The 71,706-nt window shown below is 46.5% G+C and overlaps 1 protein-coding gene across 1 annotated transcript; it reads right to left on the bottom strand.

Moving 5' to 3' along the window:
• Nucleotides 1-31,667: 31,667 nt before the first annotated feature.
• Traf3ip2 (TRAF3 interacting protein 2) lies at nt 31,668-70,971 on the bottom strand. The gene is made up of 9 exons (XM_052163553.1): nt 70,879-70,971; nt 58,410-59,228; nt 49,007-49,196; nt 45,970-46,148; nt 43,924-44,012; nt 39,762-39,830; nt 38,606-38,722; nt 34,987-35,061; nt 31,668-32,129 (listed from the first exon to the last, which is right to left on the bottom strand). The coding sequence occupies exons 2-9, from the start codon at nt 59,218-59,220 to the stop codon at nt 31,983-31,985; spliced, it is 1,677 nt and encodes a 558-aa protein (XP_052019513.1). The 5' UTR covers nt 59,221-59,228; nt 70,879-70,971; the 3' UTR covers nt 31,668-31,982.
• Nucleotides 70,972-71,706: the final 735 nt, after the last annotated feature.

Raw genomic sequence — 71,706 nt, 5'->3', positions numbered from 1 at the left:
GCTGTGTTAGGTACTCGTTTTTATCCCTATTTATTTTAAGGTAGGCCTTGCTGGGTGGAGAAGATCAAAGGTACTTTAGCGAGAAGTCAGAGATAGGTGAGAGGAACAGAAAGGACAGAAGCACGTGGTGACCGTGAGGAGATGAACAAACTTGAGGAACGGAGTCGGGCCACACTGGAATCAAGTGCCGCTCCAACTAAAGGCCTCATTGTTAGCGTAGTCGCTCGGTGAGGTTCCTCAAAGACCGGTGCTTCAGGAGTACGATGTTTGCTCTTCCTCGTCCTCGGACAACAGACCAGTCTGCACGCTACAGCCCTCTTCTTTCTCCAGAGCTGGGACAATGCCTAATTGCATTGTAAGGTTTTGCTACATAGAGCCTTTGCCCGCTGAAGGCATACAGCCAGACAAACAGCTTAAGCTGTGTAGAACGAAGTATGTATCCTCTCTCTGCCTGTAGTGTGTGGACTGTAAGAGAGATAAACTTGATAGGATTCTGAGACAGGAAATCTTCCGTTTTCTTAGGGTATCTGGCAGTAGCAGAAAAAAGTTCTGGACTGTCACACACCTTATTGAACTCTCTCTCTTACTTGGTTTTAGGAAAATTTCTAAATCTCTAAGAGGCTGCTTTTAACCTGTTAAGCAGCTCAGTAGCCATGCAGGTGCCGCCCTCTCTCTCCCCGCCCTCCCCCACCCCAACCCCGATCTTGTAAAAAAAAAAAATTTTTTTTTTCTTTTCTGATCATAAATGCTCTCAGCCCGCAAGTAGCTGAAGGCTTCTTGTTGGTATATCATGTATCCTGAAGAAAATACAAAGGGGTGGGGTTGGTTTGTCCCTGTGCCCTCCTCCTGGTTGGCGTTTTGCATCCTAAAAATAACCATCTTATGAGAACAAAATGAGCTTTGTGAAGATCATGTTCCGCTTTGTTAGAAAAGGAAGGTCCGTGCGCCCCTTCATTTCTCAGCACCTGTGCCGCTGTCTGAGGCAGAGGAGACGTTTGAGCAGCTGCAGCAGCCTTGTCATCTGCTCCCTCCGAATACCCCAGCCGCCACGCCCACCCTCCACCCTCTGCCCTGCTTGTTCGCTTCTCTTTTCTGGATGGCTCACTGCCCTCTTATGCTCGGTCCTCCTCGTGGGTGCCCGCTCCTCCTCGTGGGTACTCAGTCCTCCTCGTGGGTGCCCACTCCTCCTCGTGGGTGCCCGCTCCTCCCCATGGTGTCCGCTCCTCCTCGTGGGTGCTCAGTCCTCCTTGTGGGTGCCCGCTCCTCCTCATGGGTGCCCGTTCCTCCTCGTGGTTGTTCAGTCCTCCTCGTGGGTGCCCGCTCCTCCTCGTGGGTGCCCGCTCCTCCCCATGGGTGTCCGCTCCTCTTCGTGGGTGCCTGCTCCTCCTCGTGGGTGCCCAGTCCTCCTTGTGGGTGCCCAGTCCTCCTCGTGGGTGCCCGCTCCTCCCCATGGGTGTCCGCTCCTCCTCGTGAGTGTCCGCTCCTCCTTGTGGGTGCCTGCTCCTCCTCATGGGTGCTCAGTCCTCCTCGTGGGTGCCCGCTCCTCCTCGTGGGTGCCCATTCCTCCTCGTGGGTGCCTGCTCCTCCTCATGGGTGCCCGCTCCTCCCCATGGGTGTCCGCTCCTCCTCGTGGGTGCCTGCTCCTCCTCGTGGGTGCCGGATCCTCCTGTGCCTGTTGCAGTCTCAGGTTGGCCCAGTGACGTCTTCCTTCTTCCTTCCTTCCTCCCTTCCTTCCTTTTACCATTCTTTCTGTTTTTAATTTAAAGAGTGCTAGTGACACATTTGGTTTTAAGGAGGAGGGGGACAGGAAAAAGAACCTCTCCTAGAGTGTCAGGTGCTCGCTGCTGCCTGACCAGGCCCTGCTTGTGTTTGGTGCATTCTCTGTCTTGTGAATATAATCTAAAGCTTTAGTTTTCATTTGCATAGAGAGCCTAGATGACTGTAGCTCTGAGGACAGGCCTCCATAGAATTGCCTTGAAAGAGATGATGGAGTGATGATTGTGCACAACACGATCCCAGAGGCTCCCTGTAACTTCCCATGGTGTCAGGGGACAAGCCACTCCCAACATAGCTGTGGAAACCAGTAATGGGCTTATTAAAAACCAAACTAACAAACAAACAAACAATATGGTGGAGCAGACACTTGTCGCTAAGGTAGATTATAGAAGACACTGAACAATGTTAAGGGAATTTATGTCCCACGGCTTTCAAGGAGGAAACAGCTCACATGGACTGTTTCTTGTAGTGTCGTTTGATTTTTGTTCATTTAGAAAATGAGGTTGCTGCCTGAGCCTGGTGACCAGAGTTCTTGAGGCCCATGTAAAAGATGAAAGGAGAGAGTTGCTCCTTAAAGTTGTCCTGTGAACTCCACACGCACATACACATGCACATGTGCACTCACATGCACATGTGAACTACACATACACACATGTGAACTACATACATACATATGAACATATACATGAACTATGCAGACACATGTGAACTACACACACACATGTTTTTAGACTTTAGGTAATATCTAAATACTAATTTTAAAGCAAGTACTGCTTACTATATTTGATTTAAAACACATTATAGGCACAAAACATATAAAGTAAATATAAAATACTGTAAATTTTATTTTATTCTGTTGACAACAGAATAATCTGCCTTACAAAACCATGTAAGTCGTCTTTTATCATTGTTCTTCAAAAACAGCTTGATGTTTGCAAGTCTAAATTACACCTGCCAAAACTGCAAATAATATTTTCCGTTTTTATTGGCTGCATTCTTCCTTCACTTCCTGTGCCTTTAGACAAATGGGACCAGTATTTTAGCAACAGTTTCACCAGAAATAAAAGAGGAAAAGAAAGACTCCCCATGCCTTGAGGGTGTGACAGGACAGATGCTAAGTTCCTAGTCTGTCAGACCCAGAGTGGCTAGTGAGGCAGTGTAGGAGTTTGGTGGAGTTCTGTGTCTAACTGCCCATTTTCTCACATACTAAGTTTCACTGCCTAGCAGCAAACATATTAATATATCATGTGGGAATTCATTAAATCGCTTTCTTAAATATCACAGTATATAATAAATGCATCTTTGCATAGAATGTAGAAGTAACGTGCTTGGAATGTTAATTAAGTGGAGCTGAAGGCACAGGCTTAATGAGGAATAAATAAGAAAACAGAACAGTTCCGCCTGCACTGGCCTGGGCCAGCTGTGGAGCTTGGTGTGTGAGCTGGGGTCTCCAGAAGGAACACAACTGGTAAGCTGGACTTGTGGAGAGGTTTCTGGGTCTTAGAGGCTGCACAACTCCAAGGTAGGACTTTCTCACAGCAGATTTCACCCGTGGGAGGCTGGCACCCCAGGGAGGGGCTGGCCCGACAGTCCCAGCCTCTGAACTGGCGGGTACAGCAGAGGGATTAGCAGCAACAACAGGGTAAATGAGATTGGCAGCCAGAGAGGGAAGGGCATGTGAGCAAAACCAGACAAAAACCTTCCTTTGCCACGCCCTTAATCTTTGCTGCCACTGGAAGGTGCCGTTCACACATCAATTAAGGCAACTGGGACAGTTCTTAAGGTTCCCTGTTCAGATGATTTTAACATGTGTCGAGATGTCGACAAAAGGAACAGTAACAACAGAGAATCACAGGAACTCTACAATCCAGACTGTATTGAAACCATGTGCCCTCTGGAATATCCCAAGGAAGCTGCCCTTCTGTCTGTTTTATCAGTATACTCTCTGTGTAGAGATACTCCTTATTTACCAACACAGCTCAAGGTTTTCTTATGTAGTAAATAAACTGCATATCCTTTGATTCTTGTTTTCCCTTTCCAACTTCCACAGAATAATCCCTCCAACAATCTCTCACATATCTGAAGCCCATCACCTTATCTTAGAACTGTCCTACTACTGAGGCGTCATTGACAGAGATGCTTTCAGCATCAGGATCCTTATCCACGTGTACCACTCAGCCCTGGAATGTTTTCATCCCTAGAGCACTCGGGAGGGAGTCCTCGGATGCCAGGCTTCAGTGGTCACTAGAGCAGAAGGGAGGGAGTCCCAGACTTGGGACCTGGGGAAGAGTCTTAAGATGTAATTTAAACTTTGTTGCAGCAAATGCCAAGGCTATTAACATTTCATCTGCTCCAATAAACCAAGACAAAAGTTTTGATTCATGTCATTAACATTCAGCTGAACTTATGATTTTGAGTGTGAGCTTTGAGTTCATTCTCCTGCCAGTTTTGCCGCTGGCCAGTTCCGTGTCCTTGGGCAATCCTCCCACCGACTGAGAGGCTCCCATACAAAGACACATTCGAGGTTTGTACCAGTGAAGATGCATGCCTCTTCTCTGGGTTCCCTTCTTTGACTCCCAGCATGCTCACCAGGATTAGCCTCTGCCTGCCATTGCACCACATGCTCCATTGAAACACTGCGTGTGGCTTTGATCACCTGACGCTTTTGTTAGTTTGCTTGTGAAATACTAGTTCTTGAAGGCTAGGTTCAGTCTTGCTCTATACTTGGTATGCATACCTCCTGGAAACATTAGTTTTAAAAGCACAAAAAAAAAGAGGTAAGAAATTAGATGATCAAGTTAGACTAAATTGTCTAAATAGCCCCACAGCTAAAACTCTCTAATCCTCTCTCCTTAAGTACCTAGATTCCTAAGCAATCTCAGAGTTTCAGAAATTCTGTATGAAGAGGCTTGGTTTTTAAGTGGTTACATCAGAACAAGAGAAATGTAAATATATATTCATATATGTTATAATTTTAGGACTGGAATTTAGAATTCACTTAACAACTCAAGCTTTATTTTACAAAGGAGAAACTGAGGCACAATTAAATTATCTGCCCAAACTCCTTCACTTGGATCATCTTACAAGCTTTGAACTCTATGAACCCTCAACCTGAACCTTGTCTTTTGAAAGAAAGGTGGCTACAAATAAAAGTGTCATGTGCTGCCCTCTGATGTGCAGGTTATACCTACTTACACACTTCTGGCTATAAATCAAACCTCAAGAAACAAACATCTCTGGGCAAACTAATGAAAATGTGTCCTATCTTCTTCCACGATGTCAGAGTGTGCTACAGTTCTACTTTAAATTACTCCTTTAGGGAGTTTGCTAGGTAGATTATAGTCATATGAATATTTAGTTCCAGACTGGGAATTCAGGCTCAGTGTTCTGGTGTTCAGCCATGAGTAACCCTAAGACCAACTTCTTGGCAAGTAGCCTTGAGGTACAGCTATAAGGTGACCCAGTACAGGGCCAAGGGCCAGAGCTCAGTGCCAATGCAAAAAAGCAGGCCAACAAACACACTGGCACTAATTCCCAGGGTACTAAAATTGGTCTCAATTAAAATTTTAGATGAAAAGATTTTCTTTCTTAGCCCAAGAACTATTTCAATTTATTATGTAACAGAAATAATATTTACATATTTATGTTAAGACTACTTTTTAGGGACCAAAATTTTGAAACAATGTATTGAAAAATATTAGATTATTTAAGAAACTATAAAACTGCTTTTTGAAAGCAACAGTTTTTATAAGATATGGTGATGGAATATTTTCTGCCTTTGAATATGGCATAGTATAAATTGCAAAGTTCCTTCAAATGTAAGGTGGCTGACCTGGCTAGCTATGTCAACTTGACAGAAGCTAGAGTCATCTGACAGAAGGCAACTTGAACTGGGAAACCACCTGCAGAAGATCCTACTATTGGCAGGCCTGTAGGGCATTTTCTTCATTAGTGGCTGATAAGGGAGGGCCCAGCCTATTGAAGCTGAGACACCCGTGAGCTGGTGGTCCTGGGTCCTATAAGAAAGCAGACTGAGCACGGCAGTAAGCAGCACCCTCCATGACCTCTGCTCCAGCTCCTGCCTCCAGGCTCCTGGCTAGTTTGGTTTTCTGCCCTGACTTCCTTCAATAATGAACTATGATGTAGAAGTGTAAGCAAAATAGACTGAATTTAAATTTTACTTAAGGAGCCAAGCTTTATTTTACAAATGAGGAAACTGAGGCACAATGAGATTAAATTATCTGCCCAAACTCCTTCACTTAGATCTTACAAACCTCAGACCCTCTGGACCCTCCACCTGAATCTTTTCTTTTAAAAGAGTAGCTACAAATCTGGCTACAATGCCGAGTGCTGCCCTCTTGATGTTTCTGGCCATAAACCAAACCTGAAGAAGTCAGTCTGGCGGTGGTGTTTGTTCGCAGCAATGGAAACCCTGACTAGGACACAGACACTGGAGTAGAAATGGTAGAAGTGGTAACCGCAGTAGCAGTGATGACGGAACCACACTGGATTTCTACAGATTTGAATTCGCAGCCAGCTCCACTGTTCACTAGCTACTGACTTTGGACAGTATACGTAAACATGGAAATTCTGTTGTTTACTGAAATGATCCTTATCCTGTCTGTTGTAGAACTACCTGGATGCTTCTAAAGAGGATGTGGTCCGGACCCCATTCCACACTAACGAACTCAGAAGTCCTTTTTTTACGTGAGTCGCTTTTTTGAATACTTGTCATTTATTCTAATGTAAAAGACTGTTCTAGTTTGCTTTCTGTTACTGTGATAAGACACTGACCAAAACCAACTTGGGAGGAAAGGGTTTATGTTATTGTACAATTCCCAGGGCACAATCCATCACTTGGGGAAGTCAGGGCTGAAACTCCATGGAAGAACCCGGGAGCAAAACTGAAACAAAGACCACGGAGGAACAGTATTACTGGCTCAGTTCCTAGGACTTGCTGTCTTAGTGATCTAGGACTACCCACTGTGCCTGCGGTGACACGATGAGCTAGGTCCTCCCACATCAATCCTAATCAAGAAAATATTCCACAGACTTGCCTACAGGCAATCTGATTGTGGCAGTTCCTCATTGGAGGTTTGTTCTGCCCAGGTTGTGGCAATACTGCCCAGAAAGGCTAACTCTTGGTTATTTACTCCAGTGAGCTTGATTGATCTGCATTGTTTGGTATCCTGTTCTAATCTACGAGTTTAATGTAAGAAGCAGAAGCAGTCTTGAACAAAGGACATATTCTGAAAATATGGTGACAGAAGGGAATAAGGATCTTTTGTCCTAATCAGTCTTTTAGAGGAGTTTCGCAAGAGAGAAAATTGCTTTTCTGGCCTTGCCGACTCAGAATAGTGCACGGATATTATCACTCTGTGCCCAGTGTTGTTTGCAGCGCACTTGTGGAAGGACCGTTGCTTTCAGCGTCTCCATGTTTTCAGTACATGTCTTAGACCGGTGGTCTGTTGAGAATGGGCCCCACAGGCACAGATATTTAAAAGCCTGGTCCCCAGCTGGTATTTGAGACTGCTCCTCCACGGTGTCTGTCCAGCCCCCAGTTAAATTGTGTTTTCCTTTTGTAAGACTCGTCTTGGTCATGGTGTGTTCTCACTGCACTAGACCAGTGACTAAGACAGACCTGGTCGTGTTATTCTGAGTCAGAAGCCTGAAATAGACATGAAGGAAAGATAGGGGATATGGTACAGTGAGGTGTCCAAAACACAGTAAGATTGGAAGATTGGTGATGATGGTTCTTAAAGGCGATTCATTCTGAACGGGTTGAGTATACAGTATGTGAGCTGAATGAGAGAGTAGCTGTAAATGATCTTGAAGGACATTATTAACTTGGTTACGGGTTGAGTAAAAGTTTGAGTTGGAAAGGCAAGCTTTAAAGACCATTTCTCAGGAAGCCCATCCCAGCACCAGGTGACTCTGGTTTGTGTCAAGTCAACAAAAACTAATCAACACGAGGACCAATAGCAAAGTGGTTAAAACTGGCTGTAAAGTCAAACTGACTGGACTCAAACTGCAGGTCTGCCATCTCAAGATGTTTGCATCTTAGCCTATTTGAGCCTTGATATTTTTATCTGTGAAATTGGGTAGGAGTTTAGCATTAAATTGTTAGATTAACTGAGTCATGTAAATTGTAGCACACTGTCTATGGCATAGTGTCTTATTTTCGTTACTATTGTAAGTTTTGTAATCTATACTTCTGTAATGGGTTTGAATCCTAGTTCTGTGATATTCATAATCCAGCATAGAATTCTGAAAAGACAGAAATATCTTACTAATGAACATAGAAATATGTGGAAAGTTGGAGTGGTTTGAATAGTAAACGGACCCCACAGACTCTTCTGTTTGTATGCTTGGTCCAAAGGGAATGGCACTATTAGGAGGTGTGGCCTTGTTGGAGTGGGTGTGGCTTTGTTGGAAGAAGTGTGTCACTGGTTGGCAGGCTTTGAGGATTTAGAAGGTCAAGCCAGCTCTCTTCCTGCCTAGGATGGAGAACTCTCAGCATCTTCTCCCGCACCATGCCTGCCTGTGTGCACCTTACTTCCCATCATAACAATAATGGACAAAACCTCTGAAACTGTAAGCCAGCTATAATTAAATGTTTGTCTTTATAGGAGTTGCCGTGGTCATGGTGGTCCATTCATAGACATAGAAACCCTAAGAGAGAAGCCCTATATGAATATATGTGTGTGTCTAATCCTCCTGCCAAAATTTGAGTGAAAGATTTGAAGTTGAAGGTTTTCACTGACTTAAGTCTCAGTAAGACCTTCCCAAGCAGCATCGCTTCACTTCAAAGAGGAAGAATAAAACAAGTAATCAAGAGTGGTGATGTGCATTTGTGTTGCTAGCACTGGAAAGGCTGAGGCAGAAGGGTCATAAGTTTGAGGGCAGCCTAAATTACATAGTGATTTCATAGCAGGCCTGGGCTACATAAGACTCTGGGGAACAAGGGAACCAATAACAGAAGAAGCTGAAAAAAATGTATAGAAAATGTCCTTGCCTCCATCATGGGAAATACTGGGAGGAAGTCAGTAGAAGGCTGGTAGCTTCTAGCTAGGAAAGTACTTCTTGGTTTAGGAGTCGGTCTCAGTAGTTCACTAACGTTAGCTCACGGGGGAAAAAAAAGGCATCTAAATAAAGATTGATCCCCATTCTTTGAGATCTGTGAATAGATTTTGTTTGGAGCCTGAGAATTCATATTCTCTCTGTCTGTCTGACTTGTTCTTTTATATCTTGATGGTGCTGGGTCAAGAGACCACACTTGAGAATGTCAGTAGCTAAACATGTACCCTTAGGTAATGTGTGCTCTCTTCCTCCTCCTCCTCCTCCTCCTCCTCCTCCTCCTCCTCCTCCTCCTCTTCCTCCTCTTCTTCTTCCTCTCTCTCTCTCTCTCTCTCTCTCTCTCTCTCTCCTCACCCCATCCAGATGACCTCCATATTGTCAGAGTTCTGTCTGTTCAGTAGTCTCTTATCTGCCTTCATCTTGAGCTTTATTTTCTGCAGTCACTTGGAGGTTGGAGTACTGTTAGAACCTTGGGATGACAATAGCTGATAGTGTGATGTACTCACATTGGACCTTGTCCCAACCCAAGTACTGACTTCCTAGTTCCTGTTAGTATCACCCAATCCTGTTTATCCCAGACTCAAACTAGGAGCACAATGACTCTCACACTTGTTGAGGACTTAATCTTCCCAGCAACTGTTGAGTGGATATCGTTATCCATTTCAGTGTGAAGAAACAGAAACTCAGTGAAGTTAGAACTTATGTACCAGAGAAACAAGTTCTTTATCTGTTTTAGTCTCTGATACAGCCAAAGTGCCAGACTGTGCTAATGTTCCACAAATGTTTACTGAATGAATGAAAGGTCCTAATACAAGCACGAGGGGACCAGGATTTGGAAGCAAGTGTGCCCTAACCACAGTTACATATGTGCCTCTTATTTTTAGCCACTTTCTCCTTTCTTGCTCTGAATCAATCCCTGAATCAAACTCATCTTTCACATCATCACGATCCTATCTCGTCTTATATCTTGTCATATTGTTTTGTGTCTGTGAATTCCCCCTTCCCCATTGTTGTCTAACCTCATTAAATAGATCGTTATTTGCTTATTGAAATATTTCTGTTTTTCCTTATCCACACTCACTACTGTCCCCTTTACCACAGGCTTTTACCCCTTGAGGCAAAGTCAATGAACGCATCTCTGTTCCAAGGCTGGAGGTCGTGCAGAATGAGAAAGAAGGGAAAGCCAGGCTCTTGCCCACCCCAGCCCTTTGGATAAGTCACAGGTCCCTCCTGGTTCATTCTCCCCATCTGTAGCCTTAAACAGTTAGGAAAGATGGCTTCTTGCCACCCAAACACTGCCCGGTGCTTAGATGCAGGGCCTGTAACACCATTGGCAAAATCAGGAAGGAGGAGAGCTGTGTGTCCAAGGGGTCTAAAGTAAAATAAAGACATGTATTTTAATAAAATCAGAGCAGTGTGTCATCAAAAAAGTTACATAAAATCAAATGATAAAATGAATAAATAAATAACCATAAAAGAAACCAGATAGGGTAGTACATGCCTTTGATCCTAGTGCTTCAGAGGTAGAGGGAGGAGAGGGTGTTGATATCCACCCCAGCATGGGCTACATAGCAAGTTCAAGGCCATCCTCAGATGTACAATAGCAAGACCTTGTCTCAAAAAATAAACAAAAGGGGCTGGAGAGATGGCTCAGTGGTTAAGAGCACTGGCTGCTCTTCCAGAGGTCCTGAGTTCAATTCCCAACAGTCACATGGTGGCTCACAACCATTGGTAATGAGATCTGATGCGCTCTTCTGGTGAGTCTGAAGACAGCTACAGTGTACTTTCATATAATAAATAAATAAACATAAAAAAATAAACAAAAGCTGGGCATGTAGTCCAAAGATAGAGTGCTTGCCTAGCTTGTGCAAAGCCGTGCCCTTGATACCCAGTAATGAAAACGAAGTAAAATACAAAGACCTGTGTTCACTAGGGAGGAAAAAACCATAACCACTTGCTGTGTGGCTGGGGTACAATAGTCAAGGCACAGATGTTGTTAGCCCATGTCTGATGTCACATCCTCTTAGTATTTCGGGCAGAAAGGCTGCTGAGATTCCAATAGCTGTAAGCCAGTTTGGTGGTTCCAGAAATACATTGCAAATACTAACTCTATAATCCAGAGGTTGTCTGCTCAAGACACACTAACTGTTTAAAGGCTTGGGAAACTGCTCCCAGGGCCTAGGAGAAAAGAGAAAACTTGCCATTTGTGGCTTACTTAGGGTTTCCATCACTGTGAACAGACACCATGACCAAAGCAGCTCTTATGAAGGACAACATTTAATTAGGGCTGGCTTACAGTTTCAGAGGTCCAGTCCATTATCATCACCGCAGGAAGCATGGCAGTGTCGATGCAAGACATGGTGCTGGAGAACGAGCTGAGAGTTCTACATCTTGATCCAAAGTTCCCCAGAAGGAGACTGTCTTCCACAGGCAGCCAGGAGGAGGACCCAAAGCCCACTCCCACAGTGACACACTTCCTCCAACAAGGCCACATCTAATAGTGCCATTTGTCATGGAGCACACATGTTCCAACCACCACACCTTGATAACACCCTGTGCCATACTCTACCTTCATTAACCAGGTGGGCTTGAGGAGAAAACATCCTCTCAGAGCCTTGGCTTTACCTGTTCCTCATCTAAAGATAATAATAAGCAATACTAATAGTACCCTGCAGGATCATTGTAAAGAATAAGTTAGTAGATTGCATAAGGTTGCTCGTGTAATGCCTGGAGTACAGTAGACACCTAAGTCTAAACATGGCCTTGTTTAGAATTCCTTAAAACCTTCAAAGAAGGGGAGAGGGCATTGCAATGGTAATGGTGTTTGTTTATACTCTGCCCTTGAGAATATTCAGTTCTGAAAATTATATGTCATATTTATCTGGGAAGCTTCCCTTGTATGCTTAGATTTTTCAAAGCCTACACTAATTATGACTCTTCAACACTTCAACTTCCCTTCTAGGCCACCAACCAGAAGTAGTGGAAAGAAAGGCTAATAGGAAACAGAGTTGTGAACATGTTTAGTACTAGGTCCTTGGGATGATTTCCATCTTCACTGTCAACAGTCCAGTCCACTAGCAAAACACCAACATGAACCAGTAATAGCAGTTCAGAGGTGTCTGTGGACTTCTGAGGTAAAACTGGAGCACCAGGAGACATGTATGAGAGAGGAGGAGTGGGCCTTACTGTACACAGTCTGAGGTGGGAGGTACGTACCCATGTCTCTACAGAGGAGCCAGGGAGGAGGTCAGGGTGCTAGGGCTGACCTAGAAAGATAAAGTGGCCAGACAGAAAGTAAAGGTCAACACAGACACATCAAGGAGTAGAATGAGAAGAAAATCTACAGTAAGATACACTGGAGCTTGAGTTTCATTGACCACCTATTCTGATCACTCTGCTAATCTCAGCTCAGGTGCTAGTTTGTTGGGTTGTTTGTTCAGTGCTGGGAATTGAACATAGGGCTTCATGCTCCACCCTGAGCTATACTCCCAACCCTCAAGTATTTTCTTTGTGGTCCTTACAATAACTTTTTAAATAGCAAAGACTATGTTTCCAGTTTTATAGCTAATGGAAACTGAAGACTAGAGAGAGAAAATGACCTGCAGGTCACACCGCTAAGAAGGACAAGACCAGGGTCACCCCCAGGTAAATGTGACCACATTTAAAATAAAATTACTACATTTTTCTTTCATGAATCTCAGACTTTTTGAACTGATTAAAATTTTCCAGTATTTTGCTTTGTAATTTCAAAGTTGAAAAACCTCAATTTTGCACGTTAATAAGCATGTTGGTGTATCTCTCTTTAGTTATGCAGTGGTTGGCTGGGAAATTTTATTTTATTGTTTACACTCTTACCCTGGTGCTATCTAAATCATTGCTGTGTGATTTGCTATTTATAATGTAGCCTTTTCTTTGCACCCCACAGCAAGGTGAGCACAAGTCAGGCCTGCACAATTTTTGGATAAATAATTGCAAAGATTCATTAAAGAATAATGAAGGTTGGTTCACATAGTACTAGGGAGGCCCAGTTTAGCAAGCATAATCATTCCAAGTCATCTTCAGAGGCACCCAGACGTCAGCAGCTGTTTGTTTTAAAACCATCTTTTAGGGAATAACAACAAAAATACCTCCTTTATTAAAGGCCCTAAAAGTAAAATCATGAATTCACTTTCTTGGATTTCATTACTGCTACGATGGAAACAGTAGACGTTTAATGCAGGGAACAGAGATGTCTTTCAGTCTGCAGTGGCTTTAACAGTCCCCATTGTAGCCAGCCAGAGTCCTTGGCTGCTGGGCCAGCTGCCTTTTACATGCTGATTTTCCTGAGACAGTCCCTCAAGAATTCTTCCTTTGGAGCAGAGTCTATGTGATCGCAGCCCTGTAGGGAGTAGGGAAGCAAAGTGTGGGATGAAAACATTGGGGAACAATTTCACAAAAGAATCAATAACTTTGTCTCATCTTGGGATTCTGGCCCCCAGCAAACATACCTGTTAGAAGATCCTTGTCCCTGAAGAACCACAAGCAGGACGCAAACAAATGTAATATGTGTTCTGGCACAACACTTTTCAGTAAATAGTGAGGTACAAGAATGCATATTTATGCACACGTGCAAACCATGTGTCTGTGTTCCCACATTCAAGTATTTATAGAACTCACAATAGGGAAAATGGTCGAATAGGGTTTTTTCATAAACGCTGTTGAATAGTGTTTCTTCTACCACTCACAACCAAAGGGATTAATATGGCCAGATTCAAGTCCCCAGAAATGGTATTATTGAGATACATGAAATAAAGTAGGAGATATTTATTGTCGGTCATAAGCTTTAGGTAAGAGCTGTTCTGGTATTGAAACTGCATCAAATCTAAAATGGTTTTTTGAGAGGAAGTGGTTACTATGGTATGTCTTGAGGCTGGTTCCAATTAGGCGTAAATTAGAGAGTGTCTCCCTTTTCTGAAAGGTCAGGAAATCAACACTTGGCTTTGACCTCTTCACCTCTGTCCCTGCTGACCCAAAGAGTAAGTCATTCCTCTCTTTGTGAACTCAACAGTTATAGACCGGTTCTGCCGTTCCTCCACAGAACAGAGCCAGAGTTGTCAGCCAGAGCCAGTCAGGAGGAAGTAGCTGAGGGGCCTGGGACTTTCTGTCCATCCACGTGAGATTGCCACACTTTAAAGTGACCAGAAAGGCCTCCAAAGCTATTGGAAGCCTGTGCTCTCCCTGCTCCCTGCTCAGAATCTGTTGCCTGTTTCCCTCCCATCCCGCCGCACAGATCTGTGACACTCATTGGTATACTGGACAAATAATTCTGTCTTCAGAGCCAGCATAAACCTCACAGCTGTGGAGTCTTGCTCCTCTGTGCTGTGATTAATTGCCAATTACAAACATCTGATGAATATTTAAAACCCTTCCTTAGATGACTTATGTAGCTGACATGTGTGGTTAGGTGAAAGACTGAGGCCTTGGAGTTCGGTGGCACCAAAAAAAAAAAAAAAAAAAAAAAAAAAAAAAAAAAAAAGCTGAATTCAGTCAAAATGTCACGCTTTCCTGACCTCTAGTAGAGTATTTTGCACTGCACTTCCAACATCTAAAACATACCTGTGCCTGAAGATCCAGCTCAGTTCCTGCCTCCTACCAGTCCTTTTCCAGACAGTCCTCTCGGAACGCCTCCAGGCCTGGCCCCCCAGCAGCTGTAATGGATCTGGATTGCTATCAGATGCTATCATTTACCCATGAACTTGTCCCATCAGAGGTCAGGCCATAGCCGAATTGCTGCCTCAGCCTCTTCCTCCCCGTGCCTCCGCTCCCCCTCCCCGTACCTCAGGCAGTGCTGAGCATACGTGGAAGCCCGTGGTAGAAATGAACGCGGTCGACCTGAAGTCGCTTCATCAGCACTGCCAGAAGCATCCAGAGTAAACTTCTGGGTGGGCCATGAGCCGGCGCTTTGGGGTTTGTAAATCACTGTTATCTACCACCCACAGAAAATGTGCAACCCGTGTTATGCCTTGTCATATTCATGAGGGAATTACTAATGAGTATAAGAAGGGGGAAGGGCATCACTGGAACAGATAAAAGAAAGACAAGGAGGAGGAAAAGAGATAGTTTGGACAAGGCAGACCCAGATCCAGCATTCTCATTCCGGGATGAGATGCATTTCTTTTTTTCATGACAAAACATGGAAAAGACTCAGTGCAAGTGCATTTCGTGAGTGATCCCTGACCCTCCTGGCTATTGTTTGCTCTTCAGGGAACTGTGTGCAGAAATGATGCTTTTCCAGTTTGAATTAGGAACTAACTAGAAAGGCGGTTGTTGCTTTGGGAGAAAGCAGTAACTGCAGAAGTCTGGTAACACTGGGACATTGTGGCAGCGAGAAAAGACAACTCAGAAGGAGAGGCTGGCTTCTCCCTCCCGGGCCTGCTCTCAGATTCCAGGAGAATCTCACCTCACAGGCCATGCATGCTTTCTTCCCCTGGCAGCAGCTGGAGCCCCTCATTATGCATGTCTGTCACGTGGTCTACTCCATCACCCAGATCTAACTGGGAGAGTAAGTCACCCTAACAAGACCCTTCAGTACACTCTTAAAAACCACTTACAGATGTGCTCTTCCTCTGGAGGGATACAAAGAGTTTCCTTGTGCTGTGCCACATGATACAGGAAATGCATTATCCCTGTCCCAATGCAGGCCTGAGAGGAGGAAGCCCGTGAAAGGAAAGCAGCTCACAAAAGCCCACACAGCTTTAGGGGGAGTCCTCGCAGGGGCTCCCGGGCCAGTTTATGATAAGAGCAGATAAAATCCAGGGTCTGTGAAGCTTCGTTCATTTCAGATGCTAATGTCCACACAGGGAAGGAACACTGCTAATCCTTTTTAGTTAGGTTGTCACCGAGCCAGCTTCACGCTAGGTCCCCGTTTGTCTTACAGTTTTGGCAACTTTATATGCTGTTACTTGTAGGTGAGTTGTCTTTTTAAACACCGGGTTCTTGAAACAGGTTCCCATCAGTTTGAATGGACAGTTCTGTAGAAGTAGTCTGTACAGAGTTAGATTTACCTGCCATTGTTAAATCCCCTGTCTCACACGGTTTGATCAAGCCATGGTTCGTACAGCTGGCCAGCAAATGCTGAGAATATAACCGGTGTCCACTATTCCAGGCACTGGGGATGCAGCAGAGGTCTATATTTATACAGATAATAATTTAGAGAGGGGAGACGGGAAAACAGATACACATGTCAGGGAGTCTATCAGTCAGGATAGATTACATTGTTTTGTGGCAGTAAACACACTTGTATCTCAGAGGCTTGAAACAAAAAAGTTTATTCCTCATCAAAGCGTGTTCACTGAAGGTCAGAAGGAGGGACTCTCTTCTGGGTCACTTCTGCATGACACCCAGGCCATCCAGAGAACCCCCAGGGGGTAAGGCTAATCTTAGGGAGAAGATCAAATGACACCTTGCACACTTATTCTCAAAACTTATAACTATGACACACGGCACAGTTCCCATTTTCAGGGTTACAGCCAGCTACAGAGGGCCAGCAAGTGTAGTCATACCGCGTGACGTGACGTGTTCAGGAAAGGGAGCCACTCCTGGCAGGCAGAGCTGCCCCTGATGCTGGTGACTGCTGTGAAGAAACGCAAGGCACAGGAGATGATGCTTGGAAGGCTGCTTCTACCCCATGTGGTCAGGAAGAGACATCTGAAGAGAATCCTCACTTAGGGGCAGAGGACAACTTCCTGTAAAGGAAACTAACTGTAAGAGCCATCAGTCTGGCATGTTTGAGGGAAGGCAGGGGACTCCCGGTGGCCGGAGTGCCGTGAATGAGAAGATAACTTGTCCAGAATTTGGTCAGTGGGTTGCAGAGGTAGAACTTTCTAAAGGGTCATTCGGGCCTGTAGATTTTTATATGAGGATGAGGTCCAAGTCATAAATATTTCCCTTATAAGAGTTCAACATAGCAGAGGGTCACTGTTGACTAAAGGAAAGCCTTAATCATACAAACGTTTAAGTGGATATCGACAATAATATCACTGCTGAGAGACAACAGCACCACAAGTAGTTAGAACCATTCAGTATAGCTTTGAACGATGGGCACATTTTACATATTCTTTTACAAGAAATTATTTCTTTTAAAAAAGCAGCTTTTTTTCTTCTTCTAATTATAAGCCAATATCCTACGGCAGATGTTTGGGCAAACACTGAAAACTCAACGGGAGGATCCAAGCATCCTCCACAGGCCATTTTCCGGGACTGCTGTTATGCGTCATTTGGGCACATTCTGCAGTCTTGTCTCTGGACAGCAAGTAGGTTCTGTCAGGTCAGTCCCTAGCCTCTCTGTGCTGAGTCCTCATCAGTGGACTCAGAGAAAGTAGCGACGCATGACTACATTGTAAGCTTCACATGAGGTAAGTAACAGACATCACTCACACACTCTAATGCTGGACACTAAGTATATAGGATTGTGTGCTGCTTTGTGTATTTCTAAATAGTTATTACACTTTATATATTATTTTATTCTTTTTTTTTAAACATTGTGTCACCAGTATTTCCCCAGATCTTTATTTTCTTCCCAGTGAGACAGTCTCAGTGTGTAGCCCAGGTAGACCCCAAACTCACTGTTATTCTCCTGCCTTTGCCTCGGCCTTGGCCTCGGCCTCTACAGTGCTAGAATTACTGGCATGGACCACTAGGCCTGCCTTTCTAATGACTACATAACCTGAACCGATAACTTTCCCTTAATCATGCCCCTTTTCATTAGACTTTCTTCTTCAATATGTAAATGTTAAGACAGCCTCAATTTCTCAGAAAATTCAAAGGCTTTCTTTGCCTCTGAACAACTTGAAAGAAGCTGCCAACTTGATTTCCCCATCATTTACAAATATCTTTGTGAAAGATTTCCAACAAGACATTGCCCTACATAACTCAAGTTCAAACTGTAAAATTGGGAAATTAGCATAGAAACATTGGAGTCTAATCCCCAGATACTAGTCAGATATCTCCATATCTCTCTTTTTAACATTTTAAAAAATTGTGTGTGTGTGTGTGTGTGTGTGTGTGTGTGTCTGCCACATCAGATCCCCTGAAACTAGAGATACAAGCAGCTCTAAATCACTGGATGTGGATGCTGAGAATTGAACACAGGTCCTTTAGAAGAACAGCAAATGCTTGTAGCCACTGAGACACTCCTTAAGCCCTCTCCATCCTCTCCATTTTCTCTTTGTTGTTGTTGTTTGTTGTTTTTTGTTTCGTTTTTTGTTTTTTTTTCGAGACAGGGTTTCTCTGTGTAGCCCTGGCTGTCCTGGAACTCACTCTGTAGACCGGGCTGGCCTTGAACTCAGAAATCCACCTGCCTCTGCCTCCCAAGTGCTAAGATTACAGGTGTGCCACCGCCGCCCGGCTCCTCTCCATTTTCTTAACAACATATTCTAATTTATAAAAATATATATTTAAACTATGTGCCGTATCTTCTTAATCTCTCTTTTGCTCGGGAGTAGTTCCTGGGTTTTTACTTAGTACTTTTGAGGACTCTGAGCTGGTGCTTGTATTAGAACAGCCTTCACTGTGTTTGTCTGGCATATTAGAGTTATTAGAAGTATTGTAGAGGTGCATGTGTTCTTACTGTGCGCTGTGTCTACTTTGACAACCTATGATGGAGAATTTTCCTGGGCAGACACTTCCCTTGCTCCACCCATGCTCTTGTATCCTACATCAAGTAACCTCTCGTTTAGGAATCCTTTCTCAGCTTGCCTGGGCCCTAGCATACACACCAGCCTATCTTTTTTTTTTTTTTTTTTTCAAAAATCCTGACAAAAGTTTCCATTGGATACATTGTTGATGGTCTTTTGGTAATAATGGTGTACTTTGATTTCAACAATTAGAAAATAACTTGGGTAATAAAATATGCACATATATGATTCATCTGAGACGTTTATTGCATTACCACATACTTTAGAGTCATCACTTTCTATTAAAATTGAATTGATGCTGTAGGATTACTTACATGACAATATTTAACTTTCAATGTGTTGGTAGCCATTTTGTTGGCATATCTTAGCATCAGAAATAACTAAGCTCCTTTGTGTGGATTACTGAGAATCATACTGAATTATCTTACCACTTTTAAAGCTAAAACCTTTCAGTGATGAGATACAAGTGATCTTAGTTTATTTCAGTTGTTTGGTTTTGTTGAGACAGTGTCTTACTATGTGGCTCTGGCTGGCCTGAAGTTCACTATGTAGCCCAGGGTGTTCCTTCAATTTGTATCACACTCTTCCTTCAGCCTCTGGATGCTGGGATCACCAGGTAACCACACCATACCACCTCCCAACCCCCTTTAACTTCTTTATGTGGGGGGTTAGCATCTTAATTCATTTAATACATCGATTGTGATTTTCCATGATAAAAACAATCTCACACCCCTGCTTTAATTGTCACAGACTAGTGAGAAACAACAAGGCCACTCTAATACACAACAATGCAGCCACGCAGAGTGAAGGCCACATGAGTCACGGCACCCAGCACAAATGAAATTTCACAGTAGTTCAAGTAGAAAAACACTCAGAGGAAATGGGGCCATGAGGCTGGGGGGGGGCAGTGGGGGGGTGGGACTGGGGGGTGTGGGGGGGTTGCACAGTAGCTCAGGCTAAACTCAGAAGGAGGCAAGCAAAGCTGCCACGGTATTCAAGGTGAGAGCATTATGTATCTGCCTGCTTTTGTTTATGTCACATTAAAACTCGGCATATTCTCCACAATGATCTTTCTTTTTGGTTTTTTGTGTGTGTATATAATATATTATTATATTTTACTATATTTAATTATATGCTATTACATAATACATATGTGAGTGTTCTCCTACATGTATGCCTATGACTTCGGGGGTCAGACGAGAGCATTGGGTTCTCTGGAACTAGAGTTATGGATGGCTGTAAACCAAGGAATTGAACCAACAGGTGCTTTTAACTGATGAGCCATCATCTCTCCAGGCCTCGCAAGAACTTTTTATTTAAAGCCTAATTTTTTAAAAGATCAGTGTTGTAACACTTTTAAATCAGTGGTGCTGGGCTGGAGAGATGATGGCCTGGCTGTTAAAGGCTAGGCTCACATTTTAAAAAAAAAATGTAAAAAATCAGTTGGGTTAATCACAATGATGAACTGGGGGCTGGATAGGTGGTTCGGATGTTAAAAGTGCATATAGCTCTTTCAGAGGGCACAGATTTGGTTCTCAGCAGCCATACTAGGACGTTTACACTCTCTTATAACACCAGTTCCCAGGGGAGCGCCAACGCCCTTTATGGGCACTTGCAATTGTGTGCACATACCCTTACACACACACACACACACACACACTTAAACATAAAACAATGGTGACTCAATTGAGCAAGCTGATAGGAGGAAAACCTGTTAAGAATAATGATCTCAAGTCACGTGGTACTCAAATGGTTTGAGCTCACGGTGCTCAAATCAACAATCAAAACATAAAACGTATACCACCGCCCTCTTGCGCTTTTGTAATTACGTGTATAAATTACAACTAACCCAGCACTGGGCATTCAGTGTAGGCAGCAACTCTTCCCCAGAACTGATGTTTCCTTCTTTGAATTTACTAGGTGATTATGTGTTCACTAAACCTACATGTGTGATTTTTTTTTTCTTACAGCTTTTTAAGTTGTGGTTTTTAAAACTTGTAGAACTGGGGAGTTGGCTGAGTGGTTAAGAAGCACCGGCTGCTGTCCCAGAGGACCCAGGTCCAGTTCCCAACACTGACATGGCATCTCACAACTGTGACTCCAGTTCCAAGGGACCTGATGCCTGCTTCTGTCTTTCCTGGTAGCAGACACTCACCTGGTTCACAGATAACACATGCAGGTGAAACCATCATGCATATAAAATAAAATACAAGATGGGGCTTGGGAGAGGGTAAGGGCAAAGCACTTACCACACAACTACAAGAACACAAGGTGGAATCCTAGCACTCACATAAAAGCCAGCAGGCATGGCAGCCTACCTGTTACCCCAGAGCTCAGGAGGTGAAGACAGGTGGTGCCCAGTGCAATCTGAGGAGTATCAGGTTCAGCAGAGAGACCCTGCTGCATTAGTAAATAAAGTGGAGGTGGTCTGAGAAGGAGTGAAACATATGTGGGCACACACATACAACACATACTCCTCCCTGTGCCCATCCATACACAAAGATATACATTTACCATCTTGACCAACTCGGTATTAAGAGTATCTGCATGGTAGGCAACAGATCCCTAGGATTTTTTCCCTTTGTGTTTAGTTTTTAATCAACTAGTACTAGAAAGCATTTATACTTAATTGTATATTTGTATATACTTAAGAAACAGTTCAATGAAAGCTCTGTAAGTCCCTATTGGGGGTGAGGGTTTCAGGAGAATTTTTTTTTTTTAAATAAATCCGAGGTTTGAAATACACTAAGCATCGTGCTAGCTTTCTTTAGTTTAATGAGTACCCAGCCAGCCCTCCTGGCTTTTCCCTGTGTGTGTTTGGCCTACCCAGGAGACCGGGCTGGAGAGGACAAGAAATCTTCATTTCTTAGGAAAGGAGAGCTTGGGAGCACAGCAGGATTCCCAAGCCAAATCCGAGTTTTCTGTCTTTAATAATAGGTATAATATGAACAGGAGAAGCCGTCCCGTTATTTCCAGCATGCTTACAAATCTGTTATCCTATCATTGAGGCCCCACAGCCAGCTTCCCCTTTAAAGTCTGCACATCACCAAGTTCTGCTGTTATGCCTTTAATCATCCTAGCTAGTGCCGCCCAGAGCCTTGCTTCTTAGCAAGATTTAACTTCAGAGAAAGAAGGCGGTCTGCAGGTGCCAGGACTCTTCCTGACTTCCCTCTGACCTTGTTAAGGAAACAAACTATGCAGATCAGCTCCTCCAGAGAGACTTCCTGGGGGGGGGGGGAGTTTTAGCTTAAAAATGTGTATTATCGACATTTATAAGGTTTTACTTTCAAACTGTTTGGTTCTTAGAATCTGCTGTTAGATCAGGGGCTGGGGGTGGGCTGGGGGGTTGTGTGATTCAGAATTGGTCTGCTGAGCAGACTAAAGCACGGGCCACCAAGCCTATGACCTGAGCTTCACCCCAAGAACCTTGGTGGGAGGAGATTCTCCCACAAAGTTGTCTGACCTCCATGCACGCATGCCTGCACCACACACACACACAAACCTAAAGATACCCTAAGTCCCTATAACCATGGGACACAAGCTAGATGAAAACCCGAGAAAGAGAGGGGGACTTTTGAGGATTTCCCACACACAGTACAACTGTAGACACACTCTTCATCTTGTACTGACAAGCTCCCTGGGAATCACTTCTGTGTGTGTAGTTGGCTGTGACAGAATAAAGCAACATGAGTAAGGTCCTATTGCGTGTAAGAGACTTACGCTCCAGACCTAGGTGTGCCTGATTTATGCTGTACCACATAAGAACCATGTGAGAGCCTGCTGCAGATTTGGCTTGGCAGTGCTACAGGCCGCATCCTGTGACTAGAGAACTTGGGCAGCACCAGGAGTCAGTCATCGGATTTCTTCACCCACCCTGGCAAGTTATCGATCTCTGCTCTCTTGCTTGTTTGTATATTTAGCTGAGAGGCTCAGCTGCAGACATTTCCCACACCCTACTAAGCAGAGTGCAGGAAGTCACTTGCTCTGCTCCAGGTATGCCGACATCCAACAGGGGTCGGCGAGCCCCCGCTGTGAAGCCTGTGAAGCCCGGCCCCTCTCCTTCCTACCTGCAGCAGGCAGTGTCATCCAGCCTGTCTCCAGATATGGAGCTGGGCTGCTCTTTAGAGAAGTGTGATGGATGGACAGTGGTTTGTGTTCTCATTTATTGGTTGAATGCATACATTCTGCAGTGCTGTTTCTCCACTTCTTACATTCTGTCTCTGAATCTTTTATCTCATTTTCATGGTGATTTATAGGAACCTTGAATACAGTAATCTTAAAAGTGTGTGGAAGAAGGAACAGATCTTCTGTTTATCAGGAACACACACACACAAACACATACACACACACACACACACACACACACACACACAAAACCTACTTCTTTGAAGATTTGACCCAGAAATTGATTATGAGTCAAAGGTCAGAGACAAGAGACAGATTTCTTAACCTGATGAGCCTTCCCACCCTTGCATCCTGTCTCCCCAGCTGGATTTTAAGTAACTGCAGAACGAGAATGTGTGTGTTCCTTCTTCTATTGTGTATACTCCCCTGCAAACAGTAGGCTGTGAGCAAGTAGTAGGAGATTCGGGTTGATTTCTTTGTTGCTGTGGTAGCCGCTAAAGTCCCCCTTTGAATAGCAAGTTCACTAGAAAAGGTGACAAGAGAGGATTGGGGCTTCCACCTCCACACTGCTGTCTGAGACTCTGGTTGGTGTGTCTTTTCAGAGAATGGTGAGTGATATACTGGTACCCAAAGACTCGGTTCAGGATCTTGAACTTTAAAAACCTGACTGTGCAGATGCTCTGCTCACAAACTTTGGGACACATAGCCTAAGTTCACCTCCCAGCGTCCCCTGAAGCACTCAGACACTGGCCTTGGTCAGAAGTGGGTTGAACAGCTGCACATAGAATAGACACAGCAGGAGATGCCCCAGATACGCCCCCTTGCTGGCGTAGATATTGGGCTTCTTCTTTGTACAATACAGTTTAGGGCCAGGCTGGTAGGTTCTTGGCCTGGGTGGAGGTGTGTCATTCAGAGGAAATAGTAAATGACTTCACTTAGGGCAGCCTTCTAAATGAGATGCACAACTGGTTTCATAAGCAAGATGGAGCAAATGAGATGGACTCTTTCCCCGGGACTGTGCTGCAGCCTAGGTTGGCCTTGAGCTCACCACTGTAGCCTGGCTAGCCCTGGACAGTCAGTGATCTCCCTGCCTTAAGCCTTCCCAGGGCTGGAATTCCAGGTGTTGGTCGTCACACCCAGCTTATCAGGGACTTCTGATGAGTTGTCTTAGGGCTTCCCTTGCTGTCTTGAAACACCATGAGCAAAAAAAGCAAACTGTGGGGGAAGGGTTTATTCTGCTCCCCCTCCACATCATAGTCCATCACTGAAGGAAGCCAGGACGGGAACTCAAACCAGGCAGGAACCTGGAGGCAGGCACTGATGCAGAGGCCAAGGAGGGTGCTGCTGACTGGCTCACTCCTATGACTTGCTCTGCTTTCTTATAGAACCCAGGACCACCAGCCCAGGGATGGCTCCACCCACAAGGGGCTGACCCCTCCCCCATCGAGCACTAATTAAGAAAATGCCTTACAGACCCACAGCCTGATCTTACGGAGACATTTTTCTTAATTGAGGTCCCTCCTCCTCTCAGATGACTTTAATTTGTGTCAAGTTGACATAAAACTGTCCAGCACAGGGATATTCATTTCTGCAGTATATGAATCTGGACCACTGAAGCTGTGGCTGATTTGATTTCACTTGGGAAAAAATTAGATAGGAGGTTGCTTTTATAAATGTCACTTGGCAACATTTTAAAAATTGCATATTTAATGGTTTGGTTTTTGCAGTCCCTTGTGATGGGTTGAATAAGAATCATCCCATAGACTCATATATTCAAAGTTTGGTCCCCAGGGAGTGGCACTGTTTGAAAGGATAGGAGGTGTGGCCTTGTTGGAGGAAGGGTCATTGGGGTGGGTTTTGGGTTTTGTAAGGCCCAAGCCAAGCTCGGAATCTCTCTCTTCCTGCTGTCTCCAGATCCAGATGTAGAACTCTGAGCTATTTACTTCTCCGGCACCATGCCTGCCTGCTGGCATGCTCTCTGCCTGAATGATGACCAGTATGATGACCGGTATGATGACAGACTAAACTTCTGAAACTGTAAGCAAGCCCCAGTTGAGTGCTTTCTTTTATAAGAGTTGTCTTGGTCACGGCGTCTCTTCACAGCCACAGAACAGTGACAAAGACATCTGTTCAAAATGTTTTTGTAACAAAACCATGTTGTCAGGATGTCAGCTGCCCCTTCTCTCAGGTTGCCAGTTTCTAACCCTTTTTCCCTGGTATCTCCCTAAGTGTGCAACCGCTGACCTCCTACGGGTAGAGAAACCAGCGCTGCCCTTAGTAAGACTATAGACAAAATACACAAAATGTAAGCACGGGTGTGACAGGTCAAGGTCTGTGCTTGTGGTAGGGGAAAAACAGAAGAGGGGTAATGCCTCCCACCACGGTTGGATCAGTTCTTTTTTTTTTTCTTTTTTTAAGATTTATTTATTTATTATTATATATAAGTACACTGTAGCTCTCTTCAGACACACTAGAAGAGGACGTCAGATCTCATTACATGATGTTTGTGAACCACCATGTTGTTGCTGGGAATTGAACTCAGGACCTCTGGAAGAGCAGTCAGTGCTCTTAACTGCTGAGCCATCTCTCCAGCGCCTCTGGATCAGTTCTTAAGTCAGCCATGCTTTTCTTATTGGGGTCAAGTTCTGGCAATATGTAAAGGGCCAGTCAAGACATCCTCTCAGGCCAAGAGCTGGCTGGCTAGGCAGGCTGTCCTCATGCCAACTGTTTGCCACGACCATGTTCACAAATTGTTTTAGAAGTCATTGAGAATGAGTACCTTGTTTTAACGGTTTATTTGAAACTATAGTGGAAGAAATTTCTTTCTAGTCACAGAAGAGAACACTGAGAATGGTTGTTTTACACTATTGTGACTTGGGCCTTATAAAAATTAAGTGTAAGCTTCCTTCATCTTTAGTTTGGGAGTTCTTTATAAAACCTTCGCATTTGTGTACATTTCAGACTCAAGAATCTACCGCTCTGGAACCTACCGGAGAGGGATTTCAAACCAGGGAAACATAAGTTCTCTCCAGTTTCTGAGTAAACAAACTGTGGATAACAACAGATTGGAAATTAAAATCAGTCCTTGAACTCCAGGAACCTTGACAGAAAAATGTAAGATGCCAAATCAGTCAGGTCCTGACTTTACCCAAACACGCTTCTCTGGTTATAGAGGAAGAAGCCTTTGACCATTGCCAGTATGAGGAGCAGGCCATACTGTTGTACCCAGATGAACTCAGAACCAGCAACTTTCAGTCCAAGGCCGTGCCTGGGAGTTGGCAAAGGCTGGCCAGGTACCTGCGGCCAGCTGCCACTCTGTGGTGAGGCTGGCAGCAGGCTTTGGCCAGCCTTTTCCAAAGTGCTCCTTTGATAACGATGATTACATTTCCCTCGCTAGAGCCTGAGGCTGACTGAGCAACAGCCAACTTCTCAGGGTAACAAAGAGGAGGGAAAGTAATCCAAACACAGGTTTTATTATAAAATCCAGGGAGTGAGAGAAGTGTGTTTATTCTGTAAGATAGCACACCTGCTCAGGCCCCGGAGGCTCATTTCCATCCGTTGCCATGGCAAACTCGTTAGACTTCAGGGCCATGTGGCTTTGTTTCCTTTTGAAATCTGGTCCTTGTCCTACCATCTCCAACAACTCCAGCACAATGCCCGGGAGCCTGCAACAGCATAATTCATTCCTCTGTCTCTATCAACAGTTCACATTTGTTCAGCAGCGCCGGCCTGAGTCTGCCTTCTCCTTTGAACTCCGTGCTAACCGTGAAGGCACGCTTCGAAAGCTATCCTCATTAACATTCCAGGTCCCTCTTCCCTGTCAGCAACAACAAAGCCCGCATCAAAGGCCTCCTTCCTGCCTGCTTTACTGGGTGGCTCGGTTCCCTGTTTTGCGGCTGATCCAGGTGCCCAGGCAAACAACTCTGGGCTAAGAAGCATGCAGGAGAGGGTAAAAATAGAACAGCGGCTTGGCCGCATACCAGAGCAGCTACTTCATCCCCGCGCCTCGCACACTAAGCCTAATGGGACCCACCAGGCACGAGTCCTCTTCCCTTGCCTTCTCCACCCCTCCCTCCTCCCCAGCTGCCTTCTTCCATCAGCACCTTCCCAGGGAAGGGAGCAGAGGGAGGTCAGGCGCGGGACAAGAAAGGTGCGCCCTAGCGGTTTCAACTTTCAAGCCTTAAGAGATCTGGGGGCCGTGATTACGCTTCCCTCACAAGACTTTCTAGAAAAGGGCGAGCAGGCCCTGACCGTGTTACCTCTGCTCAGCCCCTCGCCGGCCCATGCTTCTCATTACTTATCAAAGTCTCAACACTTCCTGAACCATAAATGTGACCTGGGACCCCACCCAGACATCCCCCAAGAAGGTAAATAGGAAAGTCAGCTATACTGACCATTCCTTCTGCAGATCCCACCTGCTTGACTTGATGCTAAGAGCTTGTGAGCACAGCTCACAGTGACACTGGTGGGGCTCACCCTGTGCTCTGAGTCTGAAACCACTTTTCAAGGGGAAAAAAAAAAGTGAAAGATATGGTAGGAAGTTAGGAACGAACGTGCTATGGCTTGGATGCGGGTCTTCCAGAATGCTAACTATACTGACTGGATTCTTTTGTGCTGTTTTATGCCACATGGTGAACTATACTGTTTCTGCAGCCAGCCCCGCCCCCACACCCTTCCAAGGACAGTTACCCAGGAATTTCTCATTTCTCCATATTTCTCCAAGTGCCACTTTTGTAGCATCAGAACAATGCAAGAAAGAGGAATCTCACAGTCTTTAAAGAGTAGAAAATTTTTTTAAATTACTGATTTTTTAATGCATGTGTGCACGCGTGTGCACACACACACACACACACACACACAGAGGGAGGGAGGGAGAGAGAGGGGGGGAGAGAGAGAGCTTTAAAAGAAATTGATCTAATTACAGATTTTAGTCTTCAAGCTTCAGGAAGGTTTTGAGGAATTTTAAGTTGGCCTAGGGTTCACGTAAAACCACTACAAACTAAATATGCCAAACTATGTCAAGAGAAGCCACACTCCATATCATCACGACAATAATTAATTCCCTGCAGAGATTCTCCCAGCACAAGTTGTGACATGATCATTTACTCTTGAAGCCACCAGAGGATAGAGGTAATCTTCCCTCAGCCCTCCCATGTTCAGGAGGCGGTGTTTACCTCAGGGAGGAACTCTGTCACCGTAGATAAGAGCACCAGTAAACCCCAGAAAGTTCCATAGGCTTGCCAGCCCCGAAGCTGATCACTGGGGCTGTAGTCTTGGAGTGAACTTCTTGGACAAATCAGTTTCTTTGGATCCTACTTCCTTCCTACATAAAACAAAACCCAGGGTCCCTTTCAGAAGGAAAATTCCATGACAGAGATGTTACTTTAAAATGTCATTAGTTTGATGGTTCTTTCTTTTTGTTTGTTGTTGGGTTGTCTCATACAGAGCTATTTGTGTTGGAAAATAGCACAAGACTCTCTGAGACGGGAGGTGTGGTTTCTTTGTAGTATTTTCCCATGGTGTAATCTAACTTCTCATTTCATCTGCTATTAGGAGAAGGTCTTCCAGATTCTTCTAGGTACATTAAAGAGAAACAGAATGATCCTGCAATTTAAAAGACTCTCCCTGGGTCATTTCAGTGATCACAGGACTTTGCAATCTGTCTGGCAAAGACGGCAGTGTAGTGAAGTGGCTGGGGTTAGGGAAAATGCTCTTGGCAAAACATCCCAAAACAAGGATGGAAAATCCAGACTGGAGAACTTGCAGCCCCTGCTGAGAGAACTCAGAAAAGGTCGAGTCTTCACAGGGTGATTTGTTTAAGGGGGACGGAGGAAAAGAGTTACAAGAGCAGCGAATCTTCTGCCCTGAGCTGGGGAAGCACAGCCAGTCCTGTGACTGCAGCCCCATGACATGCAGCTCACATCCTTGAGCGCTATGGGAGTTACCTGAGACAGGCAAGTGTTCTGAAGTCAGCCACTGAAATGAAAACTAGCCACCACATACCAGAAAACAATCCGAATCTCTACCCAGTACACCTGACTCACATCAGCTTATTATGACTAGCGTCAGGGGTTAAAGGTCATCTTTACCAAGTCAGCTATATCCAATTTCTACCCTCAAAATATCTACAAAACTGCACAAGGACCAGGATAATGTTTAAATAAACCAGGTGTTAATCTGAGTATCACTGTTCTAAAATAATTGTAAAAATTCCTTTGCTGGTGGTGGTCATCAGATTTCATAGACACTTCAGAGCCAAGTTGTCAACTCTAGGTGAGCATGAACACACACACACACACACACACACACACACACACACGGTGTTGTTTGGTTGTTTGACTGGCTTACATTTTGTTTGTACACCGACTACTTACCTTCTGGTAAGCTGTAACCCTTTAAGGACTGTTTATGGCCCAGGAGGGACTTTCTCTTAATCACTTGGGATAGAGTAGAAGGAACTAGTTGTTGAATGCTATTGAAAGTTTCTCGAGGGGGAGCATGCTAATAACATTATATCCTAAATCTTCGCAAACTGGGAATATTTCAAAGAAATAATTGCTGGGCTGTTTCTACAGATGTAGAATCCTCAATAATAGTCTCACCTCAAACCAAACCGATAATGAGAAGAGAAAAAAGACTTGAACTTTGAAATGCTTTCCAGGAATTCAGAGTTACAAGAAAGTAAATCCAAACAAGAAACTCTTACTAGGTCTCAAGTGCCTCAAAAGTAATTATTATTTCCGTAAGTTCATACAAACAAGCACTTAAATTATGCTAGGTTTTTTTCCTATCTAAAAGCATTTACTCTATGTACATGTTGGTCATAAAGTGAATCAGACTGTATTCTTTCAGCTTTTCTTATTTGTAGTTGAAAATATTTGTCTTTCTCTACAGTGACATTTGAGGGATGACTACCTCATAGCAAAGTTGAAACTTGTTTCACTAAGTCAGGCAGAGAAAGGAAGCGATCCAATCATCTCTTTATTGACCCATTGGGCCATAACGCCATCTTTCTCCTTGGGCAATAGTTTTATTTAGATCACATACACATTTTCTAAACGTCTATGTGTTGTTTCTTGGAGACCAAATAGGCCCAAATTATTGATATGAGGGTATTGTTTAGAACATTTTTAAAAGCAGGGAATGTCTCATGAGACAATGTACCCGAGGGCTGGGACGTGGTGTCACAGTGTTAGAGCACCCAGGGCCCTAGAGTCACTCTCCAGCACTGGGGTGGGGGAGGAACGAGTTCTGTCAGATAGAGAGGTGCATGCTTATAATCCCAACACGCGGGTGCCGAGGCACAGGATTACAAGTTACAAGCCAGCCCGGGCTAAGCAGTTATAGGGCAGCCTGGACTGCACAGTAAGACTCTTCTCCAAATAAGTCAGTAAAAACCATCGAGGTATAATTTTTGTTATGACTCAGTTGGTTTTCTGCTTTTAAAAAGCTGGTTACATTTAAATTTAGGAAAGAAAATATATCCAGGTGTGGTGGTTTGAACAAGAATGGCTCCAAATTCGTGTATTTGACTGTTTGGGTCTCAGCTGATGGACTGCTCAGGAAGGATTAGGAGATGCGGCCTTATGAAGGAGGGGTGTCACTGCAGGTGGGCTTTAAGGTTTCAAAAGCCAGTGCCAGGGGCTTGCTCTCCCTCTGTCTGCTTTCCCTCCCTCCCTCCCTCCCTCCCTCCCTCCCTGCCTCCCTCCCTCCCTCCCTCCTTCCCTCCTTCCCTCCCTCCCTCCACCTTTCAGATAAGATATAAGCTTGAAGCCACTACACCAGCACCATGCCTGCTTGCCTGTCCCACTCCCTGTCATGATAACCATGGGCTAAGCCTCTGAAACTGTAAGCAAGCCCCTCATTAAATGCTTTCTTTTAAACACAGTCATAAAATAGTAACTAAGACACTGGGTATGCTGGGTAAACCTGTAATCCCAGCATTTGGAGGGCCAGGATTACTATATATAAGATTACTGTAAGATTATATATTATAAGATTACTATATAAGATTACTATAACTTCAAGGCCATCTTACTGGGTATATTGAATTCTGGACCATCCAGGACTACATAGTAAGACTCCATCTCCAAAAACAGAAAGAACAAAACAAAACAGAAACAAGTAGGCCAGGCGTTGGTGGCACATGCCTGTGATCCCAGCACTTGGGAGGCAGAGGCAGGCGGATTTCTGAGTTCGAGGCCAGCCTGGTCTACAGAATGAGTTCCAGGACAGCCAGGGCTACGCCTGTGATCCCAGCACTTAGGAGGTAGAGGCAGGCAGATTTCTGAGTTCAAGACCAGCCTGGTTTACAGAATGAGTTCCAGGACAGCCAGGGCTATACAGAGAAACCCTGTTGGGGGGTGGGGTGGAGAACAAACAGAAAACAAGCAAACAAAAAAACCCAATTGTAAAAAGTAAAATTACATTTATCCCTTGGGAGATGTGATTATAAAAAATAAATGCCTAGTTACTTCTCTAAAGAGAATTTAGAGTTTAAGGCCCATATTTCAGACCTTCCAAAGTCATTCGAAATACCTTGTTCCACATGATTTTATAAATCTCCCAAGTTCCAGAAAAGCAAAATAACTCCAGAGGTACTCAGGAGTAGGACGGAGATAGAAAACTAGACCACACCTCTGGCCCAGGGTGACACAGCCCCTGTTCCTTCATGCCTGTACTCAGATAGTCTTATGTAAATGGCCAGCCCTTCCTCTCTTTGCAAAGGGCTGGGAGTTGAACCCTGGACTCCTACATGCTAAGGAAGTGTCCCACCACTGAGCTACACTCCCCACCCAATTACACTGGTTATAATTAGGCTTGCTTCGTCGAAAGCCTCAACTGTAAGAGAAAGCTTTTCACATTAGAAGGATGTCTAACTTTCCGGTTTTACCCCTTTAGTACGGAGAACTCCATGACATTTATCTTCTGCTATATCTGAGCAGTGTTGTTGATGTCTCAGGGCTGCCCAATGCAGTATAAATTAATACACCCACCTCCACTGAGATAAACACATTCTTACAAAGAATCATCATTTTATTATTTGAACTTGATTCAGACTGGTCTGAGGACACGGAGCATCTGGCCAGCTCATAATAGTAGCTGAAGTGAGGAGAGTTTTTGTGGTCACAGGCGTTTGCTGCCATCACCTGCAGCGTCCACGCACTGAAGCCCCGGAAGGACGTGAGGACGACTCCGACTCAGGAGGCAGGGGACTGTAGAAGAGGTGCGGGGGACTGTAGAAGAGGTGCAGGGGCTGACTTCCACCAACCAGCTAGGCTAGAAGAACGCTGTGAGCACAGGCTGGCCCTGAGCTGGAGATGGCTGTCGTCACAAGGGCACCACCTGAAGGGTGGGCAGAGGACCTCGGGGAGGGGCCACGTACTCTTCCTCTCGGAGCAGCCGCAGCAGGATGTGTTTCTTGTTCTTGGGCCAGCTGTAAACGTGAGTGTTCTGAAGCCAGGTCGGCACGTGCTCCTGTGGGAGCGAGGGCAGGAACAAAGGTCACGGGAGTTGAGACCAGCCTGGATGCCCTCCAGAGGTGTGCCCGCCAGGCTGGCTCGGGAGCCGCTGTTTTGCTTTTGGAGCGTTTAACACGCGAAGCAGTTTTGGCTTCGGTGCAAGCTGTGCATCTCATTATGGAAACCACATGTGTGCAGCGCTGTCTGTCAGTCTCCCAGGCTACCTGCCCTGTGCCTGTCAATGTGCTTTTCACCACCTCACATGAAAGGGGTGGGGCTGAGGTCACACTGAGTGATGTGAAGTCCCCTGTGGCTTTGGGGGAGGGATACCAGCCAGGGCCCTGGGCTTCATCTAAGTCATGATTCTTTCACTCCAAACTCAGCTCTGGCCTGAAGAGGAAGGAGCAGAACAGAGCTCAGAGACACGAACCTGGGGTCCCACAGGCCAGTTTCAGTCACCCTCAGGACAGCCCTCAGGACCATCCATGTGGAGCACACATTCTGGTGAGGAGAGAGAGACCAGGACAAGCTCGGTAGCAACACAGAAACGAAATGTGCCGTTGGAGGAGGAGTCTGCAGGACCTAGGAGGATGCTTCGGAAAAGCCACACAGTGATGGAAGATGCTAGGCAAGCATGCTCCAAGGCAGCAGCATCACAGTGGCCAGAAGAAAGCAAATACGAGCAGGCAGGTAAGGAGGGCCAGCATCCTAGGGGCCGTAGCACACAGGGCCCGGAGAGCTCTGTGAGGCCTGTGGTTTTCCTCTGAGAGGCGCTGCCTTGCAGACCATAGCACGAGCTCAGAGCTGGCACTCGTGCTGAGTGCAGAAGATAAGCCATTAAAAGGACACAACTCTCTTGAGGAGTCAAGATCTCACAGGGAGGCAAAAAACAGCATAAACTGATTTCTAGGTCATAGTATAGCAAGTAGCCAGCATGTCCCAAGCTCTCTGGCCATAGTATATATATATGCACGCATGCATGCATACATGTGTGCGTACACATACATATTAAATATGCATGAGCTAATGATTCTAAGCAATTATTCCCAGTGCCCCTAACATATACCATTGAGTCAAAGTACTATAATTAATTGAAGCTCTCAGGAAAGGGACGTAGGCCTGAGGAGAAGGAGAACCTCCAACAGGCTGGAGAGGTTGCAAGGGGTCAAAGATAACCAAGAGTTTACTAGGCATACAAGTTGGGAAAGGGCATTTTAAGGAGAGAGAATAGAGGGGCAAAGACCGGAGACAGAAAGAACTTGAGTGAGGTTTGCTAACAGGGCCCCATTACGACCAAAGCTTCGGGGCCCAGGTGACAGGAAAGGAGAATGAATAAGTGGACACAGTGCTGTTCCAAAGAGCCTCACGTGTCATGCTAAGAAAGGCAGTTGGAAATGTCATAGAATTTTAAAACTAGAGAGATAGAGACTGGAGTTCTTTGACGGCAAAGCAAAAGGTGGATAGTACAGAGTCCAGAGGAAAGTGAGACCAGTAAGAGATTTGCCAGTTAATAACTGCATTTAGTCCCTGGACAGGCCACGGCCAGCAAGGATGAAGGGCCCTTTAGTATGTAGTGTGCATTGTCCCATCTTATATGTCTGCTCCACATATCCTGGTGTCTATCTTAGGTAGGGTTTCCATTGCTATGAAGAGACACCGTGACCAAAGCAACTCTTGTAAAGGCAAACATTTAACCAGGACTGGCTTACAGTTTCAGAGGTTTAGTGCATTATTATAGCAGGAAGCAAGGCAGTGTGCAGGCAGACATAGCGCTGAGAAGGAGCTGAGAGTTCTGCATCTTGATTTGAAGGCAACCAGGAGAGACTCTTCCAGGCAGCCAGGAGGAGGGTCTCAAAGCCCACCCGCACAGTGACACACACAAGGCCATACCTACTCCAATAAGGCCACACTGAATATTGTCACTTCCCATGAGCCAAGCACGTGCAAACCACCACAGCGGGGCTCCCGTCATGCGGAATAGAGGTTCCAGGGCAGTCCTAACATCTAGGAATCCTCCCAGTCTGAGTCTCAAGGGGTTTACTTAGCTTCTGTCTTCCCTTTCCAGACCTGGAATATTCTCAGATAGCTTGGCTCGTATTCGCTAACGCTATCAGCATACCCTTGGGAATACGATGAGAACCTTCGTGGGCACCCCAGCCAGGTTTGCCTAGAGAGCTGGGACGACTCAGGCCTGCATTCTGTAGGTGTGAGGGTTGAACTGTGTGCAGCAAAATATTTATGTGGGGCAGAAAGCAAAGTGTCCATACTTTGGCTCTAACATGAGAGATCAGAAGCATTAGATGATAAATGCTCACATATTCTTGGGCATTTGTGTACTTGATCCCCAGTTGGTAGTGCTGTTTGGAGAGGCCTAGCAGGTATGGTCTGGCTGAAGGAAGTCTGTTTCTCGAAGCAGGCTTTGGGGTTTCTGTTTCCCATTTGTCATTTGGGATGTGAGCCCTCAGCTCAGTTTCCAGCTCTAGATGTCGTGTTTGCCTGCTGCCACACTTCCCTGGCATGAGGGAGATGCATCTTCTCCCTCTGCTCTGCGATCACAAGCCCCAAATGAACCCTTCCTTCCCTAAGCTGCCTTGCTCATGGTGTCCTATCACAGCAACAGAAAAGTAACTGTGCATAAACCAGTCCTTCGTGTACACAGATGGAAATTAGGACAACCATGGTCCTACCTGGTAACACTTGTAGACTGCTCGGGGCCCAGGGCACATAAAACTAGTTGATCTTTTTGGTAACTCTGATGTCTCTGAGGGCTATCAAAGAGTTGACAAGATTTTTAACCTAAAATCCCAGGTAGTCATCAAACCAGATTTGAAAACAAAGATAGACTTATTGAGGACTGGTTGTTGTTTGCTTACCTTCCTGGCATTTGGGAAGAGCACAGGGATGAATCTGAAGTTCATGCTTCCCTGATTTATGAACTCGATCTGCATCTAAAACCAAACAAATATGAAGACTTAATCCAGGACAAAACATGAGTTGACCAACAACACTGCTAGCCCGCAGGGCAACTTTATTCTGGTTCGTTTGAGTGCCATATTACTTAAAATTTTAAGCTTTCTCCAGGACACATTTTGCCACTTTCCCTTATGGACCACTATGATGGCTGTCAACCTGACTACATCTAGAATTAACTAAAAACTAAAAACGGGTGGGTACACCAGTGTAGGATTTTTGCTTAATCAAACCATTCAAAATGGGAAGATCCACTTCTAATCCAGATCTTTGAAGTGGGAAGACGTACCTTTAATCCAGATCTTTTGAAATGCGAAAACCCGCTTCTAATCTGGGCCACACCTCGGGCTGGAAGCCTTCATAAATGGAAGAAGGAAACATCTCTCTTTGCCTGCTCTCACTCTCCTTAGTACATCCATTCTTTCACTAGATTAGAGCCTGCTTCTTCAGGATTCCAGTACATGCTGAAGACCAGATGAGACATCTGGCTTCATGGATTGAATAGCTACTGGATTCCTGAACCTTCCACTAGTAGACAGCCATTGTTGGGCTAGCTGAACCTAACCTTTAAGCCTTTAAGGCATTCTAATAAATTCCCTTTCTTGTGAACATACTCTCTCCAATCCTAGAAAACCCTGAGTAATACAGCCACTCACTGAAGACCTATTAAAATCACTTTCTGGGGACTAGAAAGTTGGCACTGCAGGTACAGTTGCTTGCTGCCATGCCTAAGAACCTAAGTTCTATCCCTGGAGTCCACTTGGTGGAGAGGACTGACTCCTGCAAGTTCTCCTTTGATCTCCACTCTGTTTAGTGACCAATGCATGTGTGTGTGTGTGTGTGTGTTGTTTATTTGTTTGTTTTGAGTCAGGGTCTCACATGTAGCCTAGACTAGCCTGGAATTCACTACATAGCCCAGGTTGGGTTTGAACTCACAGAAGTCCTCCTCTGTCAGCCTCCTGAGTGCTGATCTGGGTTCATAAGATAAGGCTATGTGTCCCTCTCCCAAGTCTTTAGTCTATGGCTTTATATTATTGGCTTTCAATTGCCAAGTATGAGAGTACTCATAATGTGGAAATGAGTAAAGGCAAAACCTAGGGTTGTTTGTTTAGCAGGGCACCACTGATACCATTGAGACAATCCTCTCAAAGCCATCGATCTAGTGAGCAGGCAGGAAGGAAAATTGCTAACCAGAGGACCGAGAGCAGGAAGAGTGTGACAATCAAGATAGGAGCTATCTGTTCTGTTTTGGGGAGTCTGGAGGACAGTAACAGGAGCGGATCCCTGGCATGAAGACGGTTCTGTTCAGGTAGACAAAGTGGGGAGAAGGCAGGGACAGAGGGCGCGTGGGCCCGGAGATGAGGAGGTGTGTTATTCTGACTGCAGCATCTAGCAAGCACAGACGGGCAGAGGAAGATAGGGGGGTCAGCCTTGAGGCGCCCACTCTCTCAGGTGAGCTCTCTCAGATCTCCCAGTCCCTCACCAGATCAATCAGCCTTCAGACTTTGCTCATCCAAGAGGATTTACCTACAAGAACTCAAACAAAATCAGAATTTTCAATATTGGGAGAGTTAAAGTTTTCTAGTTTCCCAAGGCCAGCGCAGAGCTTTCAGCCATCTGAGGCCAAGGATGAGAGCACAGAGTTATGTACTGAACAGTTTCCTCTTCCGATTGGTTCTTAGAACAGATCCTTTGGTTGTGCATGAGAACAGAAACGAGAAGTGAATGTGGAAGCTCCGACAATCCCACTCACACAGATTCACACAATGCAGATCTACCACTGGGGTCTTCTCAGACAGAAGACAACATCAAAATCATATGCCACATACGCAATTCAGGCACCAGCCATGCCATTGTAAAGTAAGCACTAGCACTCAGGGGCATGGGGTCTGCTGAGCTGAGGTAGAGGGGGGATTTCATGTCAGCCTCAGGGGCAGTGTGAGCTACTTGGTTTCTCCATTAGGCTCCTGCTCTGTCAAAGACCAGTCCTCAGCAGTATGTTTTTATTGTCTTATACTTTCTTTCTGATACTGGCTTTCTAATGACATTGTTTGATTTGTGTAGTAATTACTCATTGGTGCTTGGAGGTAGCCAGGAACTCAGCCTGGGAATAGGTAGATACTGATGGCACATCCAGTTCCTCCTGTGATGAGGAAAAGCCAAAGACATTAGGGCCAAGAAACCAGATTTGGAGGCCACGTGGCTATAGCTGGCAGTCATTAGGTTGTGTATGTTCCTGGCTGGCTTTTCCATATACCAGCACAACTAAACAGGCTTGACCAGGAACTGGTAGGGACCTGGCATCCTTCCCAAGTACCAGCTGCTGGTTCCTGGGACTGGCAGGTCGTTAGAGATGTAGACAGAATGTCGGTGTTCTGGGAATGTGCAGACATGGTACAGGCAGCTAAGGGATAGAAACCTCCAGAGGCAGTCATGACCTTCATGGATGAGTTTAGTTCTAGGAATACTGTTTTTTCAGACTGCACAGGCTGGCACTGGGTAAGACTGGATATGAGGCAGACTTAGCTCCTGACGCTTGGCCAGAGCAAGTCCAGTGATTTCCCTACTCTTTCTCAAATGTCAGAATCCTTAGTAAACAAACAAGCCAGAGAAACCAGCTGGAGTACGAGAGGCTCAGGGCCACTCCTGCCCTCAGATATATAGATTCCACAGGATTGTTTGAAAGTCTCAGGTCTAGTCCGGCTTCCTAGTTAAGTAGAAATGGTCTCCAGAGTATCTCTAAACTACAGAGGACAAGATGACAAGGAGCCCATAAAACAGCTGGTTCTGAAGCTGGGTAATGTTTTCTCTGAGTTGCTGAGCGAGTTTGATTCCTTCTGAATTCTCCCCATGGTTTAAGTGTAACCAGGCCCCGTAGCACAGGTTTCACAGTAGAATGTTCCCCCCATCACAAACGAACAACAATCTCTTTGGTTAGGTATTGTCTGTGTGCCAAGTGCTTCAAACATTACTTCATTTATCTTCGCAGCACTGTATATATTTGCGATCCATTTTCTGAACAGGGTTGTTGAATAGGGTTGCAGAAGGGCGGGATTTAAGTACTTGGGCCATGGTCATGTAGCTTGTACTTAGGAAGCTCATGTGGCACATACTTTTCTGGCATGACCAAAGTGTCCTTCCCACTTTGCACTTGCCTCTCTGAAAAAGCAAGGCACAGAATGTAGCAGCTACAGTCCCCTGCCCATTCCACCGCTCTAGCCTCCTAAAACCTGACACTTGTTGGTAAATAGCCAAGCAAACAAAGTTCTACTTTCTAGAACCTTAACTGATATCTCTAGGTTACTGACAGGACCATTTTGAGTACTGGATGGAGGAGTGGTGCTTCTCCATGGGTCTCGAAGCTCAAAGGATACAGAGCTGTTGAAATAACTTCTGGCATCCCCTAACATCCCATCACCTTGAATGAAGAAGCAGCCCCCCTCTGAGAGGGAGCCTGCTCCAGAGGCCCCTCCCTCGCTCGCTCCCTCGCTCGCTCCCTCGCTCGCTCGCTCGCTCGCTCACCATCCGATGGATGTACTTAGTATGTAAGCCGTGCTCATCCTCGCCCAGCTGCGGCTCAGCGCCTTCCACATCCTGTTTGTATTTGGGGCTGATTGCCACGATTATCATCACTGTCTTCTGTAATGAGAAGGAGAAAGGCGTGTTTATGGAAGCGGGAAGTGTGGTTCAACTGCTGAAGGCCAGCTGGAAGCCAGCCAGCAGGACCATACGTGGTCCCTGACCTGCTGGCCGGTACAGGACCAGTCCCTGTCTCTATGAAAGCAGAGGCACCAGCTCCCACACAGGCCTGCTGTCGCCTCAACCCCTCCCCACTGCCTCTGTGCCCAGCACCCTACAGATGTGCAGAGCAAACGGCTCTGAGAGGAATTCTCCCGTTGTCCACAACCTTCTCTAATAAACATCTGATGAAATCTGAAATCACTGACTCTGCATGGAGGCAGAAAGGCATCACCACTGCACGGAAAAGCACCCTTCTTCCCTGCAGCCTCCACTGCCCTGCTTCTCCTGTGCACATCAGCACAGTCGGTAGGAGCAGACCCTTCAGCACAAAGCAAACACCATGCTGCAGACAAAAGGAAAGCAGCAAAACCCAGCCTGCTGAGACTCCCACCCCACCCACTCCTGCCCAGAGAAGTACCCAGACGCGGGCGTGCTGACAGCAATCAATTTCTATCTTGTTAAAGCACAGAGTGTCCTAGTGGCTAGTATAGATTCTGTCTGTGGAAAACGAATCACAGGGCTGCAAGTGGGTGCCCTGGGGTGGCACGCTGCTTAGCTTTCAAAGCTGCCCAGAAACCTCTCAAGCCCAGTCCTACAAAACGCTTGGAAAGGCCTCCGATTCCATGGGGTTCTGCTGCACCCTCCCATCCCTGCCATCATTTCCTCCTTTCCTATTCTGGTCTAGAAATTGTTTGTGCTGATTGTTATCAACCACCTGTGTCTGGTTTGACCGTTATTTCCTGCCCCTGCATGTCCAGGAGGGTGACCCCATCCTTCCTTTCCAAGTCTTTGCATAGCTTCCAACAAGAGAGGCTTTGTCCAGGCTTCCTCAGGCTCCGGCCTGGGGAGAGCATCACTGTTTCTACTGTGACAGGGCTTCCCAGGCTAACTTCTTTTCTCAGCAGCACACATCCTCAGACTACTGGGACATACGTACATCTCGAAGGTAGCGCTCCATCCATTTAATGATATCAATACCCCGGATTCTGTCCTCAAATATGTCAATCTACAAGAAAAGGATATGCGAAAGGGCTCTTAGTGAGAGCTTTCTCCACATGCAGACCTCAAGAAAACATAAGATGCTACATACATTTGCAACCCTAAAACTAGTGCTCTGTGTAAGGGGGAACACGCGAGTGCAAACAAAGAAACAAGAGGTTCGTGAGATTTGAGTATATAACATCCATAGTTAGAATATAGTGGTTCGTTTCAAAATGTGTCTGCAGCTACACAATAATTATATGTTCAAAAATCTGAAAGACACAGGAGTATATCACTAAATTGGATATATCCACAAAGTTAAAATTAGTACATTTCTGTATCTGCAGCTTGAAACACTGAGAGGCAGATTCTGAAAGTTTAGTGAATATGTGCCATGCAAATGCTGAGATACAACTGTGGGGTTGGGCCATGATTACAGGATTAATTCCCGCTTCAGTTATACATCTCAACATGATTGTATGAAAGTTAGGCGAAATCCAAGGAATGGTCCCAAGAAACAGTCACTGAGCTGGTAGGGAGGGGTTAAGGATGGAGGTCAAGAACTCTGGGGCTTTGATAAGACTCAGAGTAGTCCTCTCTCTTGGAAGTGTATGTGTGTGTGTGTGTGGTCTATGTATCTGTGCGTGCATGTGTGTGGTCTATATGTGTGTGTGTGTGTGTGTGTGTGTGTGTGTGTGGTCTATGTATCTGTGCGTGCATGTGTGTGGTCTATGTGTGTGTGTGTGTGTGTGTGTGGTCTATGTATCTGTGTGTGCATGTGTGTGATCTATATGTGTGTGTGTGTGTGTGTGTATGTGTGGTCTATGTATCTGTGCATGCATATGTGTGGTCTATATGTGTGTGGTCTATGTATCTGTGTGTGCATGTGTGTGGTCTATGTGTGTGTGTGTGGTCTATGTATCTGTGTGTGCATGTGTGTGGTCTATATGTGTGTGCATGTGTGTGGTCTATGTGTGTGTGTGTGGTCTATGTATCTGTGTGTGCATGTGTGTGGTCTATATGCACTATATGCATGTGTGTGGTGTACGTATCTGTGTGTGTGTGTGTGTGTGTGTGTGGTCTATGTATCTATGTGTGCATGTGTGTGGTCTATATGCACTATATGCATGTGTGTGGTGTACGTATCTGTGTGTGTGTGTGTGTGTGTGTGCGCAGGCGTGCACTTGTACATGTATGTCATATATACAAGGCACTCCTGCTTGGAAGACAGAATATATTATGTACTAGAGCAGGTGAGTTCAGAAGGTCTTTGGAGAAGTTATTTTAGACTCACTGTGCACATATTAATCATCCTAGTGTTACCCTGCTGTTTAGAATGGGCCAAACCAAGTCTCAGTCTTCATCAAGCATCCTGAACCAGCTACTTCTATCTTTTCCACACATTCGTTCCATTGTAGCACAGCATAAGCCCTTGTGCTCTGTAAGTCACACTGACCGCTCCCCCATCCCCCCACCCCCACCCCCGCATCCCCTAACTTGAACGCATTATAGCCACAAGTAGCAAACAACCTGTTAGGGCATTCTTTCATTTACTCGATGTTTCATTTATGGCCTCCACCTCCTCCTAACCAGCTTCTAAGCTCCGTCTAGAAAGAGACTGTGATAAGGGATGTGCTGGCTAGAGACTGCCAATCTGTGATGTGCCAGGAAGGCTTCACCATCTCAGACTGAGGATGGGCAGCTTGGGTTCCACTCCTGGCTGCACTGCCTTTCACCTTCATGCCCGTGGTTCTGAGAACTTAGTGGCAGTACAAAAGAGACAAACACCACAGTGCCGCCCATGCTGCTAACACACGGGAGTGGCCATTATTACTCTGCACCCAAGTTGTTCCCACGCTGCAGACACAGACATTCTGGGGCGTCTGCTTCTCTACATTTCCATCAGAAATCTAGACCTGCCTATGAAAGTTTCCCACACTGCTGGTGTTGTGAGAGCAACTGTGTCCCTCAAATGCATGTTAGCTGGGAGTGGCGGCTTACACTTGCAATCTCCCCACTTGGGAGGCTGACGTAGGGGGATTGTCAGTTTGGCCAAGAAAGTGAGACTCTGTCTCAAAAAATAAAATAAAATTCATTTATTGAAACTTTACCATTACCTCATAATTTGGGCTAGGGCTTCCCAGATAATAATTCAAGTACAATGATGTGCTGGTGAGCCCCAGGCCCACAGGATTGGTGTTCATTGGGAGAAGAGAGAATCGGTGTACGGCTGTGTGCATACACAGGGAGGAGTGTGTGACGACACAGAGATGATGGCCATCTCCAGCCCAGGAGAGAGGGTCCAAGATGGAAACCAGCCCTGCTCCCACCGTGTTCTTGGCCCATCGGCCTCTGGGCTGGCTTACACAGCCACCTTCTTAGGTTTCAGGGACCATTTCCCGTCCTGCTACTGGCAGGACATGGTGCTCATCCCTAAGGGTGTCCTAAACCTACCCACACCATTATGCTCCTGCTGTTATTGTTACTGCTGCTGCTGCTGTTGTTGTTGTTTTAATTAAACTCTCCTTAAATGCCTCTTTGCTTGATTTCATATGTGTTAGGTCTAACACAAAGCTGTTCACAAACACAGGCTTCTACAGGAAAAGAGTTAATTCCCCCCACCCCCACCCTCCGGGGAGTGGGGATGGGATAGGGGGTTTTCAGAGGGTAACAGAGGAAAGGGGATAACATTTGGAATGTAAATAAAGAAAATGTCTAATAAAAAAATCCCCCCCCCAACTGCTCTGATTAGAGGCTTTTAAAGGTTAGAACTGTGGTTATTCTCCAGGGGCAGCCAGAATCCATATGTTTATATTTGGAGAAGAGAAAAAGTAAACTCTTGTATGCTGCCTAGTGTCTCACGGCTTGCTTTTTATGTCACAGTTGCCCTAGCACTGACTTATTCTAGAAATGAGAAAGTGAAACATTAGTCTAGAGAGTTGTGAGTTGGATTAAATAAATTGTAGGCATCTCTTTAAAAATGTAGGTACTTATGTTTTATTACAGGGGGAAAAAAACTTCAAATAAAAACTATTAAACAGCCAGGCACACACCTTTAGTCCCAGCACTTTGGGGCCAGAGTCAGGCAGATCTCTGTGAGTTTGAGACCATCTTGGTCTACAGAGTGAGTTCTAGGACAGCCAGGGCTACACAGAGAAACCCTGACCAAAACGAAATCCAAAACTATTAAGCCATGCTAAGCAACCCCTCTACCCTCCAGCACCCCTACTTTATTGGCTTTTTGCTCTTCTCTGGGATCCACTGCTGCTGAGTGCCCTGGAGAGGATGCTGGGAAGGTAGGAAGGAAGGAAGGAAGGAAGGAAGGAAGGAAGGAAGGAAGGAAGGAAGGAAGGAAGGACAATGCTTGAGGACAGCCAGTCCTCTGAGTAACAGCCTGTGGTATTTTGTTTACCCTCCGGAAGAATGTCCATGACTTTAAGCTGTGCTGTCTCAGGAGTTAGCAGGGAGACAGAAGGATTATATGCTTGAGCATCTTTGGGCCAAGATCACAATGGACCCACAGGAGTGAATTAGAGTCATCTTCCCAGACCTAGACTAGGCCATGGTTTCCCTGAGCAGAATCTTCACTCCTGAAAGAAGGCCTAGAAGGGCAGCCCTGTACAGTTGGGGTACCCAGGTTTCTACCTCAAACCTCATAATCCAGTACAGAACAGAGGGGTCTGGTTTGGTACAGCTACCTTGGTGACCTTGCAGCCTCCTGTCCTACAGGAGAGACCTTGGTGGCTATGGCTGGTGAGGAAGGGCGAGGGTAGAGAGTGCAGGAAAAGCCAGGCCTTTCCTTTAGCTAGGGCCAGCAGGAGCCACCAGGAATTACCACTATTATGGATTTGGGGAGGAATAATGTTGGAGACTTGGGTAGTTTACACTGTGGTGGAATACTTGTCTAGGATGAATGAGGCCCTGGCTTTTACTCCCAGCACCTAAGAAATAGATACCTAGAAAACACTTATCTAAATTCATAAGCATCTAGTTCATAATCACATAAATAATAAAACTGTTTAAAACACCAACAACTATTCATACTTTTTCATTATTATTATTGTTGTTGCTGTGTTCAACGCAACTGTTCAGCTTTTCTCTCTGAATCAAGTACTTACCGCAGTTTGGAAGCCATTCACCAACAGAAAGTTCACAAATTTCACCACCTCCATGGCTGTGTCCATAGAATAAGTGATAAAGACTTTCCCTAAGAGAAAATTTTCACAGCTGTTTTAAAGTAATCAAATTATTCCTCTCTACACAGAAGAATGCATTCTAAGTGGTATGCATTGCCTTTTGTGCCGGAGGGTGGTCCAAGGGCTTATGCCTGTAGTGGTGTGGGTGGCTGTCCTCTGTGGCGAGGGCTGGGAGCTGTCCAAGAGAGTACACGCTGTCCAGGGTGAACAGAGGACAGAAGGGGAACAGGAAAACAAGGGCAAGCTCAGACAAGCCTTAGGGGTCTTCTGGACCGCCACAGGAGATGTTAGAAAGGCTACCACCCACAGTCCACATGTCCTTCAGCTCAAGTCCGGGCCTTGTTTCTTAGAGACACTTGGCCCTGTGCCCAAGGAAAATACTCTCACAGCAGGCTAAGAAGCTAAGGCTTGCTAAGGGGCCGCCCAGCAGTGTCTGCCTTTGATACTCTGGACTGCCCTGAACTCTTGCCTGACAAGACCAAGTACGGGGGTGGGGGGTGGGGGGGGGGGAGAAAAAGTGTTTCCTTGCCCTGCCCCCTCTGGCTCACTTTGGAGAGAGGTCAGGAAGCAGGAGTAGTCTGAGGCTCAGATCAGAAATGTGAGTGTAGCACTTCAGCAGTTTAAGGGGCACACCGTGCCTCAGGGCAGCTCAGTGTTACAGGTGTCCTCTTCCCACACAAGCCAGCAAGGAGCCATGGACGGAACCGGACGGACAAGCTTGAGCTACCCAGCCAGAACTAAACCGCGGTTTCCTCAGACTAAATAAAGTACTGGGGAAATTGCTTCACTAGCAGTTCGCTGTGGTAGATGAATAATCTCTACATGTTGCCTTTTAGTGTGCAAGGAGCCTGTTAAAACTCAAGAAACCCTGAGGCAGAGGATAAAGAGGTGCTGAAGAGAAGATGAGTCTGTGTGCATTTATCTGTGCTTAGCCCGCTCCGAATGGGAGCAGCTCTCAAGTGAAAGTGTGTGTCCTGTGTGATGGCGGAAGTGACCAGCGGTCGGGCGGAAGTGACCAGCCGGCGGGCGGAAGTGACCAGCCATCGGGCTGGTATGGGCAGGCTCGATCCTTTGCCACCTCCATGCGCACGAAGTTTAGAACTCCCTTCCCAGATAAGAAGACAGAATGTTGGGACCGTGCGCCATGTAAGCCCATGTCTGTCACTCAGATATTTTGTTTAATTGAAGTGTATATGATTTTAAGGTGCCTCTGAAACGGAATTTTTGCCTGAAAACCATAGTCATCATGGTCATAGAAGTCTTTCAGAGCTGGAAGTGACTTCATGTAGAGATTCAACAGAAGCCATTAGCAAGGCCAAGGCCCGAGGCTTGGTTCTGAGTGTCGCAGTTCTGGAGAGTGAGCCTCTCTAGCAGATCATAATTCATAAATAGTGACTGGTTGCTTAAGATTTCTGGAACTAAGAACCCTAGCTGGCCTCACTCTCAGAACAGTCTGGTGATGTTCCAACGTTTCTGGTTCTAGCAGCAAAATGTAGGGAACGAATCACTGCCTGACACTGAATGGAATAGTTCTTTAAATAAAACTAAATTTCTTCCGTTTGCATTGGGGCGTGAAGCACTATGGGCAATGTGAGACAGTTTTTGTTTTTGTGTTTTTTCAGACAAGACTGCTCACTCCAGAAGTAAATGGCCTTGTTCTTGGAGCTGCAGCTAAATTACAGTGAGGTTTCCACCCAGTGCCACCTGAGCAGCCAATCCATCTCCCCCAGGGCGAGCATCATTTAGAAGGAAAAGGTATGGGCACTGTGTGTGTTTCCTGTGTGTTAAGGAAAATCCAGCGGTAAGCAGTTTGGGAGCATTGCTTCTGAGCTTAGGGTCACTGAAAAAGAGGGAAAGGTAAATTTTACTATAGACACAAAAATACAGCTGAGATTTTGGATGAGTGACTGTGCCAAACTCTCTGAGCAGGAAACCTGACAAGGAGAAGCCACGGTACAAACAACTTACGTAATTCCTCTGGCAAATTGCTGGTTTTCAGAGTTCCTCGGGCTAAGGGATTGCTAGGGGGTCTCGGCACGGCAGCTGGGGACGGAGCCTGGGGACCATGTGGTCTCAGCTCTGCAGGGCAGTCCAAGGACTCCTCAGGAACTTCTGCTCCATTAGATGGTGGGTGGTAGACTTGGTCCCTGCCAGGGAATATGTTTATATCTCCATCACAAAGGCAGTTTGGGGAGACAGAAAAACTTTACAAACTGTGGGACCATTCTAGTGCATGATCTCCCCTCTGCCTTCACTTCTTATCTGACACAGATGGAAGAGTGTGTGTGTGTGTGTGTGTGTGTGTGTGTGTAGGGGGGGTGTCCCATGGAGTTTCCTTTATAAAAAGCAAGCCAGCTGGCTCCCATATGTGAGGACCTGGGCTAGGGGTCAAAAGAGGGACGCGGGATTTGATTTCTCTATTCAAGGTCTGTCTAATTGGGAAAATAAATCCCATGTACAGGTCAGACAGGGTTACCAGCAAAACCAAACAGCATGATGGGTGACAAAGAAAGCTAATAGTAAGGGCGCTCAGATAAAAAGACACAGCTTTTAGCTCACGAGAGATAATGTTTCCAAAGTTGTTTGTTTGTTTGTTTGCCATGTAGGTTTAAAAGCATTTCTTTTGGTAACGAGGATGGTTCAAGGGAGGGAAGCATGAACTCACTGAGAAGGGGAAACAGAACAGATATCTCAAGTAGATGGGGAGAGAGGGCTGGACAGGCGTGGAGACTGGAACAGGAGGGATCTGGTGGGAGGACTGAGGGAAAGAATCCTGGGAGAGACAACTTGAAGAGTGTGGGAGCCCATCTCTGGGAGAGCTAGGGCCATAGAAACTCCCAGGAATAGATAAGGGTGGTCCTAGCTTCGATTCCTAGCAATGGGGGGTATGGAGCCTGAACAGGCCATCTCCTGTAACCAGGCAAGACTTCCAGTGGAGGGGTGGGGACACCAGCCCAGCCACAAAATCTTCAAGGTACAATTTGTCCTGCCTACAAGATGTGCTGGGGTAAAGGTGACTCAGAAATTGTGGGAGTGGCCAGCCAGTGACTAGTCCAGATTGAGACCCATGCTATGAGAGGGGACCCTGCCCCTGGCATTGCCCGGAAGGCCAGGAAGAGTTGGATAGCCCAGAGACATGTTAGACCCAATCAGGAAAAAAAAAAAGGGGTCAAAGAAATGATTCCTAATCAAATTCTGCTCTGCTCTGCTCTGCTCTGCTCATAGACTGGTGTCTAGCTCCGTTCTTATCAGAGCATCAGAGAGACCTAATGACTGATGGAATCAGATGCAGAGACCCACAGCCAAACATTAGGTGGAGTTTGGGGAATCCAAGGAAGGGGGTTGAGGAAGGCTTGTAGGGGTCAGAGGAGTCAAGGACACCACAACCTCCCCCCTCCGCCCCCCACCTGCCACACACACACACACACACACACACACAATCAAGTAACCTGGGCCCACAGGGGCTCAGCTTGGTCTTCTTGTGGGACTCCTAACAGTGGGAGCCGGGGCTGTCTCTCTCGGACTCTGTTGCCTGCCTGCCTGCCTGCCTTTGGGACTTTCCTCCCTACTTGGTTGTCTTGTCTTGCCTTAATAGAAGAGGAAGTGTCTTTCTGCAACTTGACATGGCATGGGGAGTTGATATCCACAGAGGCTGGCCCTTTTCTGAAGAGAAATGAGAGGAGAAAAGAGAAGGGAGAGGTGGGGGAGGGGTTGGGAGGAGCAACTGCTGTTGGGATGTAAAACTAATAAAATCGAAGTTTTAAGAAAGCATTTCTTTGGTTACTCTGTAAGTGAAAAATCTGACTCATGACATGGCATCTCCATTGTTACTTTGCCTACTGGTGTCGTGTTGAGGAAAAGAAGAACCTCAGGCCCTCCTGTGTGAGCTTCAGGAGACAGAACCGCAGATATCATTTCTGCTGCTTCTCTGATTTCTACAGGCAAACAGTCACAGGTGTGTGTATTTTGTAGAGAACCCAACATCCCTAGATGTTAAGGACATATAAATAGCATCACGAGAGTAGTGAGAGTAAACTTCTGGTATTAAAGTTCCCTTCCAATTAGTGGTAAGAGACTTAGCTGAGCATTCTTTGTTATACTAAAATATAACTCAGGGATACCAGAACAGGCTTAAATTGATGCTATAGAAACATCTGCTATGTAGTACCTTTCAACTCCCTGATAAATCTAAAAAATTTTTTTTCAAAAGAAAGGCTTATTTTAGGACTGGGTATGATGACTCACATCTAACCCAGCACTCAAGGGTAGAGGCAGCTGCAGGCAGATCTGATCTACAAAGAGAATTCCAAGACAGCCAGGGCTACACAGAGAAACCCCATCTCAACAAAAACAAAACACAAAAAGCAAAACAAAATAAGTTGGAAAGTTTGGCACAGCAGTATATGCTATTTGTGAGGGTGATGATGATTTTGAAAACAGCAAGGGCAGCACAGTGTGGGTTTGAAGGTAGGATAAACGACATTGTTAGCACTGTACACAAGTGAATTAATTGAAAAAGGACAGGGGAGGGGAGTTTGCCTGGTCATTGAGCCAGCCCTCATCGCCCATACCATCTCTCCCTCTCCCTCGTAAACCTGCAGGGCAAAGATGGGCTTTTGAAACTTTGAACTAATAAACTTTCACTCACTCCTCAGTTTCAAATAGCTTGTTATAGCAATGGGAGACAGACCAAAGCAACGGGTTAGGCAGCGTTTCGAAGACCAGCATTACTTTTCTGGAAGAGGCACGAGAGAGAACAGCTTGTATCCCTGGTCTTGAGAAGAAAATAACAAGAAGCCAGACGTTGCAGTGCAGAAGGAGAACCCTGTCAACCACTGAACAGTCCACACTGGCATATCCCTGTGTGCTGCGCTGCCCTGGGGCAGGCCATGGGCGGGTGGAAGACACACCCTCCATGCTGCTCTTCATCTCTGCCACAGCCTTTTTAAGTCAGAATGTTTGTGTGTGTGTGTGGGGGGGGGGGGGGTTCTTGCCACACTCATACCTTGGGAGCCTCGGGAAAGAGAAGTCTCTGTGTGCAGGCCTCGCTTCTTGGTCCTGGGGGCTGGAGTCATTCAGGATGACCTTCTGCACAGGGTGCGGGCCTCTCACCCTTGTCCCAGGAAGGGCCTGCCCAGGCAGAGCAGGCTGGACGACTTGCTGGTAGGCTGCTACTGGAGGGTAGCCATGACCATCTGTGAACACAGCAGTAGCAGAGGTGGACTCCAGGTCCTTCAAGCGAAAGACCACGCAAGCTCATTGGACAACATTCTCCCACTAGCCACTGAGGGGTCCAGAGAGCAGTCGCCTCCGTAGTATTTGTCATATTTCTGTACTACTAATTGCTTTATAATAGTCACAAATGGGTACACTTTTTTTTCTATGTAAAAAACATCTGTGAAATCACATGTTTGACATTCTAACTAGAAAACTCAAAAAAAAAATTTAAGTCATATTCTAATAAAATACTTAGGCTAATCGAACCGTGAAGAGCCTCTCTGGCACCGCTCTTCCTAATATCTAGAACCTAGTGCGTAAGTGTGACAGACTTAAGACTACATGCCGAGCTCCTTCTTACAAGAAGTAAATCACCTTGGTTCGTCCTCTGGAAAGGACCCTTTAACTTGACATTCTCTCCTACCAGAAGCTACGTGCGCTTGATTCTAGGACTCTAGAGGAGATACGGTGTGGGAGGAGCAGGGAGAAGGCTGGGTCAACTAGACATTTGCTGAGTAAGTCTGAGGACCTGAGTTCAAGCCTCCAGCACCCACATATAAGTAGTTGGGAATGGGGCAGCACATGCCCAGGGCAGGGAGACAGAGACAGGAGAATCCTTGGGGTTCGCTGCCTAGTCAGTCTGAGTTAGTGAGCTACTGGTTCAGTGACAAGCTGTCTCTCCAAAGATAATGTGGAGACATTTGAGGAAGACATCTGGCATATCCCTCTAACCTCCGCATGCACACACACACACATACACACAACACACATATATAATATATATCCACATACATGCACACACACATAAACATAAAAATATCAATTAATTTTAAAGAGCAACCATTAGAGTAAGCCAAGCTCCAGGAACTGAACTGATGTGAATGTGTAACCTGGGACAAAGTTGGTCCTAGGAAGCCCCCAGAGCATCAGGGTTCCAAGAAGAGAAAGCCAGCTCAGCTGACTAAGTGACAGAAATAAAGGAAAATTCAGGGCTGGGACAGATGTGTCAGCATGTAGGAGCACTTGCTGTTCTAGAGGATTTGAGTTTGGTTCCCAGCACCCATGCCAGGAGGCTCACTATGACCTGTCACACCAGCTCCTGGGGACCCAGCACCCTCCTGTGGCCTTTGGTACACTTGTGCTACATACTCACACAGACATACAATGAAAATTTGAAGAGAGATGCAGAGGAGAGATGTGAGGACTGGGGGTGTGGGTGGGGCTACGAGAGGTGCAGGCAGGCACGTGGGGACTGGAGAGAAGATCCTATGACCCAAGCTGTCACTTCTACTCAGGACAGAAGCATAAGGAGCCAGGAAACATAACCAGTAAGGACATAGAAGCATTTTTGTTTAAAAAACTGTCACTGGTTTTAAATCCTCACCCAAGCTATAGTAGTAGTTCTGCTTGCCTGCCAGGATAACATATGTAAAGGAGACACACGAAGAAATAAACCGGCATAGAAACAAGAAGCGGCACAGTTAGGATCCACCCTGCCCAGTCGGGAGCAGGGAGGATGGTAAGGCTCTGTGGTTGGTATGCATAAGAACCCTTGGGCTCGTTCAGGGCAGTGGCAACCTCCAGCTCCAAGGAGCAGGCTCAGATGTGTGTTTACTAGTGTCTCTGTTTCCAGGTCCCCACTGTCTGGGCTCGGACTTGGTTGGCTGACCCTGGAAGTTTATACTGGCTAGACTCTCAGGCTTGGCCAACCCCCCTGGGGCTGTTTCATTGTTTGCTTTGACCCTCCTATCAGCTGTATCCTTCCTACCATTCTTCCTCTTGCAGAAAGTGACCGTGACCCTCCAACCTAGACTGTCTACTGGCTTTGACACATGACCCCTGTCCCACTATTGGTAAGCCCTAACTATTGCCAACAGAAGGTTTGAGGAAAGGGAGGAGAAGAAAGGGATTTGCCCAGGCTTGTCCCAGGATGGGGCTGACAAAGGCTACCAGGACTTGGAGGGGAACTCTAAGACTGGGGAGACAGGACCACGGAGACTTCTGTGGTCTAGGACAAAGTCTGCCACTAAGGTTTTGCTTTGATGGCCTTCATAGAGCAGGTCAGATAGATTCCAGGAGGTCTAGATTGTCAGTGGGAGTTTGGGGCAGCCAGGCAGGTCGCTACCACTAAAGACTAAAAAGGACAAACAGTCCTGCAGTCACATCACTGGGCAGCCTAGCTCTCCCTTTAGGTTAGCTTTGCATGGATTTAGAGATAGCTCTAGCTGCAGTCCTGCAGGGCTCTACCACGCTGAAGATTCAGCCTTCGTGACCAGGTCCCTCTTGTCCATCTTGTTTCCCACAACACCGTCCGATGCTTATCACAGCCCACCTTCCTCTGAACCCCCCAAGCTGGTCACCACCTCTGGGATCTGAGCTTACCATCTTCACTACTCCAAACCATCTTGCCTTAGATCTTCGCAGAGCAACATCATGGCCCCTATCCCCTACCATGTTAGCTCCTCCCTCCCTTGTTTTATTTCCGCTGATCCCTGGGAAGGGTCGGTAAGAGCAGGGTGGATGGAGTTTTTGGCATCATTCACCAAGCAAAGCGCAGCTACATAGGCAGTGTTCAGTGACTGAACAGTTAGCAACAGAGTCAGCCTACGCACGGAAGAGGAGCCATTTTGGACTGTGTGCCCTGCTTGCCAAGTCTTGGTGTGCTCTCCTGCCTGCTTTCTTGTCTGCTGTTCACTCTTTTAGAAATCAGTTTTGCTGATTTCTAAAGCAGCAGAGAAGGACAAGGTCAGAGAGGAGAGGCTGGCAGGGCTCTGAAAGCTTCTCCAAGGGAGACGCTGAAAGTGAACTCGTGAAGTTTCCACAAATTGGAGCCATTTTTTTTTGCTCCCCGTATCCATTAATGAGTACCTAATAACATTTTATTCGCTTTAAAGGGACTCGAAAGCTCTAATCACAGGGTGTGCTCCCTTTCCAGAAGGCGGATGTTACTGCTGTTAATCAAAAGCCTTTGAATCGAGGTCAGATGATTTCGAGCAGATTACTTCCCCCGCACAACATGTTTTTGTCTCATAGCAACAAATCGTATCATTAAAATCACCAAGCACGTGGGCTGAGTGTTTGACGAGCTGTAACTCATTTCTGAAATAGCCACCTGTGCTAAGAAGTTACACTAGTGTATATGAGCCGACGAAAATGGCCCACCTTGTTGCTTTTTAGAGTACCAACAATATAATCCGCTGTGTCATCCTCTTCTTTAAAACAAAACGTGACTATCAGAGGGTCAACCGAAATGAACCCGTTCCTTCTATATGTGGAACTTAGGGCCATTTTTGCCTGGACTTGTTAAATTAAAAAGTATGTTTATTAGGTAAGCTCTTCCTTGCTTGTATTTTATGTTGTTCTTTGTTTTACGTTTTTATCCATCGGGTCTATGTGCACAAATATGTACACACACGCATGCTTGCAGGTCAGAGGACAACGTCTGAGAGGCGGTCCTCTCCACCCTGCAGGTCCCAGGAACCCAGCAGGGATCAGACTTACTGGCAGGCACCAGTACCCACTGAGCCAAACTCCCCGGCCTCACTGCTCAAGCTGTAATCCTTCTGCTCCGCGAACATGACCAGGCCTTTCCAGCTCCATGCTCCGGGAGGAGTAGTGGTGTTCTTCTCAAGACTGGAGAGTTTGAGCTTCTGTTTCCCAGAGAGTGGTTTAGCTCAGAATGGGATACAGATTCCTTACCAAGGTTTGTATCCCCTTGCTCTGGGCTATCACACTCCCTGCCCCCACGGCCTCTGTTCTTGGCACCAGAGCAGCGTCAGTCTCTTTGCTTCTTTGACCTTCTCATTCCTTAGCTTACAGCTCAACTGTCTGTCAAACGAGACCCGCCCTGCCTGCCTGCCTGCCTGCCTGCCTGCCCCTTAAGATCCTTTCCAACCCCTGGCATTTTCTTTATAGCATATATGCTTTGTCACGTTATGTGCATATTTTTATTTATATCTCCTCTGCTTGTGTGCTTTATTTGACATTATATAGTGCACAGTGCACCACATGGCAAATTTTACTAAATAAATTGATAAATGAATGGGCATGTTCTATTTTCCTTCTTTCTTTCCCTGCTACACAATTAAAGATGGCTTTCGAAGACTTGCTGTCACAAAGACTCTACCAATGATTAGAGAGAGGTCTCTCCCCCAGAAGGTAGAGCCTTCTTTTCATTCATTCAACAAATATTTATAGAACCTCTACCCCCCGGGCACACAGCGAGCAAAGATAAAAATGAGACAGTTCCCTTACACAGTGCAAGATAAACAGAGACAGAGAGAAATCTGTGTGTCTGTAGGTGTCTGTTTTTCAACACAAACCCACACTAGTCTGTGTGTGAGAAGGAGGGATATAACTCAGCAGCCACCTACTTGAGAATCGCTGCTCAAAAATAGCTTCCCACTGACTTGTCTCCTGTGCCCAAAATTCCATCAGGAGAGCTTTCTCTGTAGGAGATGGAAGGTGGGTGATGTGACAGACAAATGGCTTGCTAGCGAGGAACTCCTCGGCTCTGAGGCAGTGTTGAACACAACATAAAAACAGCCGATGGAAATCTTGCACAATGCTAACTGAACGCCCAGTACCGCCTGTTGTTTGTCAGTCTCGTGAGCCACTTGGCTCCAGTACAGACAGTCTTCATGTCACTGGGCTCTGACCACTTGGAATTGTAAACCAAGCCTTAAATGAGGTTTTCCGTGTATCAGGGAAAACCGTCAGCATTTTTCTTCCTTATTAAGAATGGTAGTAAAAGCGGCTTATGAGGGAGGAAATAAAAATCTGGTTTTCAAGTTGTCAAAAAACATCACGATGAAATGTGATCAGTTTAGCCAGGAAGCAAAATGGCCAACATAAACTGTTAGATGAACTCCCGCAGCTGTAAGCAGCTGTGGCTCGTGCAAAGCAACTCCTTTCTTTATCGTTTCTTCCATCTGGTTTGCTTTTCCTTGCTTTAATTGTAAATGCATTTTAGCATACAGACAATCACACAGACTGTGTGTGTATATGTGTGTGGTGTGCGCAATGCGTGCGTGCGTGCGTGCGTGTGTGTGTGTGTGGTGTGTATGGTGTGTGTGTGTGTGTGTGGTGTGTGTGTGTGTGTGTGTGTGTGTGTGTGTGGTGTGTCCATGGGAGCATGTACCTACCATGTTATCTTATTCTGACACCTTAATAAAAAAAAGGAAAAGTTATATAAAACATAAGGGCTCAGGCTTCATCTGGTGACCTTCAGGTGAAGGGTTCGCAGACGACCGCGACCGACTTCTCCTGAAGCTTTAGTGAGGAAAACATTTCTTGTTTTCATTTGCTTTGGATTTGTTTTTTTTTTTAACATAAAAAGGGTGACCGGTAATGTTACTTTTGCTTTAACTTGCAAAGCAGAAAGCATTTGCCTGGTGGTCATTATTTATTTATATATTCATTAACAGGCAAAGAAGCAATGCTCTCCTGAGCTGAGTAGCAGAACCCGTAGCCATGGTCTCTACTGCGCAGCCTCCCTCAGGTCAACAGCTCTTCTGAAGTGGTTTTGTTGGCAATTAAGGGCAGTTATAGTTCCGACATGAAACTAAGCATTTGTATACCTGTCCTGAATGTTTAAAATCCATGCCAGCAAAGAGATACCTGAAAGTGAAGTCTTCCTCCTCAGGGCTGGGCTGCGGGAGCCATTTCCAAATAACAGCAAAGCCAAGAACCGATCTTACTGAGGGCTTGCTGTCAGCCAGCCTCTCTGCCAGAGCCTTCAGTGCATTATCTCATTTAGTCCCCCAGCAACCTCCCGGGAGTCCTTACTGCCACTGCTGGGCACTTCATTAATATTCCGGGGCCACAGAATCCTGCAGAAAGCCTCAAGCACTAGGCCACCCTGATAGCTTCCCTCTGATTAGGACTCTCTGGAGCAAGGGTCAAGGCAAGGTCAAGGTTTTAGGCACGTTTGTTCCTTGTGACTTTTATTTATGTTTTAATCATAGGAATGTTATAAAAACTTAACACAAGTATATTAAGATTACAAGGCAAAGTAAGTTCTTCCTCTTAATTCCCGGCTTCCTCTCATGTTAGTGCAACCCTTCAGGACCTTTAACGGTGTATATAAACACAGGTAGTTTCTTTTCTAATAAACACAGATGGGATAAACAGTATATCTTGTTCTCCCCCTTAATCCTTTTAATGTCAGAGGATGCACACTGTTTTATGCCACACAATAGGGCCTGGTAGACCACGAAATAAATAAACCGTGGTATGCAGGTGCTCTTCAACCTATGTTGAGCTATGTCTCTATGCACTCATTATGAACAGAAAATGTCAAGTCAACGTCTATGTACTGTACTAACCCCCACAGCATCGTTGCCTTCGGAGCCAAACACCCTATGATGGACAGGCTGTTTCCCTAGAGACCTGAAGCTGACCAGACTCTGTGACTTTCTTCAGCCTCTGTCCAATCCACCATTCCACACCATCCTGAAGTTAAACTCTCAGATCAGAGATCATCTCTACTGCTCCTGCCCATTATTAATGGCAGTAGCTTGTTTATTTTCATACAATGTTTTTAAGAGATTTATTTGTGCATACAGAGAAAGGAGAGAGAGAGAGAGAGAGCAGAAAAGAGCTCCAGCTCCCTTGGAGCTACAGATACAGGCATTTCTTGGATGCCCAACATGTTACTTGGGTACTGGAATCCAAACTCTGATATTCTTGACTGAGCAGAAAGTATTCTTTTTTTTTTTTTTTTGGTTTTTTGGAGTTTGTTGTTTTTTTTCCGAGTCAGGATTTCTCTGTATATCCCTGGCTGTCCTGGAACTCACTCTGTAGACCAGGCTGGCCTCGAACTCAGAAATCCGCCTGCCTCTACCTCCCAGAGTGCTGGGATTACAGGCATGCGCCACCACCACCCGGCTAGCAGAAAGTATTCTTAATCTCTGAGCCACTGCAATGTGGTTTCTTGTTGTTTTTAATAAATAACATGTGAGGTGTGTGGACTTTGAGGGCAGGTGCCTGCAGAAGCAGAGGCATCGGGTCTCCCTGGAGCTAGAGATGTATGTAGGCAGCTATGAGCTGCCTGATGTGGAGAGTGGGGACTGAATTCAGGTCGTCTGGAAGAGCAGAGCACTCTCGTGAGCTCCTGAGCCGTCTCTCTGGCCCTCCTGCGCCCAGTGTTTTAATAACATGCCGTTTGTGTGCAGTGTTGCTTCTTTGATGTTTCTATTGGGTACATAAAGTAAGGCTGCTGGCCAAAGGGGAGGAGGATTCATAAGATTTTGATTTATGAATTTGCCTTCCAGAATTGCACCCAATTCTGCTCTTACCAAGAGCGTATAAAAGTATCCATTATCTTATACGGTAAGTATATCTGTGTGTGTGTGTGCACCTGTATGTACATGTATGTGAATGCAGATGTCCTTGGAGGCCAGAAGAGGACATTAGATCCCTGGGAATTACAAGCCAGCCATCGTGAGCTAAGAACTGAACGGTTCTCTCTAAAAGCAGCAAGTGTTCCTAAGTGCTGAGCCATTTCTCCAGCACCATTTGTGGTGTTTCTTCAGCCAGGTCTCATGCGCGTTTGGATGTTTGTACTTTGTATGTGAATTATTCCCAATCCCAGCCCAAGTCCTCTCCTGTCTGCCCTTCTTCAACTCTCTGCACCTATGATCAAACACATCCTTCCAGCAGAAGATATAACACAGACAGCAGGGGAAGGTAAGCTGGGGAAAGAAAGCTAGCTCTTAGGCAGGGGACACAGAGTGTCCCCCTGTTGGAGATGTCTGTCTTAAAAGGAGGCTGCCCAAGGGGGCAATGCTTACCTCCAAAGGTTCAACAGGAAATACTTTCTAGGGGAAAGTCTTTCTGTTATCAGAGCCAACACCTGTTTTGCTAGCAAGATGTAGCAATCTCCTGCTGCAGATAGAGGCAAGTGCTTGGGACTCACAAGGCTTTTGACTACGAGTTCACACATCTTCATCTTTATCTAAGGAGTTAATAAGAAATGCGGATAAAAATGTATGTTGCCAGGCAGTGGTATTACACGCCTGTGATCCCAGCACTCTGGGAGGCAGAGGCAGGGGGCTTTCTGAGTTCGAGGCCAGTCTGGTCTACAGAGTGAGTTCCAGGACAGCTAAGGCTATACAGAGAAACCCTGTCTCGGAAAAAACCAAATCCAAAAACCAAACCAAAAAAAAAAAAAAGTATGTCATAGTATTGACTATTGGACCAGAAAACTGGAAAAACTTTCAATGGCTGACAAAGAGAACAAGTTAATGGTAACTCAGCAGTATTTTTAATGCAATACAATTCAACATTGAAACAGCTTAGTTTTTGTGTGTGTGTGTGTGTGTATGTGTGTGTGTGTGATGTTGTGTTGTGTTTGGGGTGCCACAGTGCACATGTAGAAACCAGAGGACAATTTGCACAATTCTTGGCAAGCGCATGCCCTTAATCGCTGAGCCATCTCACTAGCCCAAGTCAGCATTTTAAAACAATGCTGAAGGAACACTCAATAGCACTGCAAACTATTTTATATTAGGTATATATGGAAAGGGATTTAAAAAAAAAAGCCCACTGGAAGTAAATATATCAAAAATCCTATAACAGGGAATTCTACTTGGGTAAAGGAGATATCCCCCTTTTACCTTCTGGGTATATGTCATTTGGAGTAGACCACCCACACACTGCTGTTCTGACCAGAAAAAGTATCTTTAAGTAAGGAGAAGTAGAATTTCAAAAGCCTCTTAAAACTAACCTGGAAATGTTGGAGAACTAAACCCAACATCTGCCTTATCAAAGTTCAGTTCCCAGTGACTCATGGGTAAGAAATCCACCACACCTGTGCTGTGATTGGCACTCAGCAGGCACCGGGTCCCGCCCACGTTCTCTGCCAACTATGACTGGGAAAGAAGAGGAAAAAGAAGAACCCAGGAAGAAGCCCCAAGAACTAGGACAAAGGAATTTTCTAGAATTCACTAGGGTCTTCTCTCTGTCTCCAGGCATGTCTCAATATGCTCAATGTGGGGATCCACTTTGTCCTAAGTCTCCTAGAGATTCAAGTGAGGCAGGCCTCGGCTAACACAATGCACTGTTAAGGCCCTCCTTGCAAACCAGCTGCTCACTCAAACACTGCACCTGAGAACACACCCTGACTCTTCTGAGGTCTTGTTTCCTCGGTCCCTAGTGCAGAGTGTCCAGAAGCAACAACGATAACTTACATGGCGCCTGGTGGTGATAGGGCCCTCCAGGACAATGGTACTGATAGTTCCATGGAGCCTGTGGAGAGGGGTTGGGAGGCAGCATCTGTACGTTCCCTGGATACCTCTGAAGTTCAAACTGAGGAAATTCCTTGGACCTCAGAGGCCCAGGGAGGTCCTGTAGGTAACATGAGGAGGTGAGGGGCAATGGCCTCTCCAGCTGCCTAATGCCCAGGACGTCTTGAGGCTGGGAATCATAGCCAGTGTCTATCGTGGGCACATCTGGGGCTGCCCTGTTCCTGTGGGGCCAGGGCCGGGGCCGGGGCCGGGGCTGGGGCAGGGGTATCATCTCTTGGCCATCACTGGAGGAGTCTGCCAAAGCATTAGGTAAACTTGGGTCCGATTTGTCTGAGCCGTGGCCAGTGTCGGGAGAAGCTGCTGAAAGCTGAGATCCCAGCCATCTATTGCGTTTTTCTGTAAGTGTAAACCGATGCTCTGGAGGGAGAGCTCCAAGCTCAGACTCAGACTCGCTGGCTTCGGAGGACCACGAGGAAACATCTTTGCCAAGATCAGGGTGCCTTCTAAAGAAACTGGCTTTACCCTCCTCCAGGACTTTAGCTCGCAGGCAGGTGACCTGTTGTGACACAGGCTGGTGGTTTGCAAGTTTCAGGGGAGGGCATTGGAGTCCAGACAGGCTGCTGGGTGCCCTGTTCCTTGTATTTGGAGCAGGTGGTTCCAATTCCTCTTCTGGAGAATATTCTGGGATCGGTTTCAGCAACTGACTCGGGAATGGCTCTGACTCATCAACCTCCACAGGAATGCTTCGATTCATTCTAGTTTCTGGAACAAGAGAAAATATGCCAGTCTCAGAAGATAGATCGGTGCTTGGAGTCCCCATTTTATGACCTTAAAGGGCCTGGTTCAGGATGTGGTTTAAATTAACAGTAGTGTGACAGCATTGTGCTCGCAGGGCCCCAATCACATAAAGTTGTTTACTTACCCTGCAGGCAGAGGCATTCTGCTTATTAAGATATTTTATCTGGAAGGCAGTTGAAGAAACATGACCAGAAGTTGGTCTGTGATGGGAATTGCTTACCGGCAAGGGGAAAACATGGGTGAAAATCAACTGCCACATATTGAGGAGAGAGACTGTCATGAAATGGGGTGCTCTGTGTGCTTGGAATGCATGACGGAAAAAATACAGGACACTCTCCAGGGCACGCCGTTGGTTGCTTCTTGTGGTTTTAAAAGTGAGAAGCAGAACAGTACATGTGTGAGGCGCATGTCTGGAGATTGCCGGAGGTACACAGTCCCCACACTAAGGCAGGAGAGAGGAGTGGAAGACTTTTTACCTTTTGAATTTATTTATTTTTTTTTACTCCATATGGCTATTGCTTAATTGAAAACTAAATAAGTTTCTTTTCAAAAGAAAGTACAAGCTTAAAATACACTGAAACAGGTCACACATTGAAACGGGTCACAGTGACATTTTCTACTTAACGACTTGGGTCATTTGGAGGATGTATTTACCTCTGGGCATTGTGCCTACATGAAGGTAGGGAGACCAAAGACTTGTTAAACTATCCCTCAGTCCCCAGAGCCAAGCGCCTTCCATCCAAGCAATATTGCTTTTATGTCTTAAAATCCAGTTAACACAATGGGGGCAGGGGAGCTTCCTTTGTCTAATCATTAGCTAGTGGCTGTGATGCCCAGCTCTAGGGCAAATAAAAGAAAGCCTGGGAAATAGGGTGCTGTAGGGACACTGGCGTTCACAGGAGGTTTCAGAGCAAGCGTTGTCGGAGAGAAAGTATCTGTGGGAAGTGCCAGCGGTTCCGTCTACACAGGGCCTTTGTACGCAGCACACTTCAAACACTAGAGAGAAAAAGGCTGTGTGCGGAGCGTTAAATTCCAACTTTGGATCTACGCAGCCTTTCAACCACCACCGTTTGCTGAGAGCATACTGTGCCTGAAGTCACAGGGTACACGGATTATTGTGACAGCTTTTGGAGAACAGGAATTGCCTGTGTCTCGCACCCTGTGCCCACTCCAGTGGAAGAAGACAGCCTGCCCTGCGCCGCTTGTCTTTCAGAGGTGGGCCAGCAGTTGGCTTCTCACGTAGTAAGTAAACAGCTACTACTGAGCTAGAGCAACGGTCTCTCTCCAGTGGGCTTAACTGTCTACAGAAGGCCACACTTGTCTGTAGACATGCCTGTTAGCACATGCCTGTAATTGTGATTATTAAGGAGGCTGAGGCAGGAGAATCACTTGAGCCCAGGAGCAAAACACTTCTCTCATCCACTCATGGCCACAACCCTGAACCCTTTTTTGGGCACACGGGGCACGTCTCCAGCATCCAGCTGCTTTTAGCCTCCCCTTCCCAGGCCGTCATCACGTGCGTCCCTTGGAAGAGATCCCACCGTCTAAATTCATTAAAACCTTTGGAAATGACTAAGACCCAAAGACACAAAATGCTCCAACTCTTACTATTCTCAAATGTGCACCATCATTTTCCCGTTATCCTTACAGTTCTGTCCACGGCTACAAAATGGGCTGCACCCTGCCACGTGCCTGCCAACCTAGCCGGTTAGGAAACGAACAGTCTCTCAAGGGCGGCCGAGGGCTGCGGGACCTGCATGCGGCTGTGAGCCAGCAGCTGAGAGGGAGAGAGAGGAGAGGCAACCTGGAGCCAGCTAACAAGAGGGTCAGCTAGCTCGTGGGGATCGGGATCCGGGATGAGGATCGCATCCACTGCTCAAATTTCAAACACTTCAGGCACAAAGTGTTTCCATCCCCTCTCCGGGTTTTCAAATTCAGAAATCTGGGAAGTACTTCCTCCCAAAAGACAAACTTGCAGATTTGACTCTTTTAGCTCAGGGGCTGGCTACTGGGAAGCTAAAATCACAGGCCGACAAGTGTAGCCATCTCAGATGACTTAAAACTGGTCTGTAAAGCCGGACCTGGCCCCTCCGGTGATAGTAAACAAACCTGTCTGGGCAACAAAAACTCTCCCAGCAAGACTGTAGCCACAATAATGACTACAAAATTGCACCGGGCAGGCGCTTGAGGTTTTAAATGAGTCACTACATAGGGGGCCCCATGTTAATAGCCCTGCCCCCACCCATAAGCTCAATTACAATAGTTTTGCTTTTTAACACTGAATGAAAGAGGATGGAAGACTAGACAGTGAAAACTTATCAGAACGGTTCCTAAGGACACAGACAGCACGGTTCTGTCTGCCAGTCACTTGATGGACTCAAGAATGCGCACCGTAAGGCACAGAAATCCTACCCCAGGGCCTTTGCACTTGTTGCTGTCTCTTAGAATACTCTTCCCTGCAAATACCTTCGTGACTCCCTTTCTCCCCAAAGGTCCTTCCTCAACTGTCATCTTCCCAGTGAGGTCTCCCTGGGCTCCCCCATAAAGTGTTTACATTCTCCCCTCACCTACACCTACACCCCCCTTCTGTCTCTCCTTCATTTCTAGCAATTATTACCACCCTACATATATATATATATAAAATTTCAGTGGGTGGTGGTGGCGCATGCCTGTAATCCCAGCTAGTAGATGCCGAGTAAAGATTTGCTGAATACGTGATTGTGTCTATGTACAGCAGAACTTCGCAGCTGGGTGGGCCCCTAGCAGGGTCAGTAGAGCCCTCATTTGTAGTCATGGGACCTCCCCGCTCCAGCCCTGGTCAGAACTGTCAGATCCCGATGAGCCCTGCCCACCTTCCTGCTATCTCAGGGAGCAGCTGCGCATAGATTGGTGGGGTTTATCAAAGATTTGCTTTTAACTGTAATAAAACGTTGCAAATATATTATTCTTTTAAAAGCAACCCAGGCCAGGTGGTGGTGGCGCACACCTGTAATCCCAGCACTCTGGGAGGCAGAGGCAGGCGGATCTCTGAGTTTGAGGCCAGCCTGGTCTACAGAGTGAGTTCCAGGAACTACAGGGCTACACAGAGAAACCCTGTCTCCAAAAAACCAAAATCCAAAAAACCCAAAAAAACCCAAAACAAAACAAAACAAAAAAACAAACAACAAAAAAAAAAACCAGTGTTTCACCTCTGCCCACCATTTCCACTTCCACTCTCCTTGTTTTCTTCCAGGCTAGCTCCATGCTCTCTTCACACGACTCTCACCCTGGTGTGGCCTGTACTGCAGTCCCTGGCTCAAGGAACGTCCAGACTGACAGAAAAATCCCTGCTCACCAGCCTTGACCTTGGGAGAAAGCCCCTGACCTCTGAGCGGACAGAAGGCCTGGTGGTGTACACTGCTGGGGTAGCTCAGAAAAACTGGGAAGCCAAGACTTGTCAGGCCTGGAGAATTAGAACATGCCTGCTCAACTGCGGCCCACGCTGAAGAAAGGGAGGGGCCACACGGAAACCTGGCGGGTGGGGTTCTGGCTGGGGGTCCTCTGGAGTTCCCAGGGCAGATGCCCAGGTCCCAGTTTCTAGACCATGAAGTGGCAGGGCTTCTATGTGCCTCAGGTAAACAGACTCTCTTTTGCTTTGCCAAGAGGAATGAACTGTCAGAATTGTAAAAAGTCGGTGGCCTTTGACAGAGTAATTTCACTTCTAAGCATCTCCTCCACAGAGAAGTGTGTACATTGTTCCGCGATAGCAATGGAGCAAAGGCTTGAAACAAAATGGCTCTGGGTTTTAAAGTGTTGTGTATCTAGACAAGGAACAGTGGAACAGTCCATCCTTAAACCAAGAAGTGCTGTGTGCGTCGGACTAGAGGCAGCTCCAGATGTATTAGGTTTAAAAAAAAAATAAAAGAACAGGACAGCGTGCCACATGGCTCTATGTGACAGTAAGATTATATGTGTGAATGTCATGTTATCTCTGGGGAGGGAGCCTGCACCTTTTCTAACTTGTACCAAGTGTGGAGTGTGTATCCGTCTCCCCCTTAACCATGTCAAGGGACGATTCCTCTACTGACCTGATGCTCACAAAGGTTAAGAAACCAATGCCAACCACAATTCCCCACCTCCAGCTTCAGGAGAGAGTGAACTCCTTAGAATGCAAAACCTGAAAACAGCCAAGAATGTAGTGCTGGCTGGGGCTGGCGGTGAGGGGCTAGGTACCAGTACCAGACAGCCGCCACCGTGAACTGCGCAGTGAACTGCGCAGTTAGCTCGCAACCGGGTTCCCACGCCTCCTCGTCTCCTCCCAGCCTCCCTCACTCACTACGGGGGCGAAGAGCTGCACTTGCAGGGTCTCCAGCTCTTGTATTTGCTCTCCTCTTTTCTATTTTTGAGAGAAGGTCTCACTATGTATTCGTGGCCGCCTAGAGCTTCCTAAACCAGGCTGGCCATGATGTAGACCCCTACCTCCTAAAAAATATATATATATATATCTTTTATGTGTATGAGTGTTTTTTCGGTATGGTGTCCTCAGAGGTCAGAGGAGGACACTCGATCCCCTAGAGCTAGAGTGACTGGTGACAGCGAGCTGACATGGAGGTGCTGGGAACTGAACCTGGCTCCTCTACAAGAGCAGCAGTCTCCTAGTCACCGGGCCCTCTCTCCAGCCCTCTTCGTTCTCCTCAGCTCTGTCAGTATCTCCAGGGCTTCCAAACCTCTAGCTTTCCTTTCCCTCCCTCTCCTAGGTCTGAGGCCAAGATCCTCTATCCTCTACCCTCCCCCAACCCCTGCAGGACTGGGTTTGCAGACAAGATCTTATCCAGCACTCAGAGCTTTGACACTCGCTGACGATGTGTGCCGCCCGCCGGTCTCCCTCTCACAGAACTGTTCACGCTCCCCTCTCCCACCTTTCTCTGTACACAGCTCAGCCAGTGTCCCTGAGCTGCCATCGGCTCCGCTCAGATCTTTCCCCAACGTCCTTGGTCCTACAGTAGCAAATCACACTTAACTCGACAGTCTCAGAAAGGAGGCTGTTCATCTTCACAGCACCAGGGCCTCTGTGCCTCTGGCCACACTGGCCCCCCTTCTTGCATGTCCACCAGAAAGCTTCCTACCCCTTCCAGTTTGCAAAGCAAGACTGTCTCAGGACACAAGTGAACCGACCTAACGCAAAGCTCGAAGTTCACTGTCTCCCGCAGGTATACCAGGTAGTAGGAGTGCCACCTGAACCTGTCACTGTAGTTCCGACTTAAAGTGGCCTTACCCTGGATCAACCTGTATTCCCCAGGAGTGACAGCTACACAGAACGAAACTGCTTCTGGGTGCAGACTCCTAGATCTTGATTGCTTCTCTACCAGCTGCAAAATTCAATGTTATGACCGCAATAGAGTTACTTAGCTTCCCTGGGCCTTTCCACGCGTGTGGGGATTTGCACTCAGTCCTCGTGTTTGCACACCAGTGCCCTTACCCACGAGCCATCTCCTAATGCCTCACTACTTTCTTCCTGCCTTCTTTCTTTTTTAAACAACCCTTTAAATGTGTAAGGACAAGGGCTGGAGCAATGGCTCAGTGGTTAGGACTATCTCCTGCCCTTCCAGAGGACCTGCCTTCTGTTCTCAACAGGGATGGCTCACCACAGCCTGTAACTGCAGCTCCAGATCTGCTGCCTCTCGCCACCACAGGCAACTGCACTCACATGCATTTTACACCCCGCAACACACACACACACACACACACTTAAAAGTCACTAAAAAAAGCCGGGCGGTGGTGGCACACACCTGTAATCCCAGCACTCTGGGAGGCAGAGGCAGGCGAATTTCTGAGTTCAAGGCCAGTCTGGTCTACCGAGTAAGTTCCAGGACAGCCAGGCTACACAGAGAAACCCTGTCTCGAAAAAACCAAATCCAAAAAATGAAAAAAAAAATCACTAAAAACAAAAAAATATAAATTAACATTAAAATGACTCTTCCCACTAGGCTAAGAATAGAAAGACCTTGCAGGCTACCTTTGGCCCAAGGGCTACTACGGTTTACCAACTGCACATAAAGATCATGCTGGCGTGGCACACTGTAAGCCAGACAACATGGATCTGGTTAAGATTGCCCTCTCTGACCTGTCTTTTGTTAATCTTCACTGAATGGCGGTTATTCCTAAAAATGCTTACAAGGAATTTTATAGATAGTAACTCATTGAGTTCTCACTGTGATCTGAGTTGACAGGTACTGTTGTTGGTTCTGTTTTATAATGGAGAAACTGAGGTACAGGAAGGTTAAAGAACATTCTTGAGGTCCTCTGGCCGGTAGCCTGTGGGATGAACAGTCTGCACTGGGGCTGTTTATTTGGGAGGGCAGGGTTCAGGGCATTCACCTAGACCTGAAGGGGCGTGGACACATCCCTCTGTGCTCCGGAAGCAGCGCTAGGAGGGAGAGGGAGCCAGGGTGTCTTTCCCTCAAGCAGTTACAATGGAAGGCGCCATCAGACTGCTGAGGCATCTTGATTTGAAAAATAAAAAAGCACTTGATTGGATCTCATTAAATTTTAATCATAAACTGAATTCAAAATAAATTGAAACCTGGTTGACAGAGCACAAACAAAGGGTGATGAAAATGGCGGGTGATTCAGCTGGAAAGGGGATTGCCTCCAGGAGACATCTCTGAGGCAAGGACTTAATGAAGAAGACAAACAGTACAGCCGGGGAGAGGAAGGGCAGGAGCGAGCGGCCTGTGTGATTCAGAAGTGGCACAACAGCTCCTAGGTAATCAAGACGGGCTGAGCACCAGCTGCTTGGATTTGTGGTTTGTATTTTGGGATGGACTCATGGATCCTAGCCTGGCCTTGAAACCCTGATCCTCCTGCCTCCACCTCCTACATGCTGAGATTATAGGTATGTACCGCTCTATAGGCTGAACTGAAAGAAATGTACGTCTGCGAGTTTGTTTGTATGGGGGAGGGGGGTAAGGTGTGTAGATGCACACACTCAATTACTATTAGCGACCTGAGAGCCACATCAAGTGTCCTCAGTTGCGAGTGCATGCGTGTGGAGGACAGAGTTCCACACTGTATCTTCTTCGATTACACTCCGCCTTATATATTAAGGCAAGGTGTCTCCCCACCTCAGTCTTGTGGGTGGTTTGCCTAGCCAACTCCAGATTCCCTGGCTCTGTCTCCCAAACACTGGAGAGTCTAGGAGGGCTGCTTGGCTCTTAGGTCGGTTCTGTGGGTCTGAACTCTAGTCCTGGAACTCGGGCATCAACACTTTACCCCACAGAGACATCGCCCTAGCCCTGAACTTTTTTTTTTTTTTTTAAATACCATTTGGGTTACTGATAGGGTTGGAGAGTCCTAAAGATATACAACAGCATGAATATTTCAGGCGGACATAATTAGAAATAAAAATATACATTAAAATAATTGGGAGGACCCTAAACGCTAATATGGATCAGATCTGATCTTTTCTTTTTTCCTTTTCTTTTGGTTTTTTAATACAGGGTTTCTTCTATGTAGCCCTGGCTGTCCTGGAATTCACTCTGTAGACCAGGCTGGCCTCTAATTCAGAGATCTGCCTGCTTCTGCCTCCCGACTGCTGGAACTAAAGGCATGCACCACCCACCACCAGACCTGGATCAGATATTTTCAGTCACAGGTTCTCAAGGCATTTTTTTTACTCTCCAGAGAATAATCTGAATTTTCTTCTTACATTTATTTCTTGATTCTGTGGTGCATTGGGATGCCAAGACACCCATGCATAGGCCGGAAGACAATTGGGCAGGAATCAGTTCTCCATTTACACCATGAAGATTCCTAGGACCCAGCTCAGGGTGTCAGGCTGGGTGGCAAGTACTTTTCAAGCTGTGTCATCTTGCTGCCCCAAAAGAGTAAATTTTTTTTTAGTGTGTCTAATCACAGATCTTTAAAAATATCTTTAAAGTCATTAATTTCTTTGTCTACTGTCCAAATGTATGCAAATTATCATAAGATTGATTTGCCTAGTAGATTAGTTTGGGGCAAACTGTCCGGCTCTCCTGAGTGATTCAAACCTGAGTGTGCAAATACTTCCAAGCCTACTTGCAGAATTTCCCTGAGACAGAAGCTGTTTCGTTGCGACTCGCCACAGTCTTTGAGGTGGTGTGAGTCTTCGAGACTCAGAAACATTTGCTGGACCTTACAAGGAAGACTCACAACAGGCTAAGGGCAGTCAGAATGCTCTGACTGCAAAGTGGACTTGGGACTTAGTTCTGAACTGGAAAGGGGGAGGGAGACTTCTGGGAACCACATTGAGAGCTGGTAATAAAACCATTTAGAGAAACAACCTCAAGCCAGCCAGCTCAGAAGCTTTTGTTGCCACGGTCTGCCTGTCTGTCTGTCCTTCTGCCTGCTTCACCTAAGGTGGCCTTTCTAATGCACCTGTTCGTGATTCCTAACACAGCTCAGGCCACAGAGTGAAGTGGAAGGGACTGGAAGGGTATGGAAGGGAGGGAAATGCCTGGGAACTGTTACTGCTGTGGGAGAAAGACCTTGTAATCTATGTGCATTACAGGTACAGGAAGGGTCACAGCGGGGAGAGAGGTGTGCAGGTGCAGGGTGGGCCAGTGGCCAGCAGGTCTGTCCAGGCAGATGTCTCAGGATACAAAACATTCAGAGACAGGCATTAAGAGCTCAGAGGAGCAGCAGAGAGGGCTGGGCACAGGATTCCAATTCGACAGAAGTGTCAGGTTTCCTCCCTTGCTGAGGGAGTTGCCAAGACCCCAGGCAGACCGGGTCTGCTGGCTGTAAAAGGGGAACAGGCTGTGTGAGGGAGGGTGTGCCACCTACCCAGATAGCTTGCTTTCAGCAATGCCCGTGAGGGAATGGAGCTGGACTCAAAGCGGCCGCACGCTAAGGGGCTGCCACGCGGCTGCAAGCCCACCCTCCCTAGAGGCTTCCTAGTCTATGGGCTCCAAGAAGGCCCGGGTGCACACCTGCACGCAGCACACATCTGCATGCACACCTGCACGTAGCACACACCTGCATGCACACCTGTACACAAGAGTGAGTAGAGCATCGAGTTTGGAGCACACAAAGGCTCTGGGAGGCGTGCTGGGCAGGAGACAAGGAATGTTGCAGGGGTGGGGTGGAGACGAAACCTTGTCTCATGAACTGAACATATCTGGGAGACAGAACATTGAGAAGAAATAGGAGAGGCCTGGAGGGCCGCGTCTAGACTCCAGCCATCAGATGCTTCTTGTGGAAGGCCAGCTGGGCTATTTTGATAAAGCGATAGGATCAGAGCTTAAGGGTCATTTAGTTGACTACGGAAGGACCTGGAAGTTGACCACACCCCCACCTGTGTCCTTCATCTAGCAGTTGCCTACAGTTCATACGGATATGTTTTTTAAAGCTAATCTAAAATTGCTTGGTGCGGGAAATGATTGGAATTCAGGATCTGAGATTTCCATTCTGCATCGTATAAGACATTGAGTTAATTTAGACAAACTACGCCACCGTAATCTATCTTGCTGGCCGTCTGTTAATGGAGGCCTGAAAACACAGCTTTCTCCTCTTTTAATTTTCAGTGTATTTGAAAGTCACTAACTCCTCATCCAGGGAGGTGCAGGCTTGGACACCATGTGTCTTTGGGCCCTCTGAGAGCTCTAAGTTAGGAGACTTTCCTGCGCCCCGGTATCCTGACACGTTGTCTGGCCCTTACTCCCGTTCAAGGCGGCCCCACGAAGTGAACACGTCAGAATGGCTGCACCATCCGCCTCCTCACACTTGCACTGTGTGGAAGGACTTGGAAGGCTGTGGTAGAGCTTCTCCCATCAAAGCGGGCCTGGCAGCTATACAGCTGCTACCCCGGTTTCAGAATCAGGAGCTCTCCCCAAGCAAACATGTTGGAAGCCTGGTGCCCTTATACCAGAATACAGAGAAATGTCTGGTATGGGCCCAGAGCCTGGAGACCCTACAGAGAGTTTAGCAATACCGAAAGCTCCAAATCAGCACATCTCCTCAGCCAGAACCTGCTGGAACTGCATTGACAGTCAGTAATTGCTCAAAAGAAATGATAATAATGCTTCTTAAAGCGGTGACTTGGAAAAGGTTAAGGACCCAGTGTATCTGCCAGCTAGTAATGACTCTAATCATAGTCGCCAGCCTTACATGGCGCTGGGACATGCTTCTCAGTTCCCTCTCCCCTCCCACTAAAGGCCCACACACGGACGGCTGCGGCCTGGAGTGTCTTCTGATCCAGCTCCTGGCCTCTGCAGCAGGATAATCTGCCAACTTTTGAGCCTGCCTTGACTCTCAGCAAACACATGGGACAAGCGCTAAATTCACGAAATCCCATTTCCCCCTACATGGTTAAAACCAGAAATGATGGCTGGATTCTAGGCAGCTCTCCTAGAGCCACAGCAGATACCCCACCCCACCCCACCCCACCCCACCCCACCCCAGGCTGCCTGCCCTGACAGCTGCTTTACCTTCGGCCTGGAAGGCAGATGAGGGAAATTGAAAAAAAAAAAAATTTTTTTTAAGTGTATGTGCAAGATTGAGTACCTCCACAGCGTTTGATGACGTGCCAGGTTCTGGGGACTGGAAAAATATAAGAAAGGCCTTCCTAATGCACTAGTAGCAGAGGTAAAATTTATATTTGTAATAATCAGTGAACAAAACAAGTTTTAGAGACCACCCGCTAATGGTACCCTTCTGGGACTGACTGCCTTGGCCTTGTTTTCTTAGAAAGGAATTTAGACATAATCATGTTAGTACGTGTGCGCGCATGTGCGTTTATACACACACACACACACACACACACACACACACACACACTTTGCAGATGAAGAAATCCAGGCTTCTTGGAGCCAAAGAGAATTGCCTAAGAGATGGACCCACACAAAGTTGAGGGAGAACTTGGAAGCAAGTTTTCTGCCCTCTTTTTCAATTCTTAATTTGGTTTCTTTCTACGACACCCTTAAAAAAAAAGTCTCTAGTCTGAGAGGCCACTGCAAACTAGGAAGTCACAGAGAAGGCAGCTTCTAAGATCCAGTGTTTCTCTCCCGGCATCCCCAGCACTATGCAGACCCAGCCTAAGTGAAATGAAGGCTTTCTGACCCAAGAATGTGATGTTGGTATTTTCTCCCAGCATAAAATAGAGAAAAACTGGGAGTTGGCCTTCCCGCAGTCACTGACGCATCTTGGGCTGAAAGCCAATTACTTAATCCTTTCTACCATGGTTCTGTCCTTGGAGAAGCAGTTTTGATTCGTTTTTAAAGACAAGTTCTTGCTAGGTCGCCCAAGCTGGATTTGAACTCACTATGTACCTTGATTTCTTGACGGCTGACTACGAATACTAAAAACTCCAACCAGGCACCTTGTAGTGCTGGGGTTAAAGGGTTAAGCTCAGCCCGGCCTGCCGGATGAGAGAAACCCTAAACCGGCGCCACATTCTCGCAGGAACTCTGTCACAGTCTCAGCTCAAAGTGGCCTCCAGAAGAACAAGGTAAAGGTGGGGGCATGAGGGCGGGGTGGGGGTGGGGGTGGGGGTGGGGGGTGAGATCAGGACCTTCTGGCGACGGAGAAGGCAGTGGCCTGGAAAGCCGGCCAATGGTTAATGAGGTCAGAGCAGGCAGCCACCAGCGAGCTCACTTACCTAAGATCGCCACCGACGGAAAGACGAGCCCGGGGGGTGGTCGCTCGCTCTGCTCCCGGGGAGCCACCTCGGGCCGCTTAGACTTCCCTCGCCCTCTCCAGGTCCAGGTAAGTGGTGGAGCCGGCTCTCGAGCAGGAAGTGGATGCTGTATGCAAATCTCCACGGAGAGGAAGCCTCTACTCAGCAGTCTCCCCGTGGGGCAGTGAATCAACCCGCTGAGAAGTCACTTTATTTCTTAAAACAGAAACCTCCTGCGTTTACCAAAGAGAACCAGCAACCAATTAGGCTGCATCCTGCTTTTATACCACCCCGGAGAAGAAACTGTGAGCAATGCCCCGGGCTTCTGGTTTACTGCTGCGCCCGAGAAGGTGTCTCACTGAACTTGAGTATTCAGACTGCTTATTCTTGAGCAGACTTAAAGGAGGGAACCTGGGCCTGAGATGGGGGTGGGGGGGAGATCTTTTAACTCACTAAAACAGATTTGCTGCCTGTAACTAAGGGGCAAAGGATTCACTGCCTACAGCCCTGTGCAGGACTGTATTCACAAACACACACACACACAAACAAACACACACACACACCCCTCTGGCCTCTCATTTCACAATCTTAAGTTTATGCCTTCCTTTTCCCTTTGTTTATTCAGTACCCTACAGAGTCTGTTGCACAGACAGGGGATCCTGGAGCCGGGATGATAGCACAGTGGTATGTGTGGGTAATATAAATCCAGGTTACTTCCAAGGCACTGGGGGGTGATGGGAGCCAGTCCGGGTGTGAACTCTGTCAAGCCACCAGCCAGCAGGCTCTCTACTGCGTCACAGCCCGCTGAAC

Source organism: Apodemus sylvaticus, chromosome 19 (genome assembly GCF_947179515.1).
Source record: "Apodemus sylvaticus chromosome 19, mApoSyl1.1, whole genome shotgun sequence".
Taxonomy (NCBI): domain Eukaryota; kingdom Metazoa; phylum Chordata; class Mammalia; order Rodentia; family Muridae; genus Apodemus; species Apodemus sylvaticus.
Note: the sequence above shows the minus strand (reverse complement) of the source record. Positions and strands in the feature narration are given on the sequence as shown.

Excerpts from the sequence above, each read along its gene's own strand:
- Traf3ip2 (XM_052163553.1), bottom strand. The coding sequence starts at position 59,220 with ATGAATCGAAGCATTCCTGTGGAGGTTGATGAGTCAGAGCCATTCCCG. Across the intron at positions 44,013-45,969 it reads CAATTTGCCAGAGGAATTAC|GGAAAGTCTTTATCACTTAT; the intron begins GTAAGTTGTTTG and ends ATTTTCTCTTAG. Across the intron at positions 38,723-39,761 it reads TGGAGCGCTACCTTCGAGAT|AAGACAGTGATGATAATCGT; the intron begins GTACGTATGTCC and ends TTCTCATTACAG.